This window comes from Macaca fascicularis, chromosome 6 (genome assembly GCF_037993035.2).
Source record: "Macaca fascicularis isolate 582-1 chromosome 6, T2T-MFA8v1.1".
In the NCBI taxonomy this organism is placed as follows: domain Eukaryota; kingdom Metazoa; phylum Chordata; class Mammalia; order Primates; family Cercopithecidae; genus Macaca; species Macaca fascicularis.
In genome coordinates, this window is record NC_088380.1 from 146,183,843 (window position 1) to 146,239,367 (window position 55,525).

Genomic DNA, 55,525 nt, shown 5'->3' on the forward strand with positions numbered 1-55,525 from the left:
TTTGCATCGTGTTCAATTAAAAACCTGACCAGCTCCCGCCTGCCTGGCGCTGCCCGCCCAGCCTGGTGAAAATGTTGGTTGGGCAAGACGGCCTTCCCACCCCCCCCCCATGCCCCCACGGACTGACCAATGTGGGAGGCGTCCTCCCCTCATTGAGATCGTGCAAGTCACCCACTCTGGGAGTGAGAGGGCTGGAAGTCCAAATGGAGAAACTGAGGTCCAGAAAGGGCTGCCTTGAGCTCCAGGCTAAGGGCCAGTCAAAGCTAGAAGAATACTAGTAGTAACAGTTGCCCTTTCATGGAAGAATCTCTTGTGCCAAGAGTGGTGCCAACACCTGGTGTGCAATATCTCTTTGGAACTTTGCCATTCCTTGAGGTCTGGCCTTCCTTGCATTATCCTCATTTTCCTGATGAGAAGACCAAGGCTAGAGGGGCAAGTCCAATATCACTCAGCTGACCTAGAATTCAAGTCTCTATCAGTATGACTTCCAAGTTCATACTCCAAACACATGAGCATGGCTGCCAGAAGTCTGGTGTCTCCTGCTTCTGGCAAGTGAACCCAACTCATTATTTCCAGGGTCATTGGTTCCAGGATGGGCTGCTGCAGTGCTCACCCTAACCTGGAGGCTGGCCTGGCTGCTGACTGCTTCATAAGACTGAGAGCCATACCCATTCCTGGCTATAGGGTGCAAGGCTCTCCCTGTGGCAGTCATTCCTGGCACCTGGCCGTAGTCTTTCCTATTCCAAGACTGCCCTTCCTGGGCTCTAGCCAGAGCGGGTAACTTTGTAAAAGGCAAGTAAAGACTCTTGATAATGAAACTCTAGGAGGAAGTTCACAGCTGAGCTAAGAAATGAAGGATGGGTGGAGAGATGAGATGGGCCCATGGAGACTTCCAAGGCACCAGAGCAGGCCTGGCAGGAAAAACTCCCAAGACCTCTCCTGTCCTAGATCAGGAAGCTTCCTGGAGGCCCCTGTCACCTAGCCAGAGCTGGACTGCTGGTTGTCATCTACACAGGTGGAACTCTTAGCATTGGGGAGAAAGTGGGGGTCCTTAGGCTGCCCATAGAGGGGTCATCCAGGGCCCAGAATCCAGCCCTGGGACTAGGGCATCCTAGTGTTGACAGGCCCCCAGTGCCCACTCTCCTCTGGAAGGACTACCTTTCACCTCTACCACCAGCCTTAAGGCTCTAGAAGAACTCCACCTACCCATGGTGCTGAGGGACCAGGCCAAGCAGCTAACTCATCCTCCCTGGCCACAGTGATTGGTTCAGAGATAGACATGTGACTTGGGCCTGACCAATCAGGCTGAATCCCAAGACTTTGGTTAGAATTACTGGGAAGAGGCGGGGCTCGGTGGCTCACACCTGTAATCTCAGCACCTTGGGAGGCTGAGGCAGGTGGATCACGAGGTCAGGAGTTCAAGGCCAGCCTGGCCAAGATGGTGAAACCCTGTCTCTCCAAAAAATACAAAAACTTAGCCAGGCGTGGTGGCACGTGCCTGTAATCCCAGCTACTCCAGAGGCTGAGGCAGAGAATTGCTTAGACCTGGAGGGGTGGAGGTTGCAGTGAGCCGAGATCACACCACTGCACTCCAGCCTGGGTGACAGAGCGAGACTCCACTCGTCTCAAAAAAAAAAAAAAATTACTGGGAAGAAGTAGGGGTTCTCTGATCTGGTATTGTGGGGATCTGAGGCCACCCGCCTTTTGAGGAGAGCTACCCATGAATGAAGCGAGCAAAGGGATACTGAACTTGAAGCCAAACACTCTTCTACTTGAGCCTTAGAATTAGCCAGGACGTTCCAATTTTACTTAAGCCAGTGTGTGTTGGCTTTTTGTCACTTGCAGCCTGAAGGTCTGACCAGGTAGTGCATGCCTTGCCCATTTCTGCCTTCAAGGCTTTGTCCATGCACTTCTCCTCTGCCTGGAATCGGAGAGCCTTCCTCTTGCCCTCTCCTGACCAGCCTTGCCTGTGTTTTGAGGCCCAGCCACTCTCCTCCAGGGGGCTGGCTTCCATGCGGTACCCTCCCCTTTTGGCCCCACCCTCCTGGAGAGTTACCTGGAATTCTGACCCCCAGCTTGGCGCTCAGTGTCTATGCCTACAACTGCTGTGTTAATTTCCCTTTTGGGGGGCTTGTATCGCACAGCCCCAAAGTAGACTGTAAATTCTTTTTTTTTTTTTTTTTTTTTTGAGACGGAGTCTCGCTCTGTCGCCCAAGCTGGAGTGCAGTGGCCGGATCTCAGCTCACTGCAAGCTCCGCCGCCCGAGTTTACGCCGTTCTCCTGCCTCAGCCTCCCGAGTAGCTGGGACTACAGGCGCCTGCCACCTCGCCCGGCTAGTTTTTTGTATTTCTTAGTAGAGACGGGGTTTCACCGTGTTAGCCAGGATGGTCTCGATCTCCTGACCTCATGATCCGCCCGTCTCGGCCTCCCAAAGTGCTGGGATTACAGGCTTGAGCCACCGCGCCCGGCCGACTGTAAATTCTTGAGTGGCATGAGCTGAGTCCCCTCCTACAGAGAGGGGTGATAAAGTACAGTGGTTAGAAGCTTGGCTTTGGCGTCAGGTAGTCTCAGCTCAAATTCTAGCCCATCGGTGTGACCTTTGGACCAGTCTCTTCTTTTCTGAGTTTCCTGTAGGTCCACCCACCCAGTGCCGAGGGTGCCACTGTGAAGCACTCACAAACATACTCTCTGCCCTCAGAGGAGTTAAGGATGGAAGTTGGGGCAGTGGCCCCAACCGGAAGCAGCCAATCAGGAGGCTGAGGTGGTCCTCCCCAGCCTGCCAGCACTGGGCTCTTGGGGAAAGAATCCCCTCCACCCTCACACACTTCCTTCCAAGGCGCTAGGGGACCTTGCTGGGGGGAGGTCTGGTCGTCCCCTCCCCCTTCCGCCCCTTCCTGTCGTCCCTTCGAGCTGGCGCTGCTCTGAGTTAATCTCCTTGCCCGTCAGGGGGTGACAGGAGGTGTCTGTCATTCGAAGCTGAGGCCGTCAGCCTTGCCGGCTAATTGGGGCGCGGGCACCAGGAGCACGGGAAATGGCCGGAGGGAAGGAGAGGGAATGTGAGGGGAAGCCACCCTCACCTCCTACCCACCAGCTTGGGGCTGATCCACATGGCTTCTTAGGGGAGGGGGAAAGGAGGAAGGGACTGTGGGATGGGAACTTTGTGACCTTCGGCATTGCTGTTCCTCTCTGGGCTTCATATTGTCATTCACAATGATAACAGCAGGCCTTTAATGAGCAATTACTGTGTAAATCAAGCACACCTGTTGAAAAACCTCTGATTTTTTTCTTTTTTTTTTTTTTTTTTATGGAGACGGAGTTTTGCTCTTGTTTCCCAGGCTGGAGTGCAATGGCGCGATCCCAGCTTCTCGCAACCTCTACCTCCTGGGTTCAAGTGATTCTCCTGCCTCAGCCTCCCGAGTAGCTGGGATTACAGGCATGTGCCACCACGCCCAGCTAATTTTGTATTTTTAGTAGAGACAGGGTTTCTCCAAGTTGGTCAGGCTCCTCTCGAACTCCTGACCTCAGGTGATCCACCCGCCTCAGCTTCCCAAAGTGCTGGGACTACAGGCGTAAGCCACTGCGCCTGACCCCTCTGATGGTTTTCTATAGCCCTTGGAATTCAAGCCAGACTTCTCCCAAGGTCCTTGGGGACCCCCAGTATCCATGCCTCTTTCCTCCCTGCTCCTCCTGCTCCAGCCACTCCAGCCTCACCACAGAGCAAGCTCTTCCTGCCTCAGGACTTTTGCACTTGCTGTTTCTGCTCTGTGGAACACCCTTTCCCTACCTCTTAGCATGGCTGGCTCTGCATTCTTCAGGTCTCAGCTCAAATGACACCTCAGAGACAAGGTCCCTGACCACTTTATCCAAAATCACTCTTGGCTGGGTGCGGTGGCTCACACATGTAATCCCAGCACTTTCAGAGGCCAAGGCAGGTGGATCACTTGAGGTCAGGAGTTCGAGACCAGCCTAGCCAACATGGGAAAACCCTGTCTCTAGTAAAATACAAAAATTAGCCAGTCCTTTTGTGGCGGGTGCCTGTAATCCCAGCTACGCAGGAGGCAGAGGCAGGAGAATCGCTTGAACCTGGGAGGCAGAGGTTGTAGTGAGCCGGGATCCCGCCATTATACTCCAGCCCGGACAACAGAGCAAGACTCTATCTCAAAAAAACAAAAGAAAACAAAATCACTCTTCCACCTCCAGTTACTCTGTTATGTCCCCCTGTTACCTTATCCTATTTATAATTTCACAGCATTTGCCATAATGTGAAACGACTTCATTTTTACATTCATTTTCCCCCTCTAGAATGGAAACCCTTAAGAACAGGGGGCTGTGCAATTTACTGCTGAAGCCCCAGTGCCTGAAAGAATGCCAGGCACAGGCCAGGCACAGTGGCTCACGCTTGTAATCCCAGCACTTTGAGAGGCCGAGGCAGGTAGATCACAAGGTCAGGAGTTGCAGACCAGCCTGGCCAACATGATGAAACCCTGTTTCTACTAAAAATACAAAAACTAGCTGGGTATGGTGGCAGGCGCCTGTAATCCCAGCTACTTGGGAGGCTGAGGTGGGAGAATTGCTGGACACTGGAAAACGGAGGTTGCAGTGAACCGAGATCGCGCCACCGCACACTCCAGACTGGGCAACAAAGCAAAAAAAAAAAAAAAAAAAATGCCGGGCGCGGTGGCTCAAGCCTGTAATCCCAGCACTTTGGGAGGCCAAGACGGGCGGATCACGAGGTCAGGAGATCGAGACCATCCTGGCTAACACGGTGAAACCCCGTCTCTACTAAAAAATACAAAAAATTAGCCGGGCGCGGTGGCAGCGCCTGTATTCCCAGCTACTCGGGAGGCTGAGGCAGGAGAATGGCGTGAACCCGGGAGGTGGAGCTTGCAGTGAGCTGAGATCCGGCCACTGCACTCCAGCCTGGGCGACAGAGCGAGACTCCGTCTCAAAAAAAAAAAAAAAAAAAAGGCCAGGCACGGTGGCTCACACCTGTAATCTCAGCACTTTGGGAGGCCAAGGCGGGCGGGGATCACGAGGTCAGGAGATCGAGACCATCCTGGCCAACATGGTGAAACTCCATCTCTACTAAAAATACCAAAATTAGCTGGGCTTGGTGGCATGTGCCTGTAATCCCAGCTACTCAGGAGGCTGAGGCAGGAGAATCGCTTGAACCAGGGAATCAGAGGTTGCAGTGAGCCGAGATAACACCACTGTATTCCAGCCTGGCAACAGAGCAAGACTCCGTCTTAAAAAAAAAAAAAAGAAAGGAAAAAAGAAACGTGGTATTGCCGGGCACGGTGGCTCAAGCCTGTAATCCCAGCACTTTGGGAGGCCGAGACGGGTGGATCACGAGGTCAAGAGATCGAGACCATCCTGGCTAACACGGTGAAACCCCGTCTCTACTAAAAAAAAAAATACAAAAAAACTAGCCGGGCGAGGTGGCGGGCGTCTGTAGTCCCAGCTACTCGGGAGGCTGAGGCAGGAGAATGGCGTGAACCCGGGAGGCGGAGCTTGAGGTGAGCTGAGATCTCGCCACTGCACTCCAGCCTGGGTGACAGAGCAAGACTCCGTCTCAAAAAAAAAAAAAAAAAAAAAAAAAAAAGAAACGTGGTATTATGTCCACTTTGAGGTGAGGAAACTGAGGTTTGAGGAGATTATGTGACTTTAAGTTATCGTAACTGGAATGAAGCCTGAGACTGTGTGACCATAGAGGTATAAGGGCTGTGGGAATGATTGTGAGGGTCTGCCAGCACGGCCGCTAAGCTGAGCCCAGGCTGGTGAGGGGGACGTGCACAAGGAGAAGACCCAGGGCCCAGGAGACTCCACTCCGGGGTAGAAGCTTCCTCTGGGAACTCAGCTGAGGGCAGCAAAGGAACTGCTCCGGGGCCTGGGGACAAGACCCAGTGTGCTGTGTGTAGGTGGTAGATGGAGCGGATGGTGCACTGGGGACCTCCATGCAGGCCTGGTATTTTGCCTGCCAGAGCACAGGTAAGGATGCAAGTGTAGGGGCAGGTAGGGGGAATCTCCACCTCCCTCTCCAGTCTGCATCTACCTTTCATGCCCCCTCCTGCCTGTCAAACTCCTGCCTCCTGGCCCTGGCACAACCCAGCCTTGCTGCCTTTTCTCTTCTCCTCTACTGCCGTGGTCCCTGACACCCTGGAGAAGTCCCTGCCCACTGTGCCTTCAGTCATGTGTTGTCACTTTGTGTGTATTTATTTATTTATTTGTGAGACAGGGTCTCACTCTGTCACCCAGGCTGGAGTACAGTGGCATAATCAGGGTTTACTGCAACCTCGATCTCTCGTGCTCAATCCATCCTCTCACCTGGGCCTCCCAAGTAGCTGGGACTACAGGTACATGCCACCACACCCACCTAATTTTTTTTTTTTTTGAGACAGTCTTGCTCTGTCGTTCAGGCTGGAGTGCAGTGGTGCGATCTCAGCTCACTGCAAGCTCCGCCTCCCGGGTTCACGCCATTCTCCTGCCTCAGCCTCCCAAGTGGCTGGGACTATAGGCGCCCGCCACCATGCCCAGTAATTTTTTACATTTTTAGTAGAGACGGGGTTTCACCGTGTTAGCCAGGATGGTCTTTTATCTCCTGACCTCATGTTCCTCCCACCTCGGCCTCCCAAAGTTCTGGGATTACAGGCATGAGCCAGTGCACCTGGCCAATTTTTGTATTTTTTGTAGAGATGGGGTTTTGCCTTGTTGCCCAGGCTGGTCTTGAACTCCTGGGCTCCAGTGATCCTCCTGTCTCGACTTCCCAAAGTGCTGGGATTACAGGTGTGAGCCGCTGCGCCTGACCTCTATGTGTTTTTAAAAAATTATTTGCAGAAACAAGGTCTGAGGCCTTGGGTCTCACTGTGTTGCCCAAGCTGGTCTTGAACTCCTGGCCTCTGGTGATTGTCCCACCTCAGTCTCCTAAAGCGCTGGGATTGCAAGTGTGAGCCACCGTGCTGGCCCTCTAACCCATCCATTGAAGCCCAGCCCCTGTGCTGCCTCCTCCAGGAAGGGCTCTCAGGTTAGTGTTTGTGCAGTGGTTGTCTTCAGATCTGAGGATCCCTGCCAGGCTGTCAGCACCCTCAGCACCCATCACATGGCTGGCCCAAAGCCACTCAGTAAGTATCCTATCTATGGACCCCAGGTGAACCCAGCATTCTGAGTTCCTGAGTCTCTGGTTCTTACCCAGGTACCCACTGGGTGCCTCCAAGCCTGAAATCTCCACCTGACATAGCGACAGGGGATGTGTGGGCTGCAAGATGCTACTGCTAACCCCAGTCTTCAACTGCAGACACCTCATGGCCAATTAGACCCCAAGACACTCATGGGAACAATGATGGCTGGATCCAATCAAGACAGGTTATTGGCCTGTTAACTCACATGGGTCACACCTCATCAGCCAATCACAGGAGCTCCCTCCTCCTGTATTTTCATATCAGGGTCTCTTAGGGGGCCCTGACCTGGTTAAAGCTCCAGGCTGAGGCTGGGCTGTTTCCAGACTCTCCCCATTCTCTCCCCAGGATCGCCGAGCCACAGTTTCTTTTCTAGTCCTTGCTACCCTCCCATTACTGGCATCTCCATTTCTTCCTGTCCCTCCCCTCTCCTTCCCTCCAGACGAAGCAGCCCAATCAGAAGGGTGTGTAGTGGTGAGCTCCTAAGATGGCAGCCTAGCCCTGTGTGAAGAGAGGCTAGGGCATGAGGATCCTGCTAGGCGCAGTCAAGCCAGCCTTCAGCATCAGTAGCTGTAGCAGCAATGCCTCCTTTCCCTTCTCCTCAACCTCAGGCTCCCAGGCAGGCTCCCAGACGCGGGGTAGTTCCTGCTGCCCTGCTCTGTGTGTGTGTGCTGCCTAGGTTTCCTGCCCTGACCCACCACACTTCCCCCAGGAAGGGATGGAGGGGAGGGAGGGGCAGAGATGAGGGCAGGAGCCTTCCCATCTCCCTCACCAGCACACTGGAAGTAGACAAGCTTAGGTGGAGCCTAAATGGGTCCCCCAAGAACCCTAACCCCTGGTCTGGGTCAGCAGGTGGGTGGGCTTAGGAGCCCAAGAGGGGGAATAGGGTGCCAGCGCCAAGGACTCCGTACATTTTGATGTTAGGTGAACAGCATTCAAAGCAGATGCAAATATTATGCAAAGTAGAACTTTCTTTTTCTAGTCCACAGCTCTGAGGTGCTCTGAAATGGGCTGAAAGGGAGACCCACAACTCAAGGGGAGGTGTGGAGGTGAGGGCAGGTATCATCACTGCTTTGTCAAGAGGTTGCCACACTGAAGTATAGCTACTGTGTACCTAGCACCTGGCTGGACTTGATTCAGCCTCCGCCCTTGAAACTTCAGGCACACAGGGAAATCAAGGGCAGAAGGGGTAGATCCATCTCTACAGGATATTGGTTGAAGGCCTTTAAGAAGCATTTGTCCATTAAATGACATATGAGACCAGATAGCAGAATGGCTCAATTCTCCTGTTCTGGCTTCAGCCAGGCCTGGGTTTGATTCCCAGCCCTACCACTTAATGGTAGATCTTGGGCAAGGCACATCACCTCTGGAAGTTTCTGTTTATTTACTCATACATTAAGAACAATGATTGTGCTGGGTGCAGTGGCTCATGCCTGTAATCCCAGCACTTTGGGAGGCTGAGGCGGGTGGATCACCTGAGGTCAGGAGTTCAAGACCAGCCTGGCCAACATAGTGAAACCCCGTCTCTACTAAAAATACAAAAATTGCCCGGGCATGGTGGTACATGCCTGTGGTCCCAGCTACTTGGGAGGCTGAGGCAGGAGAATCACTTGAACCTGGGAGGTGGAGGTTGCAGTGACTCGAGATCGCGCCACTGCACTCCAGCCTGGGTGACAGAGTGAGACTGCAACTCAGAAAAACAAAAACAAAAAATTGTACCAGTCTCATGGTGTGGATGGGGTGGTTATAAGGACTCGATGACATGTATGTGTGACATTCATGGACCAGAGCAAAGTGCCTGGCCCTGGGTAAAGTTTCCATAAATGGGAGTTGTAATTTAGGCCTGCACCCCCACCCCTCTACTTGCTCTGCTCAGCTCTTTCAGCTCCTAGAGCCTAAAATGCCATAACTAACTGCAATTCAGGAAAGAGTACAGGCCTCTGCCTGAGGGCGGGGCCTGCGTTTGCTTTTGTCTGTCCCCACCACCACCCTGGGCCCTGGAGGGCCACTCAACTGATTGAATGAGTGATAACTGAATGGTCTCAACTCTTCAGGAAGGCAGTTGGGGAGGGCTCACCTTGAGACCTTTGAGCAACTCCTACGGTAACCAGAGGATGGAGAGTTAGGGTCCTGAGATGAGGAGGATCCCAGTAGACAGTTTAGTGAACAAGGACTGGGTGGGTCTCTTCCCAGTGACCTCCACCCCCTCAAACAGCCTTCCAAACAAAGGTGTGTGGTGGGGGGAGCAGTGGTTGATGGGAGGAGGAGCTTCTACCCTCAGCAAATGAAAACAAAGCCAGAGGTCGGGTGGAAAGGCCAGGCTGTGTGTTGAGGACTGTTCTGGTACTAAGAGGCAGGTGTGTGGGGGTGGGTGGAGCAGCAACAACCCCCACAATAACAGCCAACACTTATAGAGCACCTACTCCTCCCAGGCTCTATGCTAAACACTTCCACCTTACATCATACTTAAACCTCACAATGACAATCTGGATTATGATCCCATCCTTTTCTTTTCAAATGCTTGAGGAAACTGATCTACCCAAGGAAATTGATGTTTACCCAAGGTCACTCAGCTAGTGAATATCAGTACCAGCATTTCAACCCTGGCTTCTTGCTCCATAGCTTTACCCTTAACCTCTTAAGCTGGGCCTCCATGCTCCCAAAGACCGACCTAGGTTCAAATCCTGCCTGTTTCAGCAAACGTCTATTACCCTACCTCACCCACACATCCAATTCATCTGCCAAAATATCTCTAAGCCAGCAACCTCTCCACCACCATCTTTCCCTTGCTATCCCAACCCCCAGCCCCTCCTCCCAGGTCTCCTTACTTGATCCTTTGCCTTCCATTGGTCTACAGGGTGGCCAGGGGGATCTTTAAAAAGTTTAAGTCAGACCTCCCAGCTTAAAACCCACCGAAGGCTGCCATGGCACTTTGCATAAACCCTGACCCCTCAGGGGGCCTGCAAGGCCCAGCCCTATAGGCATACCCTTTGGGCTTACAAAGGCCTTCCCCTCACCTTCAAGAGGCACATTCTTTGCAGACTTGGAGCCTTTGCAGCTTTGGAGCCTCTGTGCCGGCTGTGCCCTCTGCCTGGCATGCTCTGCCCCCTCTCCTTTGCTTGGCTGGCTCTTCCTGGTCTTTCAGGCCCCAGCTCAGATATCTTCTCCTCAGAGGCCTCCCCTGATGACAATAGCTCATATGGACCCCTCCCTGAAGTCAGTCTCACATGACCTATTTTAATGTCCTCATGGCTCCTCACGCTCTCTGAAGTGATCTTGGTCAACTATTTGTTTACTTGAACGTCACTAGAACGCAAGTTCTGAGAGGCTGGGGACAAGACTGTGCTCTCGTGTTCTCATGGTCTAAATAGTGCCTTGCACGTAGTAGGCACTCAGTAAACATCTGAACAATATGTATTTGATGTGACCTGGATCAAGAAGTCCCAGCCTCAGCTTCCTTTTTCTGTTAGGTTCTGCCTTCTCTCAGCCTCCCAGGGAGGCTCTGGATGAGATCAGAGATGGCAAAACGCTCTCTCCGGGAGAGGGAGGGCACGGCGCCCGCCTGGGGATGAGGTCAGTGCAGCAGGCACCTCTCCTCAGTGCAGGAGGCAAGCAGAACCGCAAAGATCATCTTGGCCAGACCCATGCCCCTGGAATCCCAGACGGGCAGGGCAGGGCAGGGCGTGTGACCCCTTCCCCTGGTGGGAAGCTCCTCCCGGCGGGGCCTCCTCTTCCCTTCCCCGGGGAGGCAGGTGGAGCTGCGTCCTCATCTTTGTTCCCATCTGGAGCGCGTTTGGCGCGGCGTGGCGGGGGCGGGGCTGAGCCCCCGCAGTGCCCGGAGAGACGGGCCCGCCCGCTTATCTGATCTGCGGCTAATTGAAACTCCCTGCTCGCGAAGGTCAGCTCGGTCCCCTGACAGCTGCCGAGCCGAGCCAGGCCGGATGGAAAACCCGGGCTGTGCAGGGCCCGGCGGGGCGCTGGGGGGAGGGGTTGTGGGGGGCTGCCTCTGCGGCAAAGTAGACAAAGGCGGCCCCTCCCTCCCTGTGCGCGCTGCTGGGGGTCGCCAGAGGTAGCGGCCTTCGCCCTCACCCTGCAGGGTGTTCCAGCCGGGGTCACATGGCCTAAGGCTACAGAGGAGGGGGGCGCCCTTAATCCCTACGTGCCCGCCCACCCCGCTCCCACGCCGGGGCCCTGTCTGGGGTCTCTGGGAGAGTCACCCCCAACTTCCTGCCCCCACCCCGCCTCCACGCCCCGGCTCTGAGACTTCCTGCCTCCCCGGCTCCGGGCAGCTCAGGCTGTGGGAAGCTGGCGGGGCGGGGGCGGCCCGATCCCCTCCCTCTGTGCACTCGACGGGGCGCTGGGGGTCCGGGAGGAAGTGTGCACGCTGGGGGGCACGGCTCGGCCCAGAAGCCGCCATCCGGTGGGTCAGGTGCGGCCTCAGCCTGGGAGGGCGGGCGGGCAGGCCTGTTGCTAATGGTGCTGGGACGGGCGGTGGGCGGGGGGGCGGGGGGATGGTAGCTGGGGAGTCTCTGGGAGCCCCGTTTCCAGGGTTCCGGGTGCGGACGTGGCGAGCTCTGGAGACTGCAACCCCGCCCGCCGCGCCCCAGGCGGTCCCAGTCCCTAAGCAGCCCGCACGGGCCTCCCGCTAGCTGCCTGTGCGCCTAGGCTGAGGTGCTGGGGAGCTCCCGAAGCGGAACTCCTAGCCTCCGGGCTAAGCGTGCGCCCCTAATCGAAGTCTGGGGCCTTGGCTTTCACAGCCAAGAAGAAATAATTCCAACCACAGATTTTCAGAACCACGTGCCAAACACCATGATAAGCGTTGAACGTATTTTGTATCAGTTAGGCCTCACAATTCCATTTTGCTGATGAGCAAGCTGAGGCGCAGAGAGGTGGTGACTTGGCCGAAGTCACACAGCTAGTAAGTTATCGAGGCGGGGCTCGGCTGTGACTCCAAAGCCAGCGTTGTTAGCCTCGGGTGGTCACGTCTTAGCAAGAGCTCTGCAGTTGTGCGCCAATATAGGTCGATTACCCAGGGCATCCACGAATGCAGACAGCCCCTTGGCGGCGTCTTGCCGCACGTGTTCTCGTCTTGGGGTTGGGCACGTGTTTCGTGGTGCAGTCCCGCGTGTCAGAGCCCGGGGACAGAGGTATAGCCTAGCGCACTGGTGCCCAGGTGCGCCATTCGCCGTTGGGACCTGGCAGTCATATGGCTGGGGCCTGAGCTGCGAGCAGGGCGGAGCGGGGGCGGAGAACTCGGAGCTGAGTCCACGCGGGCCGCGGCGCCTGGGAGGCCGCAATCCCGGCGCCTGCAGCCGGCGAGGCGCGGGGTGACGCGCGGGGGCCCAGCTACCGTGACCTCCTCCGCGGTTGCCATGGAGACCGTGCACTATAAATAAAAAAAAAAAAAAAAGGAGGAGGAATTTCAAACCCGTTTTCTACGGCGCTTGGCGGGAGGGGGGAGGAAAGCTCTCTTTGAATCAAGTTTCCCATTTCACCTTCCCAGGCGGCGGGAGCGCTTCCCCCGCAGCCCAGCCGGGAAATTGCCGCCCCTCACGCCGCGTGGCGCCCCCTGAGGAAGCTAATTAGCGCAGCCCAGGGAGCTGGAGACAGGGGGACCGAGCCCCGGGGGGCCAGGACCCGCCTCTTTTGTGGGGGGAAGCGCCTACAAATTGGCCCCCATCTCTCCAGGCGCGCGCGCAGCCCAGCGCGGGCCGGGGCACGGGGCGCAGGCGGGAGGTCGCATCTGCAGCTTTGGCGCAATGAATCAGGCGCGGCCGCCGCCGCCGCCGCCGCCGCCGAGCGCGTCTGGCATCCGGAGTCTCCCGGGATCGAAAATAATTTGGGCAAAGCGGTGGGAGGTGTGTGTGCGCGCGCTCCGAGGGGAGGGCGGGGGAGCAGGCCGGGCGGGGTGCGCGGGGCGGGGGGAGGTGCCATCCGACAGCCCCGCTGTGGTGAGAACAGAGTTGACACTTCTTTCCTTTCCACTTACTGCGGCAAGTACTGCGAGGAAGTTTAACCCTCTCGCTGCTTGGAGGGTTAGAGGCTCTGGGAGCGCCCTCATGAGGGCGCGCCGGAGCGGGGGGTTCCAGGTGTGCAGACTCCTTTGGAGTGGGCTGTTGTGGCGCGCTGGAGTCAGCCTTTTAGCTCCTCAGACCAGCGCGCCTACCCGACATTCCTCAAGGCATCCTTCTGGGACTTTCTTAATCCTTCCGTTTGCCTTCTGTGCATCTGGCTAGTGTCAGCGCTATGGCCTCAGTTTCCCCACCTATACAAGAGGGTGGGGATTCTATAGCACCTTCCCTGTCGGTCTGGTGACCCTGGTTTCGTGACCCTCTCTCTGGCTTGATCCCTGGGCCTGGGCAGGGGTGAGCCCGTTAGGGCAGCCGGGTGCAGGAGTCAGAACCTGACCCTCCTTGTCTCCCGCCAGCGCTCTGGGCGCCGTTCGTCAAAATGGCCGGGTTCCTGTTTTTGCCTCTGAAGGCAGAAATGTCACTGCCGCTGCATTAAGCACGCTCGGCGGGAACTCGGTTTGGAGCGAGGAGCTGGCGCTCAGCCCTGCCAAGCTGCCTGCCGCAGGGGGGTGGGGATGGGCTGGCTGGCCAGCCGGCCTGGCTGGGGTCAGTCTTTGTCTATGAGGGGCTCCCACCTTCCTGTCTCTAGGCCGACATGGCCCACTCCCCTAAACCGTGCTGGTTGCTCCCACCCCACTCAAGTTTGGCGGGGGCGGGGCGGGGGAGATGGGGGGGGGATTAAAGGGGAGGATCTGTGCCCCTCTGGCTCGGGGATAGCAGGGAGGTGATTGGGCAGAACTCATTTCCTTCTCCCCACCCCCATAATTGGCAACACCTCTGGAATTCATGGATCATCTCCCCCCTAATGTTGCCCATTTGACGAGGAAGGAATGGTAGCCAGGCCTCAGGGCATCCTCAGTCTTCCGACCTGAAGTTTCTCCAGGAGGGCTTGGGGGAGAGGGTGCATTTCACCTTTTCGTAGCTTCCTTCTGGCCAAGGGATCCCACCACCCCAGGAATTCTCCAATCCTGGTGCACAGCAGACCACTTGTCCTTGTGAGCACACAGATGTGAGGAGGAGGGGGCAGGCCAGTGTGGAGAGTCTGATTTAGTGGGTGTGAAGTGGTCCTGTGATCTGCACACCTCACAAGACCTGAGGGAAGGCCCCCACCCTCACTGAGAGGCATGCTGGGAGTCCCACAGAAATCGGAGGTGATGGGGTTTAGCAAGTCACTGAACAATGGGAGATTGAGAGAGGGATCACTTAGTAAGGTAGGAACTTGGTGGTTGAGAGTGTGGGCTCTGGACTCAGGAGGACCAAGCTTAAATCCTGGCTCTACCACTAATTGACTGCACGCTGGAGGGCAGATGACCCAAACTGAGCCTTGGTTGTCTCAGTTTTAAAATGGTGGTAACACTGATGGTCCTTAACCCCACCAAAACAATGTGTGGCTTCTATGGGACAGTGCATGGAAAGTGCTGAATGTAGGTCCAGGTACTTAGTAACTGCATGATACATGTGAGCTTCTGTCATTGTCATCACTATTAAAACTGTTGGAACTCAGATTTGTAGTTCAGACTTTAGTTTTGGGGTAGAGGACAGTCTGGCCCAAACGTCTCTGGTTCTCCTAGTCTCATCCTTTAGGGGTCCACCAGGTCCTGGTCAGGGGAGAGTGAGCGTGGGGTAGGGGTCAGTCCCCTGGGTATGGTCTCATCTGTGGTTCTCCACTCCCTACCCCAAGCCCTAGTGCCTTAGGTCTCTTTCACCCTTGGGTGTCCCCTCACAGCTCCCATTTGGAGCTACAGATGCCCACTGGGCATTGGCTTGGCTAGTACTTGAGGGCTTGCCCCTCCTAGACCCACATCCAGCCTCCCTTCTCTATGAAGCATCAGATTCTGTGATGGTACAAGCGCCCGGGTAAATTAGGCCCCTGCACCCTAGGTGGTAGGGGAACTGGGAGTGTTAATGTTGAGCATGTAGGGTGCAGGAATAGGACACCCAAATTGGAGCAGCCTTTGGAAAGTGGAATCCCACTTCCCTCTTTGGAAAGATAGATTGAGGGGAGCTGAGTAAGGACATAGTACGAATGTGTGCCTGGAATCTAGGGCTGGTATCTGTTTCATTCAGGATATTTGGGACTGCTGGTTTCAGAATACAGGAAGGACTAACTGAAAACCAAGGCTACACACTGGGGAGGATCCTGGGGCAGATGCCTTGGCATGGGAGCATTCTTTTTTCTTTTTCTTTTGTTTTTTGAGACGGAGTCTCACTCTGTCGCCCAGGCTGGAGTGCAATCTTGCGATCTCAGCTCACTACAACCTCCGCCTCCCAGGTTCAAGAGATTGTCCTGTCTCAGCCTCCTGCGTAGCTGGGATTACAGGCACACACCATCACGCCTGGCTAATTTTTTTGTATTTTAGTAGAGACGGAGTTTCACCGAGTTTCCCAGACTGGTCTTGAACTCCTGAGCTCAGGCAATCCACCCACCTCGGCCTCCCAAAGTGCTAGGATTACAGGCGTGAGCCACGGCACCCGGCCTGGCATGGAAGCATTCTAACTTGACTTGGGGAAGGGGTGTCTGTCCACTTGAGGCTGCCAGGTGGCTGAGGCTGAGATGACCTCATAGAGCTCCTTCTTGGGCTGTAGGCAGCAAAGGGCACCAGCTTTGGACTCTACTCTTCTCACGCGTGCTTGCACATCTGCCCATGCTCGCCACACTGACCCAGATTCATACTGGCCCATATGTTCTCATGCCCCCACGTGTACATTCATGTACATGCTAACGTACATGTGCACACGTGGTATATCACCACATGTACAACACACATGTATGCTTATGCATGCACAAGTACACACAGGTACACACTTGGATAACCAGACGCACACATACTAACTTGCACACGGGCACTCTGATGCACCCATGCATACATTAACACCATGTACACACACAGTAACAAATGCACACGCATGGGCAAACCTACAGCCATTTGTTCTTCCATCAGCCAATTCGTGTGTATGTAAACTGTATCTCCCATGAGAATAGTACTATCTTTGTTCATTGTCAAGTCCCCCAAGATAAGAGAGGTTTGTTCAACCTCAAGGCTCACATGCTTGGTACTTGGGAGGTAAACAATACAGTATTGTTTGGAATATATGAGTAATTGTATAAGTGTATATAGAAATGAGTAATCTGTGGTGAATAATAACCATAATAGTAAATGCCACCCCCATTTATTGAGTAGGTGCTATGTGCCTAACCCTGTGCTACCAGTACCATCTCATCTCAGCCTCATAGCAACTTATGAGGCAAGTACTTGTTTTTGGAATTTTTTTCTTTCTTTTTTTCTTTTTGAGACGGAGTCAACGCCTAGGCTGGAGTGCAGTGGCGCGATCTCAGTTCACTGCAAGCTCCTCCTCCTCGGTTCACGCCATTCTCCTGCGTCAGCCTCCTGAGTAGCTGGGACTACAAGCGCTGCCACCATGCCTGGCCAATTTTTTGTATTTTTAGTAGAGACGGGGTTTCACCGTGTTAGTTGGGATGATCTCGATCTCCTGACCTCGTGATCCACCCGTCTCAGCCTCCCAAAGTGCTGGGATTATAGGCGTGAGACACCGCGCCCGGCCTTTTTTTTTTTTTTTTTTGAGATAGAGTCTTACTCTGTCACCAGGCTGGAGTGCAGTGGGGCGATCTCAGCTCACTGCAGCCTTCGCCTCCCAGGTTTAAGAGATTCTCCTGCCTCAGCCTCCCAAGTAGCTGGGATTACAGGCACGCGCCACTGCGCCCAGCTAATTTTTTGTATTTTAGTAGAGACGGGGTTTCACCATGTTGGCCAAGATGGTCTCAATCTCCTGACCTTGTGATCCACCCACCTCCACCTCTCAAAGTGCTGGAATTACAGGCATGAGCCACCATGCCCAACCGAGGCAAGTACTCTTATAATTTCTGCTTAGGCGTTTGGGAGCTGAGGCTGCAAGAAACAGCCATTGCCTGTATCGGCTTGCTAGGGCTCGCATAACAAAATACCCCAGACTGGGTGGCTTACAGTTCTGGAAACCAGATGTCCAAATTCAAGGTCTTGGGAGGACCCTTCTGAGGGCTGTGAAGGAAGGATCTGTTCAGGCCTTTTTCCTTGGCTTGTAGATGGCCACCTTCTCCCTGCGTCTCTTCGTCTCTTCACCTTGTCTAACCTCTGTGCATATCTGTTTCCAAACTACCCCTGGTTATGAGGACACCAGTCATATTGATTAGGGCCCACCCCAAAGACCTCTTTTTTTTTTTTTTTTTTTTTTTTTGAGACAGAGTCTCTCTATGTTGCTGAGGCTAGAGTGCAATGGTACGATCTCAGCACACTGCAGCCTCCGTCTCCTGGGTTCAAGCAATTCTCCTGCCTCAGCCTCCTGAGTAGCTGGGATTACAGGCTCCTACCACCACGCCAGGGTAATTTTTGTATTTTTAGTAGAGATGGGCTTTTACCATGTTGGCCAGGCTGGTGTTGAACTCCTGACCTCAGGTGATCCACCTGCTTTGGCCTCCCAAAGTCCTGGGATTACAGGCGAGAGCCACTGCTCCCAGCTTTTTTTTTTTTTTGGAAACGCAGTTTCACTCTTGTTGCCCAGGATTTTTGGTAGATACAGGGTTTCACCATGTTAGTCAGGCTGGTCTCAAACTCCTGACCTCAGGTGATCCACCCGCCTCAGCCTCCCAAAGTGCTGGGATTACGGGCGTGAGCCACTGCGCCTGGCCAAAGACCTCATTTTAACTTGAATTTATCTGTAAAGACTCTATTCACAAGTAAGGTCACATTCTGAGATACTGAAGGCTTATTAAAGACTTTAACTTATGAATTTTTGGAGGTACCCAATTCAACCCATAATACTACCCAAGTTTGCACAACTGGGAAGTAGTGTAAACAGGATTTGATCCTGAGTCTGGAATGCCAGGGCCCATGGTATCACTCTACTAAGTGGTGCAGAGTTTGGTGTGTGTGTGTGTGTGTGTCCTGGTGGTTGCTATCTGATGCTATTATTTCCTGCTAGCAGATGGGCATCTAGAGCCTGCTTGCATGAAGGAGTTGGCCCCTATTCACCCTGGCTTGCTGGTGCGCTGGAAGCTTTTATACTTCTTCTGTCATGGCATGGGCACCCAGAGCCATCCCCCAGGGCTGTGGTGGCCAATGCTGACCAGCCAATACTGATAGGAGTGCCTAGAGGGGGACATGGGGGGCCAGGGAGCTGCTGACTCCCCCCTACCCCACCACTAGCCATCATCTCCAATGCTGCAGCCTCATTTCAAAGGCTTAGCCTTTTCAGGTGGGAAGCTGGAGACATTTTGGAGGTGGATAGGGACAGTCATGAGGCCTCCCTGCATCAACTGGGACAGCTAAGACCAGGCAGGCCTGTGCTGACCTTTGTCCATAGCCTGAACCTCTCCTTGTGCCACACAGGAGGCAGGGAGGCTGGACCTCACCCCTCTTCTCCTCTGAGCTTAGCTGGAGGCCTAAAAAAGAGCCCTGGCAAAGGAGGGAGGCAAAACACCTAGTCTGATGGGGAGACACAGCCTCTGTTCTAAGAGGAGCACAGGTTTGGGAGGGAAGGCCTCTGTCTTCTGGAATTTTTCAGTCTGAAAAGCCCCAGACTCTCTAAGCCTCACTTTGCTCATCTGGGAAGTGGGGATGACAGTGTAGTCATCTGTGAGGGTTCCAGGAGTTATGATGTGGAAGGACCAAGGACCAGGATCAACATGGATATCTTAAACCGTGCATAGCCACAGCATTCAGGGGTATGATGATGACGATGATGATTATTATTATTGGTAATATTTACTGGGCACTTACTAGACCTCAAGTCAAATGCTAAGTGCATGCTTTACCCAATTATCTCAGTTAATCATTTTTTTTTTTTTTTTTTTTTCTGAGATTGAGTCTTACTCTGTTGCCCAGGCTGGGGTGCAGTGGTGTGATCTCAACTCCCTGTGACCTCCCCCCTCAAGTGATTCTCAAGTGGTTCAAGTGATTCTTCCCCCTCAACCTCCAGAGTAGCTGGAACTACAGACATGTGCCACCACACCTGGCTAATTTTTATTTTTATTTATTTTTTGTCTCGGTTTGTCGCCCAGGCTGGAGTGCAGTGGTGCAATCTTGGCTCACTGCAAACCATTTGGCTCACCCCTGTAATTGCAACACTTTGGGAGGCTGAGGTGGGTGGATAACTTGAGCTCAGGAGTTCAAGACCAGTCTGAACAACATGGTTGATATGATTTGGCTGTGTCCCCACCCAAATCTCAACTTGAATTGTATCTCCCGTAATTCCCATGTGTTGTGGGAGGGACCCAGAGGGAGGTAATTGAATCATGGGGGCTGGTCTTTCCTGTGCTATTTTTGTGATAGTGAATAAGTATCATGAGATCTGATGGATTTGTCAGGGATTTCTGTTTTTGCTTCTTCCTCATCTTTCTCTTGCTGCTACCATGTAAGAAGTGCCTTTCACCTCTCACCATGATTCTGAGGCCTCCTCAGCCATGTGGAACTGTAATTTCAATTAAATTTTTTTTTATTCCCAGTTTCAGGTATGTCCTTATCAACAGTATGAAAACGGACGAATACAGTAAATTGGTACCAGGAGAGGGGTGTTGCTGAAAAGATACCGAAAAAAGTGGAAGCAACTTTGGAACTGGGTAACAGGCAGAAGTTGGAACAGTTTGGAGGGCTCAGAAGAAGACAGGAAAATGAGGGAATGTTTGGAACTTCCTAGAGACTTGTCAAATGGCTTTGCCCAAAATGCTGATAACGATATGGACAATAAGGTCCAGGCTGAGGTGGTCTCAGATGGCCATGAGGAACTTGTTGGGAACTGGAGTAAAGGTGACTCTCATTATTTATTTATTTATTTAATTAATTTTTTTTTTTTTTTTTTGAAATGGAGTCTCGCTCTGTCGCCCAGGCTGGAGTGCAGTGGCTGGATCTCAGCTCACTGCAAGCTCTGCCTCCCGGGTTCCCGCCATTCTCCTGCCTCAGCCTCCCGAGTAGCTGGGACTACAGGCGCCCGCCATCTCGCCCGGCTAATTTTTGTATTTTTTAGTAGAGATGGGGTTTCACTGGGTTAGCCAGGATGGTTTCGATCTCCTGACCTCATGATCCGCCCATCTCGGCCTCCCAAAGTGCTGGGATTACAGGCATGAGCCACCGCGCCCAGCCAATTAATTTTTTTTTTTGAGACAGAGTCTTGCTCTGTCACTCAGGCTGGAGTGCAATGGCATGATCTGGGCTTACTGCAAACTCTGCCTTCCAGGTTCAAGTGATTCTCCTGCCTCAGCCTCCCAAGCAGCTGGGATTACAGGTGCCCACCACCATGCCTGGCTAATTTTTGTATTTTTAGTAGAGACGGAGTTTTGCCATGTTGGCCGGGCTGGTCTTGAACTCCTGATCTCAGGTGATCTGCCCGCCTTGGCCTTCCAAAGTGCTGGGATTACAGGTGTGAGCCACCACACCTGGGTTTTTTTTTTTTTTTTTTTTTTGAGATGGAATCTCACTCTGTGGCCCAGGCTGGAGTAGTGGTACAATCTCTGCTCACTGCAAGCTCTGCCTCCTGGGTTCCTGCCATTCTTCTGCCTCAGCCTCCTGAGTAGCTGGGCCTACAGGCGCCCACCACCACACTCGGTTAATTTTTCGTATTTTTAGTAGAGACAAGATTTCATTGTGTTAGCCAGGATGGTCTCAATCTCCTGACCTCGTGATCTTCCTGCCTCGGCCTCCCAAAGTGCTGGGATTACAGGCGTGAGCCACCGTATGTGGCCTTTTTTTTTTTTTTTTTTTTTTTAGATAGAGTCTCACTCTGTCACCAGGCTAGAGTGCAGTGGCGCAATCTCGGCTCACTGCAACCTCTCTCTGCCTCCTGGGTTCAAGTGATTCCCCTGCCTCAGCCTTCTGAGTAGCTAGGACTATAGGCGCACGCCACTACGCCTAGCTAATTTTTGTATTTTTAGTAGAGACGAGGTTTTACCATGTTGGCCAGGATGGTCTCAATCCCCTGACCTTGTGATCTGCCCACCTTGGCCTCCCAAAGTACTGGGATTACAGGCTTGAGCCACTGTGCCTGGCCTCTTGTTATGTGTTAGCAAAGAGACTGGTGGCATTTTGCCTCTGTCCTAGAGATTTATGGAACTTTGAACTTGAGAAAGATGATTTAGGGTATCTGGTAGAAGACTGTTCTAAGCAGTAAAGCATTCAGGAGGTGACTTGGGTGCTGTTAAAGGCATTCAGTCTTATTAGGGTAGCAGAGCAAAGTTTGGAAAATTTGCAGCCTGACTATGCAATAGAAAAGAAAAACCCTTTTTCTGGGGAGAAATTCAAGCTGGCTGCAGAAATTTGCATAAGTAGTAAGGAGCCTAATGTTAATCCCCAAGACCATGGGGAAAACGTCTCCAGGCCATGTCAGAGACCTTCATGGCGGCCTCTCCCATCACAGGCCCGGAGGCCCAGGAGAAAAAAGTTGTTTCATGGGCTGGACCCAGGGTCCCCATGCTGTGTGCAGCCTAGGGATTTGGTGCCCTGTGTTCCAGCTGCTCCAGCCGTGGTTGAAAGGGGCCAATATACATAATGGACTTTGGCTTCAGAGGGTGGAAACCCCAAGCCTTGGCAGCTTCCACGTTATGTTGAACTTGCAGATGCACAGAAGTCAAGAATTGAGGTTTTGGAACCTCCACCTAGATTTCAGAAGATTTATGGAAAGTCCTGGATGCCCAGGCAAAAATTGCTACAGGACAGGGCTGTCATGGAGGACCTCTGCTAGGGCAGTGTGAAAGGGAAATGTGGGGTCAGAGCCCCCACACAGAGTCTCAGCTGGGGCACTGCCTAGTGGAGTTGTGAGAAGATGGCCACCACCCTCCAGACCCCAGGATGGTAGATCCACCAACAGCTTGCACCATGCGCCTGGAAAAGCTGCAGACACTCAACACCAGCCCGTGAAAGCAGCCAGGAGGGAGGCTGTACCCTGCAAAGCTACAGGGGCGGAGCTGCCCAAGACCATGGGAACCTACCTCTTGCATCAGTGTGACCTGGATGTGAGACCTGGAGTCAAAGGAGACCATTTTGAAGCTTTAAAATTTGACTGCCCCGCTGGATTTTGAACTTGCATGGGGCCTATAACCCCTTTGTTTTGGCCAATTTTTCCCATTCGGAATGGCTATATTTACCCAATACCTGTACCCCCATTGTATGTAGGAAGTAACTAGCTTGCTTTAGTTTTTGTTTTTTTTTTTTGAGATGGAGTCTCACTCTGTCACCCAGACTGAAATGCAGTGGCATGATCTTGGCTCACTGCAACCTCTGCCTCCCAGGTTCAAGCGATTCTCCTGCCTCAACCTCCCGAGTAGCTGGGACTGCAGGCATGTGCCACCACACTTGGCTGATTTTTTATTTTTACTAGAGATGGAATTTCACCATATTGGCCAGGCTGGTCTGAAACTCCTGACCTCAGGTGATTAACCTGCCTTGGCCTCCCAAATGCTGGGATTACAAGCGTGAGCCACCACACCTGGCTTTTTTTTTTTTTTTTTTTTTTAAGACAGAGTCTCACTCTGTTTCCCAGGCTGGAGTGTAGTGGCACGATTTCAGCTCACTGCAGCCTCCACCTCCCAGGTTCAAGTGATTCTCCTGGCCAGGCGCGGTGGCTTAAGCCTGTAATCCCAGCACTTTGGGAGGCCGAGACGGGCGGATCACGAGGTCAGGAGATCGAGAACCATCCTGGCTAACACGGTGAAACCCCGTCTCTACTAAAAATACAAAAAAAATTAGCCGGGCGAGGTGGCGGGCACCTGTAATCCCAGCTACTCGGGAGGCTGAGGCAGGAGAATGGCGTGAACCTGGGAGGCAGAGCTTGCAGTGAGCTGAGATCCGGCCACTGCACTCCAGCCTGGGCAACAGAGCGAGACTCCGTCTCAAAAAAAAAAAAAAAAAAAAAAATCAAGTGATTCTCCTGCCTCAGCCTCCTAAGTAGTTGGGACTACAGGCGCATGCCACCACGCCCAGCTAATTTTGTAGTTTTAGTAGAGGCAGAGTTTCACCATGTTGGCCAGGCTGGTCTCAAATTCCTGACTTCAAATGACCCAGCCACCCTGGCCTCCCAAAGTGCTGTGATTACAGGTGCGAGCCACTGCACCTGGCTGCTTGCTTTTGATTTTATAGGCTCATAGGTGGAAGGGACTTGCCTTGTCTCAGATGAGACTTTGGACTGTGGACTTTTGGGTTAATGGTAAAATGAGTAAGACTTTGGGGGGCCGGGCGCGGTGGCTCACACCTGTGGTCCCAGCACTTTGGGAGGCCGAGACGGGCGGATCACGAGGTCAGAAGATCGAGACCATCCTGGCTAACACTGTGAAACACTGTCTCTAAAAAAAAAAGAAAGAAAAAAAAAGACTTTGGGGGACTGTTGGGAAGGCATGATTGGTTTTGAAATGTGAGGACATGAGATTTGGGGGAGCCAGGGTCGGAATCATATGGTTTGGCTGTGTCCCCACCCAAATCTCAACTTGAATTGTGTCTCCCATAATTTCCACCTGTTGTGGGAGGGACCCAGTGGGAGGTAATTGAATCGTAGGGTCTGGTCTTTCTGTGCTATTCTTTTTTTTTTTTTTTTTTGAGACGGAGTCTTGCTTTGTCGCCCAGGCTGGAATGCAGTGGCGCGATCTCGGCTCACTGCGAGCTCCGCCTCCCGGATTCACGCCATTCTCCTCCCTCAGCCTCCGAGTAGCTGGGACTACAGGCGCCCGCCACCTCGCCCGGCTAATTTTTTTTGTATTTTTAGTAGAGACGGGATTTCACCGTGTTAGCCAGGATGGTCTCGATCTCCCGACCTCGTGATACACCCGCCTCGGCCTCCCAAAGTGCTGGGATTACAGGCGTGAGCCACCGCGCCTGGCCTTTCTGTGCTATTCTTGTGATAGTGAATAAGTCTCATAAGATCTGATGGGTTTATCAGGGGTCTCCACTTTTGCTTATTCTCATTTTTCTCTTGCCAGCCTCATGTAAGAAGTGCTTTTCACCTCCCGCCATGATTCTGAGGCCTCCCCAGCCATGTGGAACTGTAAGTCCAATTAAACCTGTTTTTGTTCCCAGTTTCAGGTATGTCTTTTTTTTTTTTTTTTTTTTTTTTGAGACGGAGTCTCGCTCTGTCGCCCAGGCTGGCATGCAGTCGCGCAATCTCGGCTCACTGCAAGCTCCACCTCCCGGGTTCACGCCATTCTCCTGCTTCAGCCTCCTGAGTAGCTGGGACTACAGGTGCCCACCACCATGCCTGGCTAAGTTTTTTGTATTTTTAGTAGAGACGGGGTTTCACCATGTTAGCCAGGATGGTCTTGATCTTCTGACCTCGTGATCCACTTGCCTCGGCCTCCCAAAGTGCTTGGATTACAGGTGTGAGCTACCGTGCCCTGCCAGTTTCGCGTATATCTTTATCAGCCATGTGAAAACAGACTAATACAATGGTGAAACTTTGTCTCTACAAAAAATACCAAAATTAGCCAGGCGTGGTGGTACACGCCGGTAGTCCCAGCTACTAGGGAGGCCGAGGTGAAAGGATCGCTGGAGCTCAGGAGGTCGAGGCTTCAGTGAGCTGTGAGTGTGCCACCACTCCAGGCTGGGTGACGGCATAAGGCCCTGTCTCAAAAATAAATAAATAAATGAAGAAACAGATCCAGTGAGGTGGACTTGCCCAGTGTCACACAGCTGGAGAGCGAGAGTGGAGGTTTGACCCTGCTCTGAAGATTTTACTGGCTGGGCACAGTGAGTGACTCACGCCTGTAATCTCAGCACTTTGGGAGGCCAAGGCAGAAGGGTAGTTTGAGCCTAGGAGTTCAAGACCAACCTGGGAGACCCTGTCTTTACAAAAATTACAAAAATTAGCTGGGCATGGTAGTCCCAGTTACTTGGGAGGCTGAAGTGGGAGGAGCTCTTGAGTCTGGGAGGTCTAGGCTGCAGTGAGCTGTGATTGTGCTACTGCCCTCCAGCCAGGGTGACAGTGAGACCTTGTCTCTAAAGAAAAAAAAGGTTTCACAGTAGGCCCTACAATTGTGTGAAGACAGGGGATCTCAGGGTGGGGGCCTAGGAGTAAGGACTCTACCATGGCTGGTAATGGCCCTAGTTCTGGGGTCCCCACCCTCTGAGCCTATACCCAGTCCTCAGAGGTGTAGGCTGAGGAGTGTTCTTTGTCAGGGTGAACCAGGCCCCTGTGTCTGGATGTATTTTTTTTTTTTTTTTGAGATGGAGTCTTGCTCTGTTGCCCAGGCTGGAGTGCAGTGAGATCTCGGCTCACTGCAACCTCCCCCTCCCGGGTTCAAGCAATTATCTGCCTCAGCCTCCCGAGTAGCTGGGATTATAGGCGCTCATCACCACTTCTGGCTAACTTTTTGTATTTTTAGTAGAGACAGGGTTTCACCATCTTGGCCAGGCTGGTCTTGAACTCTTGACCTCGTGATTCACCTGCCTCAGCCTCCCAAAGTGCTGGGATTACCAGCGTGAGCCACCGCGCCTGTACAATTGTTTTTTGTTTTTGTTTTTTTTTGAGACGGAGTTTCACTCTTGTCACCTGGGCTGGACTGCAACGGCGCGGTCTCGGCTCACTGCAACATCTACCTCCCAGGTTCAAGTGATTCTCCTGCCTCAGCCTCCCGAGTAGCTGGGATTACAGGCGCCCGCCATCACGCCTGGCTAATTTTTGTATTTTTAGTGGAAATGGGGTTTCACCATGTTGGCCAGGCTGGTCTCGAACTCATGGCCTCAGGTGATCCACTTACCTCTTTCCAAAGTGCTGGGATTACAGGCGTGAGCCACTGCGCTCGACCTGCCTCTGGATTTTTGAAGTTGGTCCTTACAGCTCCCTGTAAGGTGAGAACTATTCCTGTTTTATAGGTGAAAATACTGAGACCCAGAGTCAGAATCAGTCCCCTAAGCAAGTCAGCAGGGCAGTGCCAGTCTCAAACTCAGGACTCCTGACTCCATGTTGATATTCTTTCTGTTGGAGGCAGGTGTCTTTAGGTAATTTGAGAACAGAAGTCCTTTTTGGTTCCCTTCCCCAACCCTGGGTTGCCACAAATGTGAGACTAAGGACAGGTTAGCGGAGGGTGCAGATCTTAAAAACCAACTCCCAATAGCAACACCAGTGTTAATTTAGCAGCGGACGTGTATTGATGGCTCACTTTGTGCCGGGCATGGTGCTTCTGTGTGCATGTGTGTGCAGCCTCAGAATCCTCCTCAACACAGTGCTTCAGACAGCAACTGTCAGCTAACGGGAAAAGACATAGGCCTGCAGTTCAGATCAGCCCATGTTAGTGAGCAGCAGGCATGAGGAGAGAACTGGCCAGTACTGGGGAGAACAAGGCCAGCATCTAGGAGGCAGATGTGAGACAATGGCGATAATGTAGGGGAACAGCTAGACTGTGGGGACACAGACATGGGGCCCCTGATGTCAAACTGAGGGGTTTGACAAGAAAGGTTTCTTGGAGGAAGTGATATTTCAGCTGAACTCCTCTGCACCCTTAGGTGTTCCCCAAACCAGACTATGCCCCATCCTACCTCATACCATCCATCCTCCAAGATGATGAGAGTTAGGGGTTCAATAGGATTGAGCCAGGCAAAGAAGATAGGGTGGGAAGGAAGAGTTCCCAGTTCTAGGCTGGGAGAATAGCACCCCAGAGGCCTGAAATAGGAAGGAGCGCAGCCTATCTGTGGAACTTAAAGATGCTAAATGAGGGCCGGGCGTGGTGGCTCACGTCTATAATCCCAGCACTTTGGGAGGCCGAGGCAAGTGGATCACGAGGTCAGGAGATCGAGACCATCCTGGCTAACACAGTGAAACCCCGTCTCTACTAAAAATACAAAAAATTAGCCGGGCGTGGCGGTGGGCACCTGTAGTCCTAGCTACTTGGGAGGCTGAGGCAGGAGAATGGCATGAACCCGGGAGGCAGAGCTTGCAGTGAGCTGAGATCACGCCACTGCACTCCAGCCTGGGCAACTGAGCAAGACTCCGTCTCAAAAAAAAAAAAAAGATGCTAAATGAGGCAGAAGGTGGAGTATAAGGGGGCAGAGGGGAGGGCATTCATTTAGGGCACTGCAGACCAGGAGAAGAGGTCTGGGTTTAATGTTGTGGCATGGGGGTCCACTGATCTAGCTTCCTATCCGCCCCTCACATGGTACTTTCCTATCTCCAAGACCTTCTCACATCAGCCAGATTCACCCAATACTTCTTGGGAGTAGATGGGGCAGGGGTCACCATGGCCATTTTACAGATGAAGAAACTGAATCTCAGACGTTACAGTGCTGGTCCACTTTGCCTGGCTGGTAAGAGGGGCAGCGGGCCTAGGTTCTGAGCCAAAGTCCTGGACTATTTGCAGGACCATCAGTGTGGATTCTGGAGGACGGATGGTATGGAGTAGGGTAGTGCACAGTCTGGTTTGGGGAACCCCTAAGGGTGCAGAGGGAGGGTGAGGATTCCTGCCAAAGCTCCAGGCTGGAGGGGACTGCGACCTCCCTCCTGCAGTCCATCCCCAGTGGCCGACTGGGGTGAGTCAGCCTGGATGAAGTCATCTACTTCCATGCAGACTGCACCCCTGATGTGGGAGGCGCCTGTCAGGGGCACCAGCCGAGACTGAGGACAGGCTGGGCAGCACTCCAGGTCACTGTGTGGCAGCTGATTTAGGGGGACTGGAAATGTCCAGAGCCATCAGAAGCAGCTGGGTGTCTGGGGCCTTGACGCCCATAAGTCATACTGCTGCCTGCTGTTCCCTGCATTGCTACCCCAGGGGTCTGTGAAGACTCGCCAGGGACTGGGCTCATCAAAATCAGTTTATACCAAAGGAAATTAATTTTTGCCTCTCTGAGATGGGGTGTGGGGAAGGGAGGTTGGCTCCAAAGGTAGGCCTGTGACAGCACTGCAGGGAGGGGTTGGATCCCACAGTGTGACCACGATGGCACTGATCGAAGAGCCTCAGGGCTAGAGGGCCTGCGCATTCTACAGAGCGGGTGACTGAGGTTTCAAAGGAGCCTCCTAGTCTTTGGGACCAGAACCCATATTTTGTTCTTTATTAATCTGTCTTTATTCATTTATGTCCTCCCTCACGCCTGTTCCTTCTTTCCATCTCTATCTCCATAAGTATTTACACTGGCACCTGCTATGTGCCAGGCACTGTCCTGTGTGGTAAGGACACAGAGATGCACAAGACAGACAAAGTCCTGCTCTCATGGAGCATGCAGTCTGGTTGAGTAAGACAGACTGGTCATAGCTAAATAAGAAAGTATCAGATGGGGAGGAGTGCTAGGTGAGCATTAAAGTAGAGTGATGTGAGGCGAGGCACAGTGGCTCACACCTGTAATCCCAGCACTTTGGGAGGCCGAGGCGGGTGGATCACCTGAGGTCAGAAGTTCGAGACCAGCCTGGTGAAACCTTGTCTCTACTAAAAATACAAAAATCAGATGGGCGTGGTGGTGGGTGCCTGTAGTCCCAGCTACTCAGGAGGCTGAGGCAGGAAAATCGCTTGAACCTGGGAGCTGGAAGTTGCAGTAAGCTGAGATCACACCACTGCACTCCAGCCTGGGTGACAGAACAAAACTCTGTCTCAAAAAATAAATAATAAAAATAAAAGCAAAAATTAGCTGGGTGTGGTGACGTACTTGTAGGCCCACGTATTTGGGAGGCTGAGATAGGAGGATCGCTTGAGCCCAGGAAGTTGAGGCTGCAGTGAGCCGTGATTGTGCCAGTGCACTCCAGCCTGGGTGATAGAGCAAGGCCTGTCTTGAAAAAAAAAAGACAAAACAGGAGTTGTCAAAGAAACCTTCAATGAGGCAGCTGGCCCAGACCCAGGATCTGCTTCCACACTTCTTGAGCTCCAGGCTTCTTTGTGGTGAGGGTGAGCAGCTAGCTGGGTCAGCCCTTTCCCTGCCCAGCTTTACTCGTGTCCCTGTCTGTCAGGAGCCCTCAGCGGCTCCCCATTGCTCAGTAACAACAGTTCTCAGTTCTTGAGTGATTACCTTAGTCTGGGCATAGAGCCTTTTTGCGAATCCCTACAACAACCCTGCTAGGCAGATACCATTATTATTTCCATTTTACAAATGAGGAAACTGAGGCTTGGAGAGGAGAAGAGATTTTTTCCAAGGTACCTCAACTGGTTGGTGACAAAGCCAGGATTCAGATTCGCTGAGCCATTAGTTGCCACTGCTGATGGAATGAAGTCCACTGCCCTCCCTGGAGTCACAGCCTTGCTCTTACCTGCTCAGGACCCACTTTCCCACCATCCTGTGCTCCACAGACTGAACAAATAGCCACTTCCATCTCCCTTAACGCTACACAGGTTCCCACCTGAGAACCTTTCTTTGCCTGTGCTGTTCCCTCCACCTAGAGTCCCCTCGCCTCCCCACATAAGCAAGGGGGTGCCCTTTATCTCTTATGCCCCCACAATTCTATTTGTGAGGCTCTCTGGGCCCTTATCACACACATTTTGTGTGCCCAGGGATTGGAGGTGTGACAGACTGGTATTTAGATCTAAGTCTTTTTTTTTTTTTTTTTTGAGATGGAATTTTGCTCTTGTCGCCCAGGCTGGAGTGCAGTGGCATAATCTCGGCTCACTGCAACCTCCACCTCATGGGTTCAAACGATTCTCCTGCCTCAGCCTCCCGAGTAGCTGGGATTACAGGTGCACACTACTATGCCCAGGTAATTTTTGGTAGAGATGGGGTTTCATCATGTTGGTCAGGCTGGTCTCAAACTCCTGACCTCGTGATCCATCTGCCTGGGCCTCCCAAAGTGCTGGGATTAAAGGCATGAGCCACCGTGCCCAGCCTTTTCTTTTTTTCCTAGATAGAGTTTCCCTCTTATTGCCCAGAATGGAGTGCAGTGGTGTCATCTCAGCTCACTGCAACCTCTGCCTCCCGGGTTCAAGCAATTCTCCTGTCTCAGCCTCCTGAGTAGCTGGAATTACAGGTGTGCACCACCACACCTGGATAACTTTTTTTGTATTTTTAGTATAGACAGGGTTTCACCATGTTGGCCAGGCTGGTCTCGAACTCCTGACTTCAGGTGATCCACTCACTTCAGCCTCCTAATGTGCTGGGATTATAGTGTGAGCCACTGCCCTTTTTTTTTTTTTTTTTTTAAGAGACAAGGTCTCACTCTCTTGCCCAGGGTGGAGTGCAGTAGCAGGATCTCGTCTCACTGCAACCTCAATCTCCCACGCTCAAGTGATCCTCCCACCTCAGCCTTCCGAGTAGCGGGGATTACCAGTGTGTGCCACCATGCTCAGCTAATTTTTTTTTTTTTTGAGACGGAGTCTCGCTCTGTAGCCCAGGCTGGAGTGCAGTGGCGCAATCTCGGCTCACTGCAAGCTCCGCTTCCCGGGTTCACGCCATTCTCCTGCCTCAGCCTCCCGAATAGCTGGGACTACAGGCGCCCACCGCCACGCCTGGCTAATTTTTTGTATTTTTAGTAGAGACGGGGTTTCACCGTGTTAGCCAGGATGGTCTTGAACTCCTGACCTCGTGACTCGCCTGCCTCGGCCTCCCAAAGTGCTGGGATTACAGGTGTGAGTCACTGCGCCCGGCCTAATTTTTTTTTTTTTTTTTTTTTTCATGATAGAGTATTGCTTTGTCGCCCAGGCTGGAGTGCACAGGTGATCACAGCTCACTGCAAGCTCCGCGTCACGGGTTCACGCCATTCTCCTGCCTCAGCCTCCGAGTAGCTGGGACTACAGGTGCCCCCAGCATGCTGGCTAATTTTTTGTATTTTTATTAGAGAAGGGTTTCACTGTGTTGGCCAGGATAGTCTCGATCTCGTGACCTCGTGATCCACCTGCCTTGGCCTCCCAAAGTGTTCAGATTATAGGCATGGTCCACCACACCCGGCTAATTTTTATATTTTTGTAGAGACAGAACCTCCATATATTGCCCAGGCTGGTCTCGAACTCCCAGGATCAAGTGATCCTTCCGCCTTCGCCTCCCAAAATCCTGGGATTACAGGCATGAGCCACCATGCCTGGCCTGGGGCCTGGGTTTAAATCTTATTTGTATTACATATCGGCTCTGTGATCTTGAGAGGGCAACAAACTTTATAAGCCTCAGAGTTTTTGTTTGTTTGTTTGTTTTTTATTAATAAAATGGGACTGTAGTGGGGAGCAAATAGATGATAAATGCTCAGCATAACTCAGGAGGCTGAGATGGCAGGATGGCTTGAGCCTAGGACTTCAAAGCTGCAGTGCACTGCCCTCCAGCCTGGGTGACAAAGCCAGTCTTTTAGACTGGGTGTGGTGGTTCACGCCTGTAATCCCAACAATTTGGGAGCCCAGGAGTTCGAGACCAGCCTGGGCAGCATAGCAAGACCCTGACTCTAAAAAAATTAAAAAATTAGCCAGGCATAGTGGCATGTGTCTGTATTCCCAGCTACTCTGGAGGCTGAGGTGGGAGGATAACTTGAGCCAGGGAGGTCAAGGCTGCAGTGAGCCATGATTGTGCCACTGCACTACACTACAGGTGACAAAGTAAGGCCCCATCTTTTTATTTTTCTTTTGAGACACAGTCTCTTTCTGTTGCCCAGGCTGACCTTCAACTGCTAAGTTCAAGAGATCTCCCCACCTCGGCCGGGCGCGGTGGCTCAAGCCTGTAATCCCAGCACTTTGGGAGGCCGAGATGGGAGGATCACGAGGTCAGGAGATCGAGACCATCCTGGCTAACACGGTGAAACCCCATCTCTACTAAAAAATACAAAAAACTAGCCGGGCAAGGTGGCAGGCTACTGCACTCCAGCCTGGGGGACAGAGCGAGACTCCGTCTCAAAAAAAAAATAAAAATAAAAATAAAAAAAAAGAGATCTCCCCACCTCAACCTCCCAAGTAGCTGGGACTACAGTCCATGCCACTGCACCCAGCTCAATAATTAATTGTTTTATATGGGCAACTGACATTTTCTTCATTTTATATGAAGCACTTTTAGAAAACATTGCTGTTTTTATTGATCTACTATAACTTATTATTTAAGTACAAACAGCAGTTATACATATAGCTTCAAGCAAGGCCCCCAGCTCCCTTTCAAACAGACTGCTACCTGAAGTCCTTGCTGAATAGGAGTTTGGGAGCTGCCTCTGTCCAGCCAGACACACATGCGCATGCACACACATGCGCATGCACACACACGTGCACGCGCGCACACACACACACACACACACACACACACCCTCCATGAGGGTTGGGAAGACCCCAGCTCCTTTCATGGAGGTGTTATCTTCAGTCACCTTCACAGATGACACCAGGTTTGAATAGCATTAACAGATGAGCTAACCCTTTGGTAGGCCAGGAAATATACCCTTGAGGTGGGAGAGGGGACAGGGACTCCTCCCTAAAGATCTGCAACCTGGTCGGACACTGTGGCTCATGTCTGTAATCCTAACACTTTGGGAGGCTGAGGTAGGTGGATCCCTTGAGCCCAGGAATTCAAGAACAACATGGTGAAACCCTGTCTCTACAAAATTAAAAAAAAAAAAATCAGTCGCCTGTAATCCCAGCACTTTGGGAGGCCAAGAGGAACAGATCACGAAGTCAGACTGAGACCTATCCTGGCTAATATGGTGAAACCTCATCTCTACTAAAAATACAAAAAATTAGCCAGGCAAGGCGGTGTGTGCCTGTAATCCCAGCTACTCGGGAGACTGATGCAGGAGAATCGCTTGAACCTCGGAGGCGGGTTTTAATGAGCCGAGATCACGCCACTGCACTCCAGCCTGGGCAACAGAGAGAGACTCCATCTCCAAAAAAATAAAAAAAAATAAAATAAAAAAGATTTAAAAAAATTAGCTGGGCATGGTGATGCAGGCCTGTGGTCCCAGCTACTCCGGAGACTGAGACAGATCATTTGAGCCTGGGAAGTTGAGGCTGCAGTGAACCATGCACTCCAGCCTAGGTGACAAAGTGACAAAATAAATACAAAATATTTGCAACCTTTTTCTGCCCATTTTGTAGGGTACTCACTGAGCCCAATTTCAGGGCTGGGAAGACTGGACTGAAGTGCCAGTGGGGCCTATCCTGGGGCTATTTTTCCGGGTGTGGATATTGATCGCTTTAAAAGTGCAGAGACAGTCAATGAGAGGCTGGAACTTGGTTGTGTTTCCTGTTGGGGCCACAGACAATGGAAATAGAGCTTCTAGAGGAAGGGGCTCTGTCCGGAGGACAACACTGAAGTGTGAGGGCCCAGCAGTCTGGCTGGTCTACCGGGTACAGCTGCCCCTCTCCATCCTTATCTCTCTACTGGCTGGGGTCTGAGCAGCAGTTTGGAAACCTTAGATGGAAGCTAGAAAAACTAACCAGTTGGCTGGAAATTTGGGTCTAAGAAGAGAACAATGGGGCTGCAGACCCGAAAATGACCCTCTCTTTTTGGTTCATGGTGCCTGAGAATTTCAAGAGACCCTTTGCCTGGAGGGACATGGAGACCTGGGAGCAGCTAGGCCTTCAGGTGTCCCTGTGGGCCTAGTAGTCCCTCCTTTTCTCCCTCCCCAGTTTCCCACAGCCCCAGGTACCCAGGGACAGCAGAGGCCTTGCAGCAAGTGGCAGAGCAGATGATGTGGGGAGGGGAGAGAGCTCCTTAGGCCTTTCTGGGCACCCCCTACCCCCTCCCGCCTTGAGTAGTGGGAGTCCAGCCATCCTTCTTATGCTTTTGGTTATTTGGTCAATAACCCATGAGCCAGGTGTTGTGCTAGAGGCTGTACTCCTGGGATCCAGAAAAAATGTATTCCTATGGGAACCCTCAAGCGTGTCACCATCAGGAGAAGGGAGCCAAACCAGTGACACCTGATGGATTTAGGACTGGGGATGCTCACAACAAAGGCTCCTGATCTGGTTTGAGAGGCTGGGGAAGGCTGCCTGAAAGAAATGACTTTCCGGGTTCTGATGATAGCCCTGTGACCTTGGAAGAGTTATTTAACCTCACTGTGCTTGACTTTCCTTATCTTTAAAATGGGCATAATAAGGCCAGATACAGTGGCTCACACCTCTAATCTCAGCATTTTGGCAAGGCGAGACAGGAGGATTGCTTGAGGCCGGGAGTTTGAGACTAGTCTGGGCAACACAGGGAGACCTCCCTCTCTAAAATAAAATAAAATTTTTAATGATTTATTTACTATTTATTTATTTATTTATTTATTACAGGCATGAGCCACCACATCCGGCTAAAAAAATTTTTTTTAATGAGCATCATAATAGTACTATTTCAAAGGTGGTTGTGAGGATTCAGTGAGTTAATATGTACATGTAAATCCACTAGAACAGTGCCTGGCACACAGTACATGCTCTGTAAGTGTTAAATAAAATATAAAAACAGCTACCAGCCAGGCACAGTGGCTCACACTTGTAATCCCAGCACTTTGGGAGGCCGAGGCAGGTGGATCACTTGAGGTCAGGAGTTCGAGACCAGCCTGGCCAACATGGTGAAACCCCGTCTCTACTAAAAATACAAAAATTAGCTGGCCATGGGGGCGCATGCATGTAATCTCAGCTACTCAGAAGATTGAGGCAGGAGAATCACTTGAACCTGGGAGATGGAGGTTGTAGTGAGCTGAGATCACGCAACTGCACTCCAGCCTGGGTGACAGAGCGAGACTCTGTCTCAATAAATAAATAAATAAATAAATAAATAAATAAATAAATAAAAACAGCTACGACTTGGATGAGTCGGACTTGGCAATGGGTGAGAAAGCAGGTCCTAGGCAAGGAGGACGAAGACCTGCATGTTCGACAGCAGGCTTCTTCGGAGGATTCCCCTGTGTCCTTCCGTGTCCCTGGATGGGGTGGCTAGTGACTCTCCTGGTCTAAGACCTGGCTTCATAACTGCCCCCTTCCCTCTGCTGCCTCAGTGTGGTCTTGGGGTTGCTCAGTCCTCAACCTGAGATGTGACTGAGTCCATGGCCCAGCTTTGCCCACTTACCCCTTCCTCTGATGGTGCTGCAGCTCCCTGTGAGCCCACCCCAGGCTGGGCAGGGCGGTGTGGTGCTGGGGACCCCCCTGTGAGCATCTGGAGCTCCCTGTTTGGTGGGGCAGCACAGACGAGTAACTGGCTCAGCCCAGGGATCAGGAGGGCTTCTTGGGGGAGGTGCTCTCTGAACAACGTCCTAAAGGAAAATGAAAACTTCTCCAGAGAAGAGGAGGGGAGGGAATTCCCAGGCAGAGGGAACAAGCTGCACAAATGTTGGGAGGGAGAGAGATCCTGACTCAGGAGAAATAAGACCCCAGTATAGTTCAAGCTCTGGACTTGGGAGCCTTCTTCTGGCACGTTTTATCCTGAGGCCTGAGTTTCTTCCTGCTTGCCCTCTGGCCCAAACACTAGTAGTGGCCTAAGAGGTTAAAGTCCAGTCTTGCTCCGGGGCCAGCCCAGGAGCTGGGGGTAGGGGCGCCAGTTGCCCAGGTCCCTCCCTCCCACTTCAGAGCTGGGAGTGTTTGGCAAAGCAACAACGCCGCCTTTGTGTCCTTCTGTGGGTCCAGGCACGTCTGGCCCAGCCTAGGCGGCTGCTGGTTTCAGTGCCCTGTGATCCCAGCCAGGCGGTGCAGGGCAGTGCAGGCAGGGTGCGCTTCCTCAGGGCCCTGTGGCTGTCTCATGTCCCTTGCACCCCCACGGGGTTCCCCAGGTGGGAACCTGTGCCACGGAGTCCATGGGCATGTGTGGGGCTGGTAGTGTGGGCCCACAGCGGGTAGTGGTGAGTGGGGGTTTGCACAGAAGCTGGAGAGGGACATCCAAAGGCTCCTGTGTGCCACAGCATGCACCCGAGGGGCATCCCGGGGTGAGTCCATGAGTGTGCATTTGGGTGAGGACGTGATTCTGGGTGTGAGGGGTCTTGCTTGAGCACACGAGCAGCCCCCAGCCTGCTCAGAACAGAGCACTGCTGTCTCTGCTGCGCCAACAACGAGGCCTCTCTGTCTCAGCGCATAATGTCCCCTCTGTATTGTCTGCTGCACCGCTGTGGTGACGATAATTTTAAGGCCCAAATCCTTTTCGTGGGTGAGGGTGAGGGTTGGGTTGGGGATAGGGCAGGGTGGAAGCCTTCTGGGGAGGGTGGGAGCTCTGGGGCTGTGTTTCAGCTCTACGTATGTGGTGGTCTGTTGTATGTTTGGGGCCTTCCCCTACATACTCACAACCCCTACAGGGGCCGCAGAGAGAAGTCAGGGACTCCCAGAAGCCTCTGCCAGAACCCCTTGCCCTGAAGTCATGTGGTCCCCGCCCTGCTCCAAGCCCTCCTCCCCCACCCTGCCCGCCCAGACTTCAAAGGCACTCTCTCTCTCTGGGAGCCCCTTTTGGTCCCTGCCTGCCTCTGCTGATCCAGGCTTTCTGCAGGCCTATTCCTGTCTTTCCTATCCTGAAACCACTAGGCCAGCGGCTGTCAACCTTTTTGTTCCCAGGACTCCTTTACATGCTTAATAATTACTAAGGACCCCCAAAGAACTTTTGTTTACATGAGTTGTATCTATCAAGACTTGCCATATTAGAAATTCAGACTGGGAAAATTTAAAAACAGGTATTTATTCATTTTATTTATTTATTTATTTATTTATTTATTTATTTTGAGATGGAGTTTTGCTCTGTCGCCCAGGCTGGAGTGCAGTGGCATAACCTTGGCTCACTGCAACCTCCTCTTCCCGGGTTCAAGTGATTCTCCTGCCTCAGCCTCCTGAGTAGCTAGGACTACAGGTTCACACCACCGTGCCCTGCTAATTTTTTTTTTTTTTAAGACAGAGTCTCACTCTGTCATCCAGGCTGAGTGCCGTGGTGTGATCTTGGCTCACTGCAACCTCCGTCTCCTGGGTTCAAGCGATTCTCATGCCTTGGTCTCCTGGGATTACAGGCATGCACCACCGTGCCTGGCTAATTTTTGTATTAGTAGAGACGAGGTTTCACCATGTTGGCCAGGGTGGTCTCAAACTCATGACCTCAAGTGATCCTCCTGCCTTGGCCTCCCAAAGTGCTGAGATTACAGATGTGAGCCCTATGCCTGGTCAATAATAATTCATTTTAAAATAACAGTAATAATACCATTACCAGTTATCATAGATAATATATTTTTATGAAAAATAGCAACCTTGACTGGCTCAGTGGCTCATGCCTGTAATCCTAGCACTTTGGGAGGCTGAGGCGGGCAGATCACTTGAGGTCAGGAGTTCGAGACCAGCCTGGCCAACATGGTGAAACCCCGTCTACACTAAAAATACAAAAATTAGCCGGGTGTGGTGGCACACACCTGTAGTCCCAGCTACTCAGGAGACTGAGGCACAAGAATCTCTTGAACCTTGGAGGCAGAGGTTGCAGTGAGCCGAGATCGCACCACTGCATTCCAGCCTGGGTGACAGAGCGAGACTCCTTCTCAACTAAGAAAAAAAAGAAAGAAAGAAAGAAAAATAACCTTGTTTTCTAGAACAAAACAAAATGAGCAAGAAGAGTGGCACTGTTTTTACATTTTTGCAAATCTCGTTAATATTTGGTTTGATAGGCCGGGCGTGGTGGCTCAAGCCTGTAATCCCAGCACTTTGGGAGGCCGAGACGGGCAGATCACGAGGTCAGGAGATCAAGACCATCCTGGCTAACACGGTGAAACCCCGTCTCCACTAAAAAATACAAAAAACTAGCTGGGCGAGGTGGCAGGCGCCAATAGTCCCAGCTACACAGTCCAGCCCGGGCGACAGAGCGAGACTCCGTCTCAAAAAAAAAAAAAAAAAAAAAAAAATTTGGTTTAATAGAGCAAACAGGCCTCATGGGACTGGGCTGGATTCTCATATCTGCTTTTACTTTGAATTGGTGGTGATTATAGATAGGCACATAGTTTTGTTTTTGTTGTGGTTAAAGTATATGAGGAAAACCTGGCCTCACACAGATTTATAGTTGAAAGAGTGGGGCCGGGCGCGGTGGCTCAAGCCTGTAATCCCAGCACTTTGGGAGGCCGAGACGGGCGGATCACAAGGTCAGGAGATCGAGACCATCCTGGCTAACACGGTGAAACCCCGTCTCTACTAAAAAATACAAAAAAACCTAGCCGGGCGAGGTGGCGGGCGTCTGTAGTCCCAGCTACTAGGGAGGCTGAAGCAGGAGAATGGCGTGAACCCGGGAGGCGGAGCTTGCAGTGAGCTGAGATCCGGCCACTGCACTCCAGTCTGGGCACAAAGCGAGACTCTGTCTCAACAAAAAAAAAAAAAAAAAAAAAAAAAAGAAAGAAAGAAAGAGTGAGTAGTGCTTTATTAACCTTTTCAGATAATTTGATACTACACCAAAACTCGACAAGTGGCAGTTTCCTAAAGGTTAATATCATTTGGGGCCTGAAACCATATCAGTGAGCTTTTCATATTCTATCACTATTAAAGTCCACTTGTCTAACTCACATTTTGAGTGGATCTTTTATCCACACATGATTTTATAACAGCATGCATATCATTTAGAAAATTTTTCTGGGCTGGGTGCGGTGGCTTACGCCTGTAATCCCAGCACTTTGGGAGGCCAAGGCGGGCGGATCACCTAAGGTCAGGAGTTCAAGACTAGCCTGACGAACATGGAGAAACCCCATCTCCACTAAAAATACAAAAAAATTAGCTGGGCGTGGTGGCACATGCCTGTAATCTCAGCTACTCAGGAGGCTGAGGCAGGTGAATCGCTTGAACCCGGGAGGTGGAGGTTGAAGTGAGCCAAGATCATGCCATTTCACTCCAGCCTGGGCAACAAGAGTGAAACTTGGTCAAAAAAAAAAAAAAGAAAAGAAAATTTTTCTGAAGGCTGGGCGCAGTGGCTCACGCCTGTAATCCCAACACTTTGGGTGGCCGAGGCGGGCAGATCATGAGGTCAGGAGTTCAAGACCAGCCTGGCCAACATAGTGAAACCCTACCTCTACTAAAAATACACACACACACACACACACACCCCCAAACTAGCTGGGATTGGTGGCAGGTGCCTCTAATCCCAGGTACTCGGGAGGCTGAGACAGGAGAATCGCTTGAATCTGGGAGGTGGCGGTTGCAGTGAGCCCAGATCTCACCACTGCACTCCAGCCCAGGCGACAGTGTGAAACTCCGTCTCAGGGGAAAAAAAAGAAAATGCCGGAGTCCCAGCTACTTGGAAGGCTGAGGCAGGAGGATTGCTTGAGTCTAGGAGTTCGAAGCTAGTCTGGACAACATAGCAAGACTCTGTCTCTAAAACATGAACAACAAACAAAATAATTTTTTAAATAAAAAATATTAGTTCACTGAGTTATGAAGATCCCTCAAGTATTAACACATTTCATTATGCCATATTAAAAAATCACATCCGTGGATGTGATTGACAAAATTTCTTCAGAAAGGTACCAGGAAACTGTGAAGCTTATGGTGTTATAGTGTTGTATACCTGTCTTTCAAAATTTAAATTTCGCTTAAAAACTACAATTTTATACATAAGCAGAATATGCAAAATAAAAATAGAATTTTAGCTGGGCATAGCGGTGTGTACCTGTAGACCCAGCTATTCAGGAAGCTGAGGCGAGAAGATCCTTTGAGCCCAGGAGTTTGCATCCAGCCTGGGTAACATAATGAGACCTGTCCCCAAAAAGAACAACAACAAAACAAAAAAAGACTGTTATCATTGGCAACAAATAGTGTGTGTTGTTTTCCTTGAAGTGACTGACTGACTTCATTATTTGTGAGAGAATAACTGCCAAATATCTAAGACTGCCTGTCAGTCTTTCTGTCAAGTAAAAATGACGTGCCATAAAAAAATCAGCTAGTTCAGCTCGCAACTCAAACAATAGCGTAAGTGCTTTTCTTGAGGCAACCAACATACTTTGGTGTGTGTGTGTGTGTGTATATATATATATATATATATATTTTTTTTTTTTTTTTTTGAGTCGGAGTCCTGCTCTGTTGCCCAGTCTGGAATGCAGCAGCGGGATCTCGGCTCACCACAACCTCTGCCTCCTGGGTTCAAGCGATTCTCCTGCCTCAGCCTCCCAAGTAGCTGGGACTACAGGTACATGCCACCACACCCAGCTAATTTTTGTATTTTTATTAGAGACAGGGTTTCACTATGTTGGCCAGGCTGGTCTCGAACTCCTGACTTATGATCTGCCCACTTCGGCCTCCCAAAGTGCTGGGATTACAGGCATGAGTCACCACGTTCGATGAACTCTGGTATGGTATACAAGTGTTTTATGTGAATTCTGTGTACATGTGCCGAATATGACTCCTAGTACAGTTTGATTTGTGCTAAGCCACCAACAGTTTTACCCAGTGTGGCTTAGACATAATAAAGAAGTCAAATAATGTCTTAGTACTATTAGTAAAATAATTTTGACCTCACCTACCCCTGAAAAGGTCTGGGAGACTCCCAGGGGTCTGTGAACCCTACTTTGGGAATCACTGTACTTGTTGTTCTGTCTCTTCGGCTCTCAGGGGTGATGGGCCGTGTCTTTCATATTTTGCTGATTAGGAAACTGGGGTCCAGCAGAGCCCCACATGGGTCCTCATCTCTCATTCCAGCACTGAAGTGAGAATTTTTTTCCTGGCAGTGACTGGGGAGGTTTCTTGGGGGGATGGCATTGATTTTGATGGATGGAGAGGCCACCAAAAGTGGGGGCTGGGAATGCACCCTTGGTGGAAGAAACAGCATTGGTGAAGGCCTGGAGAAAAGAGCTCTAGATGGGGTCAGATAACTAGGACCCTCAAATGCCAGTGCCAAGGCAGTGGGCACCGCAGAGCAGTGCCCAGAGATGGGAAGCAATGGATGAGATGTGCCAGGGACAGGGAAAGTCAGAGAGGAGGGCCTTTGTCCTTCATGAGGAGGCCTTCCCATGCTGGCTGGCCTCAGGGCTGTGTTCTCAGGGCTGGGTTGATGTGTGGCCGCTGGGATGAACTTACCCTTCCTGACTGATCATGATTGGCAGAGGGTGGTCTGATGCCCAGAATTCCCTGCTGACAAGTGTCTCCACACCTGCACTGACACTCAACCTCTCTTTGCCTTTGTATTGGCTTTTATGGTGACAGTGAGTAGCCTCATCCAGTTTCTTATGCCATGCATGAGTGTGAGAGTGACCTGGGCAGAGGTGGCTGCTGAGAGGAGACACTGGTAGTGACACGTCAATGTGATTAGGGGTGAGAGTTCTGACTTTTTTACCACAAAAAAACCTGCTTGTTGCAGGCACTGATGCCTCAGCCTGAGTCCTGTAAAAGTGGGGGTTGCAGAGCTGACCCCGACACACCCCCCACCCTGGGCCCGGCCTGCCCTCTTCCTCTTCCTCTTCCTCTTCCAATGGCCCTGTGTCCCTACCCCAACCTGTCCCTGAGCTGCTGGTCTGGTATGGGGAGACAGACCTCTGCTTCGGTGCAAGACTGGCCTCACACCTCCTGCTGCGCACATCTGTGCTCCTGAGCTATGTACCTGGGCTGGGTTGTGCCACACATGTGTTCACAGCCATGCTGTGTGACGGTGTGGATACACCCTGCACTGGCTGCACATGGCTGCTCTGTGTCACAGACATTGAGAGCTTGTGTACCTTGCCATGCACAGAGTCGCTGTTTGTTTCTGTGCCTTTAGTTAGTTGGGTGGTGTATGTTTGTGTGTATATGCTTTGTATATCTTTACAGGGTGTGAGTGTCACTGTGGTGGGTGGTGTTTTTGTGTGCTGGTTTGTCAGTGTGTATCTTGGCCCAGCCCCAGAAGGCCAGCTGAGGTGTGGCAGGGGGTTGGGGGTTGGACTGTGCTGGGATAGGGAGCCCACAGCCAGGAAGCCTGACTGGGAATAGACATGTCCTCACCTGCCCAGAAAGCGTCCCAAGCCCTCAAAGAGCCCTTGTCCAGCTTCACCGCCCCTGGCCAGTCAGGGTGGGTGGCTGGAGAAGGGGGCATGAGGGAACCAAAACAACCTCAGCCCAACTCCCACACTTGGCTGGCACCCAGGCCTATTATGGGCCCCCCCCCCCCCGCGCCCATGGCCCGCCCCCTAAAGCTCCAAGCACTTTGCATTGTGGGGCTTGGGGAGGGGCCTAGAGACAAGGCTCTGTTTGGCTCTTGTGACCAACTTCAGCTCCTAGTGGGCCACTGAGGCAGAGCTGGCCCCAGGCCTTGTTGAGGGTGGGGCTGCAGGGAGGACCAGCTCCACAGAGCCAGGGCTGATGCTCATCTCATTACCTGTGTCATTCATTTAACAGATACGCATTGAGCACACACTGTGTTCCAGGCCCTGCTTTAGGTGCTGGGAATATAGCAGTCACTCATTGAATTAGGGGTAAAGATAGGCGATACTGCTGCTGTGCATTTACAGATGAAGAAACAGGTCCTGGGAGGTGAAGTGATTTGCCCAAAGTCATAACAAAGCTGGGATTTGAAACCAGGCCTGTCTCATGCAAGCGGCCTCCTCCTGCATTTGTCCATCCTGCCTTCGGTAGTCACAATTACAGCCGAATGCCCACTGAGCTAGGACCAGCTAGCTGGCTAGCCCCGTGCCCTGGGCTACAAGTTGATGCAGGAGAGTGGGCACAATGAAATAGTTCCTAGGAAGACAAGTTGCCTGGAATAGGCATAGGGGTGGTAAGGTAGAGGATTGAGGGGTGGGGAAGGAGCAGAAGGAGCCTGTGTCTGTCTCCAGGGTGCACTGGGACCCAAGGGAATGCCTCCTCTCCTGCTGTGTGATCTGGAATGGTCCCTGCTTCACTCAGAGCCTTAACTTCCTCATCTGTAAAGTGGGCACAGTAACTGCCCTCTCCCAGTGGTACCATGCTCATGGCATGATGCCTGGCACACAGTAGGGCAGCTAGGAGGATGGGGCAGAGCTGCAAGTGGGCAGGGCCTCCCCAGGGCTCTCTGCTCAGCCTCAGGAAATGGGTAGGGGGTAGGGAGGAGGAGGCGCAGATGTGCGCTTGTCTCACACGAGCAGCCGCATTTAGCCACGGAGTCGGGACTGAAATATTCCTGAGGGAGAAGAACCCTGAGGCTTCAGGGCGGCAACGGCTCGTCAGTGGGGAGCGGGGAAGGGATGTTGTCACCATCTGCCTCGTGTCTGTCTGCGACTAAAATAATACTGGGGTGAGACTCGCCGCAGGCACGGGCCCAGCCGCAAGGTTCCCCAGAAGAGGGAGGGGCTGGGGGTGCTGGAAACCTTGTGGGGAGCAGTGGCAGAGAGAGGTCTGCTGGGGGCAACTCTTGGCCAAGGCTGGGCCCTGGTCCTGCTCCCCTACTGAGGAGCCAAAAGAACCCATGGGGGGGATGTGCATAGGCATGAATACTTCCTGGGGGGATCAGCCCTGGGAGTGCAGGACCAGGAGACCCCCCCCAGACCCAGCTGGGGTCTGCTTCAGAGGGGAGACCAAGCATGTGCTGAGATCCCTGCAAAGCAGGGGCAACAGCAGAAACAAAGCAAGAGACAGACAAATTGCCTGATTCAGCTTCCATGAGCTTATCCAGAATATTGAAACCAGAAAACGTAGCAAGAAGCTATTTTAATTTCAGCCGACGTGTAAGTTTTGGGTCTATGGTTTACTGTGGTATTTATTTTGAATCAAATATGGAGGATGTTCCATAATTTTCTCGGGGCTCTGGGCTCTGGGGACTGAGTGTCTCTGCCTTTCTCTACTGGGCACAGTAGTCACATGCCAGCTGCCTCTAGGAGTTGGCACCCCTGGGTCTGGGCAGGTGCCCCTTCAGGTCAGGGACATGGCTTGGAGCCTGATGCTTTGCTTCTGGGTGAAGCCACCACATTCTGATCTTTTGCTATGGTTCTCATCAGACATGACTAGTGGGGTATTTTTGTTTTTGCAGAGAACAGACCCATGACCTCAGTGGTTTAACTGTGGATGCACCTAAAATGCTGGTTGCTTTGTGCTGACGTGGGCTGTCAGTTTAGCAGGCAACGTGCGAGCACCTGCTATGTGCAGACCCTGAGCTGGGACAGACTGGGCTCACCCTCAGCATACAAGGTAGAGAAGCCAGCAAGACCCATAGGAGATCAGCCACCTGGGTGCCAAGGAAGGCAGTGGGGAGCAGCAAGGGGGTGTTGGATATGGCAGGAGTTCATGGCTGTCATCCTGGAGAAAGTGGCAGAAGCACTCATCCTTGAAAAGGAGACAACAGCAAAGGACAGTAAAGAGTATACCCCAGGCAGAGAGTACGTGTATGTGCAGACCACCATTTTGTGGCTGTCTCTCTTTGTGGCAAGGATATCCGTATCACAATTTAGGTGCAATGTGGAGCCCTTCTTTCAGACCAGACCCAGGTTAACTGGCTTAGGTGTGTTTTCCCGGTTAGTCCTCACCAACATCCCATGAGGCCAATACTCTTAGTGCCCATCTTATAGATGAGGAAACTGAGGCTCAGAGAGGTTTAGCAACTTGGGTAAGAGGCGGAGTATGGCCCCGGGCTACTCTGTGCTGCCTCTGCCCAATGCCCTCATTTGGCAGGCAGCAACTGAGCGCCTACTATGTGCAGGCCCTGAGCCAGGTGCTTCGTGGATTCAGGCCACAGCATCACATTCCAGAGTGTCCTCAGATGGCTGGCATCTCTCATTGTAATCTGGGCACGATGACCAGAGGAAGCTCCCTCTAGGGTATATGTGGGTATGGGGGAGAGGAGTGTGGGTGGGAGTCTGGAGGCCCCTGCTTTATAGCTGTGAGTTCTCCCTCATGAAAGCCTCAGTTTCTTCACCTGGAAAACGGGGCCATGATGCCTGCTGTGCAGGCCCATGTGAGGATGTTCATTGAAAGCATGTGGAAAAAGTGCTCTGTGTGTTTGGTGAGCCCTCAAACTGGGCTGACTCTCCTCAAACCACTGGGAGCGAGCTTCCCGGAACAATCTAGCCACCAGCCTTTCCTTGCAGCTGACAGGCTGCGGTCACCACTGCCACCACCACTCTGAATTATTCAAGACCCTCCAGGCCTCAGTGGCAGCCCTTCCCCTCTCCCTGCACAACCGGGCTGTCAACACCAGCCTCTGAGCCTCTGCCAGTGATCTATGGACCTCAGGGCCCCTGAGCTTCGGCCTGCTCAGGTAGGGCCATGAGTGTGATAGGGTGAGGTGTGGCTGAGCATGTGACAGTGAGCGTGTGAGAGCAGGAGGGTGTGACAGTGTGAGTGTGTGTGTGAGGGTGGCTGTGAGGGTGCGTGAGGATGTATGCAGGTGAGCATCTGTGTGAGGGCAGGTGTGAGTGTGCCACATTGTGTGTGAATGAGTGTGTGAGTGTATCTGGAGCCTGGGCTTTCCTTAGCTGCAGAAGAGCCGGGCTCAGGGAGGAGCTCCCTGTGGCTCAAGAGAACACAGTGATCTGAGAGCAAAATTCCAGCCTGGAGTGGGAGGGTGTCAGTTCACCTTTGCTTCCAGGGTCCCTTAAGGGCTGGTTGGAGTGGGGAAAAGGCAGAGAAGCAGCAGTTTAGAAAGAAGGGTATGTAGTGGTTGGATCATGAACAGGACTTGGAGTCTGTGGTCCTGTGGGGGCTCAGAACACTGTCAGATTATTTGGGTATGTGCCATTTCCCAGCAAGCTGAGACCCTCATAAGAGAGGCAGTTGCCTCCCCCAGTCCCTGTCCTCCTCCTGGGCCTAGGAGAGCTGTGAGCCCCTGTGGGCAAGAGGTGAGGACTGTTCTCTTGGATCTGTGGCCAGGTGGAAGTTCTCCAAAGTCTTGGGGGATGGGGAGGGTACGGGGGCTCACCAGCACCTTAGTGGAGGGCCCTCACCCATAGGCAGGAAGGACAGAGCAGACCTCTCTCTGGTCCCCCCTCCTACCAATGTACTGGCCCTGGAGGGTTACTGCTTCATGTGGGGTAAGATGGAGTACCTGGGAGGTTGGGAGCTGGTGAGATTTAGGAACTGGGAGCCTACAGTGTGTGGAGGTTGTGGGGGTGGAATGTGTGTTTGGTGTGAGTGTTGGGGGCTGTGTGTTGGTGTGAGGAGGTGAGAGGCTGTCTGAGTTTGCCTTTGTATCTGTAAGATTGTATGTTTTCAAGCCCTGTAAGTGTGACTGTTTATCTGTCTTTTTGTGAGTGAGGACCTGTGTGATCACATGAGTGTGTACGATCTGTATTTGAGAGTGTATGTGTGTGGAAGCATGCTAATTGTGTGGGAGAGGTGAAAGATGATTGACAGGGAGGGGGTGGCGGGTGGGAGCCCACACTGAGTGCACAGTTTCATCCTTCCTCAGGCTCTGCTTGTCATGGCTGAAATCCCCTGGACTGCATTGGGACCATACTGCTGAGAGTCTGGTCGCTGGGCTTCAGCTGACAGAACATCAGAGCCCCAGGACCGGAGAGCCACAGGTTGGGAAGGTGAGGCAGGGTGAGGGACTTGATGATGGGGAGCAGGCAGATAGAACTGGCTACAGAGCTAGGGCTGCTGGAGCCTGATGTCTGGTCCAAGTCCCAGCTCCTCCACTCATGGGGTGAGCTGGGGCAAGTCATTTCGCTCTCTGAGCCTCAGTTTCCTCATCAGAACAATGGGCCTGTACACTAAGCATTACCCGCCCAAAATCCTAGAAGCCTGCCTTCTCCTCCTGGCTCTGGGAAGTTGACCACTGGGGAGGCCTGGGACACTGGCCTGTCTGGAGGCTGGGGAAGGATGAGATGACCTCTTCTTCCTTTCCCTGGGTCCAGAGGGCCTGACTTGTCCTATTGTACCCCTCCCATCACAGTGATCTGTGTGGGCTCATGAGAACATAAGCTAGACAGTGATCCTGTTCACCTTCCTGCATTCTGGGAAGCTTGGCCTCCAACCCCCACACCAGGGAGTGTCTTCACTCCTCCACTCCTTCCCAGGTTCAGAAGCCGGAGTGGGGGAAGTCCTGCCTGTCCCCTCTCTGACTTTACTTTCCCTTTCTAGAGCAGGGGTATTCTGGTATGGGAGGACTGAGTGTCCCTGCTGCCTGGTCCTCAGAGTTGGCTAGCTCCCCCCATACCCCTCATTCCCCTGCCTGCTTGCCTATAGAGCTGTGGCCCGGGCAGCTGTCCGGCTGAGTGGGTTAGCAACACAAGACAGATGGCGAGGGATTATCTCAGCTTCTCAGAGCACGATGGCGGCAGCGGCGGGGGTGGGGGGAAGGCTCTCACACCCTCCCCATGTGTGTGTACACACACACACACACAAATGCACACATGCAGCTCCCCGTTCCTGCCCCAGACCCAGCCCAGCCTCATGCTATTTATGAGGCAGGCAGGAAAACAAGAGGAGAGATGAGATTATGAGAATTGGTGAGAACCGTGGGACTTGGCAATCTTGTGTCTGCCCCACTTGGCTCCCAGACCACAGGCTGAACCAGCTTCTCAGGCCCTTCTTGGACCCTGCCCCTGCTATTATGATTTCTCTGCAGCTGCCACCACTGGGAATGGTACATTCAAGAGGGCATGGTTTTACAGAGAAGTTTGAGGCCCAGAGATGTGCGAGCCGCACTCCAAGTCACACAGCAAGTTTGGTTCATTAGCAGGGTAAGTTCTGGGGATTGGCAGGTGGTGGAGTCTCTTAGATGTCCTGCACTGGCTGTGGGGTCCTTGGGTCTTCTGCAAACAATGTGTGTTTGCCCTAGCACTTGATACTGCAACCCAGGGTCCCACAGGGGCATGTCACAAGGCCAGCTGCTGGCACGCAAGGACTCACAGGTGCAGCCTGTCCTTCATATACACTGTCAGGCTCTGGGTGAAGGCTATGTAGAGTTGAGTGACAGAGCTGGATCTCCAGACTGTGTCACTGTGAAAGAATTGGGGCAGGGTTAGAACCCCACTAGAGTGAATTCTCCTACCTGCCCCTCAATTTGCTACAGGCAGATGGTGGAGGGACTTTCCAGCCTCAGCCACACACTCAGGCCCCCCTACCACCACATTTGCCCCTTAACAGCCCCACTCCAAGTCCTGAGTCATCTATGCTGAGTCCCCTGGGGAGAAGTGTGGGCCAGGAAGCCAGGCAGGATTTTCGAATGGCAACCCCAGGGGGCCCTTTTCCCAGCATGGGTGGGCGGGGCCGACTCAGTGGGGAAGGCAGGGTGGAGGCCTTCTGAGAGAACTTCTCTGCTCCTAGCTGCCAATGTCTTGGCTTCGCCCCCATCCCCAAGAGTGACTCAGTGTCTGCTGGACCCGGGAGTGCGGATGCGGGGCAGTGCGAAGCTGCTTCAGGTTGCCCAGTGCCACTCCCTGCAGAGCAAACCCACTCCTCGAGGCCCCGAGGCTCCGTCCTGTCGCTGGGCTCTCCTGTGTTCACGTGTGCCTGCGTAGGCTGTCAAGTGAGACATGACCTCAGGGTCAGCCTGGCCTGCCTCTGGGGCTGCATTATTTGCGGGGTTTCCAACATTGTGATACCACCCACACTGCCCCGTCACAAACAAGACCATTATGGCGATACCACCCACACTGTCCGGTCACATACAAGACTGGCACCGCCAGGTTTCCCTGCTCCTGCTCCCTCAAACCATTGAATCAGCCCCTCTCTCGCTATTGGATGAGGGGGGCTGCCAGGACCACGCCCCTCCTCCCCATGGCCAAGGTGACCACACATCTAGGTGTCAGGGGTGGTGGGCCCACTGCAGAGCGCTAGGCCGAACTCATCTCCTGGATCCAGGCCAAGCTCCACCTCTCTGTCCCTCCAGACTCAAGTTGGTCATTTGTATCGTGAGAGCTGGACAAAACTATATCTAAGCTCCCCATCTTCCCTCAAAGCTTGGCCTGGGGAGCCCTACATGAAACCCTGGAGGTTCTGAGCCTTCCGCCACCCCCAGCGGGGGACTTTACGTTCTGTGAAGGTCTCAAAGTAACATTCTAAAGAGGCAACGTGAGAGCCAATCAGAGAGCCTATGTAAATAACGGCCCTCTGATTGGCTGTCTCCTTCACGCCCTGAACGAAACTTCAACTTCATCAACTCAGCGAAGATTTTTTCCTCTGGCCTTGCGCGCCCTGCAGGAGGCGGGGCTGGGGGTCACCCGAGCCTTCTCCCAGCCGCAGGGTACCTGGGCCTGCCGAATGGGACCGCGCTGGGACAGGCGGGGGCGAGTTCGCCGCCCTGACCCTGGTCCCGCGGGCGTTATTCTGGTGCAGAATCCCCCGCGGGGAGGCCCGATAAGTAAGCCACCCTTTCTTTGTAGGACCGCCAGGGAACGGGCTGCAGGCCGCGAGTATAGAGCTTGGCTGGGCCGGATCGATATCTGCCCGCTGGACTGATGCGCGAGGGAGGCTGCGAGACAGGCTGGCTTTGCTGCCGTGTGATGGCCGCGCAGCACCCACCGACCCCCACAGCTCCCCCACCCCGCCATTTCCTTCATCTAGCGCTCCCGGGGAAACCGAGGCGGGCAAGTGGCGTAGCGATGGAGGGCGCACCCAGGGGCAGCGACGCTCCCTCGCTCTGGCTCCCAGCTCTGGTGGCGGGGGTGCGGGGGTGAGGGTAGCCCAGGGTCGCACCCTGCTCCCAACCTCGGCTCGTCCCCACCCTCCACGGTCGTCCGCAGCTCTGCATTTCTGCCAGTATCGTGTCCCCTCGCCTGGTCCTTCGCCCTCCTCCCACTTTCATTGTGTGTCTTCTCTCTGGCTCTGAGGTTGCTCCTCCCTCCCTTCTCTCTCTGGGTGTCTCCGTGTCTATCTCCACATCTCCATCTCCATTTCTTTCTCTGCTTGTCTCTGCCTCTAGCTGTCTCTGTCCCTCAGTCTCTGCTCAGGTCTCCGCTCGCCTCTTGCTCATTTTCGTTCCTCCCTTTGTCTGACTGACTCTCTCTTCTCTCCCCCTCTTCAGTCACCCCCCAACCCCCCGCACACACACACACCTCACAGCCCTGTTTACGACATCCCCTGGGCTGGCAGGTGGGCGGGGCTGCAGCAGAGCGGGGGTGAGAGAGGGAGACGCAGCCTCCCCCCCAGCTGTTAACCTTCACGCTTCAGGCCTCTGCGGATGGCAGAGGAGGGGGAAAGCCCAGCTGCCAGCTTGGCGGAGGTGACCGGGCGGGGGCTGGGGGCTGTCCCTCCCTCTGGGCTCGTCTCTGGGGAGATCTGGGGCCGGAAGGAATGTGGTGGAGGCTGCCTTCGGCTGAGGAAGGCTGTTGCCGGATGGGTGGCCTCCTGAAAGGCTTGTGCTGGCGAGGCGGGTGCCCAAAGGGGGCTCTGAGCGGTGTCGGCCCTGCCCGCAGCCCGGCCGGACGTGGGGGCCGGCGTGAGAATCCCGCCCATCTGTGAGCCGGCCTCACGCCGTCAGACCCAATTTATCTCGCCGCCAAAGTTTCACAGCCATCTGCTCGAGTGGAACGGCTTCCAGCGCTGGCCCCACCGGGCCCCCCAGCCAGCGCGGGGATGTTTTCCAATACGACAGCATTGCCCCCCCCAAAGCAAGGAGGGGGTGTAGGGGGAGGTGGCAGAGCGCGGTGCGCGGGGCTGGCAGGCAGCCCTCTCCCGCGAGCGAGCCGACCCTGAATTTTAAGCGATTGATCAGGAAGCGCAGGCCGTTCCCATCACTTTGAGCAGCCAAATGCGACGGCGCAGGGATTTCAAGGGGCCTTTGCGGAGGCGGTAATGAGGTCACCGTCACTGCGCCAGCCCGCGGGCGGGAGGGGGCGAAGGTCTGCGGACACGTGTGAACACAGCCTGTGAACGGAGCCACATCTGTATTCACGTGACCCCCGGGGCCCCAGCACTGACCCAGGAGAACTCCGCATTTGGATCTGAGCTGATTCACACTCCGCCGCCCCCAGCCCACCTCCCCGACCAGACAGGGTCGGAGAGACTGAGCTAGAACCCACCCTTGCCACATCCATGATTCCATGATCACCTCAGACAGCTTCAGCGCAGGAGCTTCAACTCTCTTCTCCTCCCCGCTATGTGCCTAAAATACACATATTTGGGCACCTGCCCATTGCACTTCTGAACAAGCCTGCAGAGACAGATGTACCCTAGACCCCCGGTAATCACACAGGTGCACACATTCCAATTACACACCTGACCGCAATGCTCATGCATTGGTACACTCCCAACCACCACCACTACTAGCCCCAAACATGCACACAGGTACTCCATCATTCTCAAGCCAGCACCCAGCAACGCATGAGACCCCAAACTCCCCTCCCCCCGGGCGCACGCATGTGCACACTCATTCCCAAGACCCCGAGCTTGCTGCCATGTCCGCGCGGGTGGGCGCCTCCACTGCCCGCCAGGCAGCGCGGGTGCAGACCTCGAAGAGAACAAAGGCCGGGCAGGTGGGAGGGAGGGGGGCTGAGCCCCCGGCCCGTCCTCCTAGGCAATGCTCGTCTGTCTCGGCTCCGCGGCCACCGCATCGAGCGGCTCTGATTACCAAGTAAATCACCGCGATGATCTGAATAATTATCGTCTCCTGAAAAGGGAAAAAACAGGGAATAAATAAAGGGAGAAGGGAGCAGCCACCTGATTTCTAGAAGCCCTGGTGTATGTCAGGGGTGTGAATACATAGGGGTGGGTGTCAGTGGCCCCCTGCAGATCCTCAGGACTTCTGCTGGGATGCAGTGCAGGTGGGGTAGGATGGGCCTCAGGGCAGACAGTCATTCCTTAGAGGTGGCAGTTAGCATCCAGTCTCCCCCCTTCCTCTCCCCAGGGTAAGTCAGGCCCCCTGGAGCACCCAACCAACTCCAGCTGGCCTCTCTGCTCCTCACACACTCAGGCCCACCCGACTTGTAGGACACCCTCCTGTTCCAGGGCTTTGCTCAGCAGGTTCCCCTCTAGCATGCCCTCTTCCCAATTCTCTGGCTGGCCTCACTCTCCCATCTCTGAAGTCCAGCCCCACCTTACTTCCTCTGAGAACTTCCTGACTGCCCAGCCCTCCAGGATCCTCCTTTCCCAGAGTTCCAGTGTCTGATTGCATTTTCCCTGACTGATTTGGGTGTGTTCTCCTGATCTTCTCAGCCGGATGGCAGCTTTGGTGGAAGCAGCTATGTTTTAAGCAAAGCAGTAATGGTGGCAACAGCAGCAGCCACTACCCCATTCTGAGCATTTAGGATGTGTTGGCCCTGTGCCAAAACACGCTTTCACCATGGATCCTCCCCAGAATCCTGTGTGGAAAGTAATGTCTCCATTTTAGTAATGGGGAAACTGAGGCTTACCAAGAATGAAGCTTGGATTCCTTTCCTCCGGGATGAAGATGCTGGTCATCTACGGCATCCTTTCTGCACTTGTCACCTGATCCCACATATTGGAGGAGCTGCTCCTCTTCCAGTGCTGAGCATTAAGAACACAATTACCTCAACTGGCTGGGCACAGTGGCTCATGCCTGTAATCCCAACACTTTGGGAGGCCAAGGTGGGCAGATTGCTTAAGCCTAGGAGTTTGAGACCAGCTTGGGCAACATGACAGAACACGATCTCTACAAAACAAACAGACGAAAAACACCAAAAATTAGCTGGGTGTGGTGGTGTGAGCCTATAGTTCCAGCAATTTGGGAGGCTGAAGAGGAAGGATGATTTGAGCCCAGGAGGTTGAGGTTGCAGTGAGCTGTGATTATGCCACTATACTCCAGCCCAGGCAACAGAGTGAGACTGTCTTAAAACAAACAAACAAACAAACAAAAAACCAGGCCGGACATGGTGGCTCACGCCTGTAATCCCAGCACTTTGGGAGGCCGAGGAGGGTGGATATGAGGTCAGGAGATCGAGACCATCCTGGCTAACATGGTGAAACCCCGTCTCTACTAAAAATACAAAAAAATTAGCCAGGTGTGGTGGTGGGCGGCTGTAGTCGCAGCTACTCGGGAGGCTGAGGCAGGAGAATGGCATGAACCTGGGAGGTGGAGCTTGCAGTGAGCTGAGATGGCACCACTGCACTCCAGCCTGGGTGACAGAGCAAGACTCCGTCTCAAAAACAAAAAAACAAAAAAACAAAAAAACCCAAAATATGAATACCTCAACTCCAACCTGCCCAGCCTCCACCAGCACTGCCCATTCCTGTTGCTCCCTCTCCTCGCTTTTCCTAGCCTCAAGAGGGGTGCCATCCATGCATTGTGACCCCCAACCTCCCAAAGGGCATGACCCTTCCCCATAGCCACATCTTCAAAGGAGGGGCAGCTCAGCCCTATGCTTCTTCCTGAAATGGTTCCAGATGTGGGGCCTGCAGAAAAGGCAGGGTGAAGGTTCAGCACAAAGCTAGGTTTCCTCCTGGAGGTTGCCCTAGGGAAGGCCCATGCCCCTCCCACCCCTGGCACCTGGTCAGTAAATGAGAGCAGAACGAGGCCACTGACGGGATGGTGGTTCAGGGAAAAAGTCTCCCAAGAGCCTGGGGAAGAGGAACCTTTGTGGGGCCTGGGTGTCTGGGGCAAGAGGGAGACCAAAGCCCATTCTGGGTTTGCGTTCCTCACCCTATCCAACCTTGCTGGATCTGAGACCTGGGGCGATTTCTGGGGTGGGTTTCTCCAGGGAGCAAGGAGGCCCAGGACTGAGTGATTTAGAGCCCTCCTAGTCCTCCTCAAAAAATGCCATTATAGATGGGGGAAACTAAGTCCAGGGCTCCAAATTGGCTCCTGGCTAATGGTGCCTATGCAGGCCTCTCCCGTGGGGATCCTGATTCAGGGCCCCAAGTGTTCCTGGGGGCATGACAGGGTCTGGATGTCACTGTGGCTTGGGTAGAGGAGGGATAGGTGAGACATGATGCTGGTCTAGAGATACATCCAGGTGGTTCAGCTCTGGGTATGAATGAAGATGAGGCAGAGCCCAGCTTAGCTCTGGGAAAATCTCAGCTCCTATTCCACAGTTTTCTGGGACTCAGGACAGCACCTCCTACCTGGGAGGGGGACGGAGGTGGCCAGTATCCTTGGGATGGTTCACAGACTCCTCTCCCCACCCCAAGCTCCCTTCTGGCAGCTACTCTTGGTTCCCTACTTAGATATTTCTTTGGCACATTTCTGTGCCCTAGGGGCACAGCAGCCTGGGGTTCAAAGAGTGCCCAGGCAGATGGGGAGGCATACCCACCCACCTACACATACTCACACGGACTCTCCTCCCACCCCCTTCAAGTGTGACCCACTGGGAAACTTGGGGAAACAGTAAAGAATGTGGCAAGACCTTTGCAATTAGACAAACCCAGGTTCAGACCCTGGCTCTACTTTACTTGTTGAGAGCAAGTCAATGAGCCTCAGTTTTGGTATCTACGAAGTGGACATTATAATAGTGCATGGTTCACAGTGTGCCTGTGAGCGTTCTGTGAGATAATCGAGATGTCGATGCTTATCACTGCCCATCATCAGGGAAGGAGAGATGACCTCTAAGGTTGCTCCTTGGCCACGCTAGGACAGTGTTTCCATGGCATGGCTAGGGTCCAGCTTTTTTTTTTTTTTGAGACAGGGTCTCGTTCTGTCACCCAGGCTGGAGTGCTGTGGCGTGATCTCTGCTCACTGCAGCCTTAGCCTCCTAGGCTCAGCAATCCTCCCACATCAGCCTCCCAAGTAGCTGGGACTACAGGCACATGTCACCATGCCTGGCTAATGTTTACATTTTTTTGTAGAGACTGGGTCTCCCTATGTTGCCCAGGCAGGTCTGGAACTCCTGACCTCGGGTAATCTTCTCACCTTAGCCTCCAAAATTGCTGAGATTACATGTGTGAGCCACCGCACCCAGCCAGTCCAGCCTCTTGACTCAGTGGTGGAGGTGGTTGGCCTTGGCAGGTCTTCCACACTGCCAAGCCCCTCATGCTCCTCAAAGCTTAGTTCCCTTACCGGTCACGTCTCTCTCTACTAAGTTCCTCTGGCTCTCACTCTCTCTCTGCCTGCCCATAATTCCATCGATCCATGTCTCTTTTTCTGTTTCTGCCTCTCCCTAAATACACGTAACTCTCCCCTACCATAAGAACACCCTTCCATTCCCACCCACACATCCAGCCCAGCTCAACTCATCACCAGCATGCACTCTCACCTGGGTGCACACAGGCAAGGAGGCATACAGAGGCAAAGTGATGGAGAGACACAATCACACACACACTCACACTTGAGTGCACATGGGCACGAGGACAGCCACCCATCCAACACACACACAAGTGCACACACAGCACAAATAGGCATGAACAGGTGCATACAGATGCACCTGGTGACAAACACAAGGACGTTGGGGCATATTGTATATGCAAGAGTCCACAGGCATATATACTCTCCCCCCACCACAGGCACACATGGGTCAGGCACAGACAGGTACACACAGGCACAGAAACACAAGGGCACACAAGCACATCTGCACAGTAAGACACAGGCACACACATACACACACGTAGGCACACACAAGCTCTCGCCCCCACCCCCCTCAGAGAGCTGGCTGCCCGCCAAGAGCGGAGCTTTCTGCTGGGTGTGCACAACCTTTCACAGGCTCTAATTGAGTCGAGGGTGATTTATAACATGGCAGCTCCCCTGCCCGCGTGGGCTGCCCCCTCCTGCT

General features: G+C 52.9%; 1 long non-coding RNA gene across 1 annotated transcript; it reads left to right on the forward strand.

Annotated features, from left to right (window-relative positions):
• The first annotated feature begins 24,191 nt into the window (after window positions 1-24,191).
• Window positions 24,192-51,525, forward strand: LOC102145187 (uncharacterized). The gene is made up of 5 exons (XR_010587644.2): window positions 24,192-24,262; window positions 45,011-45,180; window positions 46,330-46,453; window positions 47,491-47,605; window positions 49,250-51,525. It is a non-coding gene; the product is annotated as an uncharacterized lncRNA (long non-coding RNA).
• The last annotated feature ends 4,000 nt before the right edge of the window (window positions 51,526-55,525 follow it).